This window comes from Amphiura filiformis, unplaced genomic scaffold (assembly GCF_039555335.1).
Source record: "Amphiura filiformis unplaced genomic scaffold, Afil_fr2py scaffold_26, whole genome shotgun sequence".
NCBI classification, from domain to species: Eukaryota; Metazoa; Echinodermata; class Ophiuroidea; order Amphilepidida; family Amphiuridae; genus Amphiura; species Amphiura filiformis.
This window is the reverse complement of record NW_027305490.1, coordinates 777,203-838,150: the sequence shown is the minus strand read 5'-3', so window position 1 is coordinate 838,150 and position 60,948 is coordinate 777,203. Positions and strand designations below refer to the sequence as shown.

At 36.9% G+C, this 60,948-nt stretch overlaps 3 protein-coding genes across 3 annotated transcripts; 1 reads left to right on the top strand and 2 right to left on the bottom strand.

Annotated features, from left to right (window-relative positions):
• Positions 1–253: 253 nt before the first annotated feature.
• Positions 254–15,512, bottom strand: LOC140143746 (lysosomal cobalamin transporter ABCD4-like). Its single transcript, XM_072165560.1, has 14 exons — positions 15,309–15,512; positions 11,734–11,866; positions 10,465–10,583; positions 9,757–9,884; positions 8,486–8,628; positions 7,848–7,964; positions 7,351–7,476; positions 6,680–6,825; positions 6,177–6,298; positions 4,747–4,838; positions 3,559–3,842; positions 2,131–2,333; positions 1,665–1,881; positions 254–753 (listed from the first exon to the last, which is right to left on the bottom strand). Exons 2-14 carry the CDS (start codon positions 11,808–11,810, stop codon positions 566–568), a joined length of 1,962 nt encoding a protein of 653 aa, XP_072021661.1. The 5' UTR covers positions 11,811–11,866; positions 15,309–15,512; the 3' UTR covers positions 254–565.
• A 435-nt stretch (positions 15,513–15,947) lies between these two features.
• Positions 15,948–44,378, top strand: LOC140143747 (adipocyte plasma membrane-associated protein-like). The gene is made up of 10 exons (XM_072165561.1): positions 15,948–16,126; positions 17,369–17,535; positions 18,523–18,627; positions 19,265–19,380; positions 19,684–19,782; positions 28,612–28,725; positions 29,740–29,917; positions 31,543–31,677; positions 32,229–32,424; positions 43,771–44,378. The coding sequence occupies exons 2-10, from the start codon at positions 17,381–17,383 to the stop codon at positions 43,984–43,986; spliced, it is 1,314 nt and encodes a 437-aa protein (XP_072021662.1). The 5' UTR covers positions 15,948–16,126; positions 17,369–17,380; the 3' UTR covers positions 43,987–44,378.
• A 3,181-nt stretch (positions 44,379–47,559) lies between these two features.
• Positions 47,560–53,199, bottom strand: LOC140143728 (sterile alpha motif domain-containing protein 15-like). Its single transcript, XM_072165541.1, has 3 exons — positions 53,100–53,199; positions 50,355–50,453; positions 47,560–49,977 (listed from the first exon to the last, which is right to left on the bottom strand). The coding sequence occupies exons 1-3, from the start codon at positions 53,181–53,183 to the stop codon at positions 49,759–49,761; spliced, it is 402 nt and encodes a 133-aa protein (XP_072021642.1). The 5' UTR covers positions 53,184–53,199; the 3' UTR covers positions 47,560–49,758.
• Between the last annotated feature and the right edge of the window lie 7,749 nt (positions 53,200–60,948).

Below are 60,948 nucleotides of genomic sequence, written 5' to 3'. Positions count from 1 at the left end.
AAATCCTGGGTAAATATTGATGCATATTTACATACCATGCTGTCCATCGCCTTATATTGAAGTACTACTCCAAATACTCACTTAAAGAAAATCAAAACAAAAACCTGTATAATATTAAATAAACTGCAGTTTCACTTTAAGATTAAATAAAAGCAGCATACATTGATCACTTACCAAAAAGAAGAATTTTTCTGATTAAGAATTATTTCTGATTAAGAATTTAAGAATTATTTCTGTATAATAATTGAGCCTTGCAAGCAAAATATTTGTGCATTTTTGTGCACTTCACAGAAAAGGATGTTTGTGACTCTTGTAGTAACATCTTACTTTACCAAAGGTACGCTATTTGCCCTCCATGAGCGACAAATCAAAATGGCGGATTTACCATTGCATTACATGCGGGGCAGATTCTGAGTCGGTACTCTTTGGGTGGATAATCTCTTTGGTTACATCACATTTGTACAAAATTCAGGCTACAAACAGTAAGTTTTCAACATCTTGATAGTTTCAATCTTGATACAATGAAATGGGATAGAATGAATATCTGTGCAGTCTGTGCAAGAGGCTAGTTGTGTGAATTGAGAGACCTCATTGTCCAACCGCCTTTGCCGTCTAGGTGCAGTACGCAGTCATGGAATTTCCGCAGTGTTTCACGGTGGCCGACACTTACAATTGTCATGTTCAGATTTGAACAGTGTCTATACATAGCATCTTCATGGGTTATTGTTAAGGCACTTGTAGCTTCATCAAGTACTGGAAAGAAACACAACATTTATATTTAAGTAGTACAAGAAAATGTGAAATAAGCATGCATCATCTCTAACAATGAAGTAAAACATCTTATCAAACAATTTTCATACTAGCATAAAGGTTACAATACAAAAATAAAAAATATTGTACTTTCATACAGATTTATCTTCCAATCATCTCAAATATGTTTCCCCTATTAATTTAACATTTGACAAGCAAATTTCAGATTTGTCAGGCAAATTATCAGTTTTGTCAGAATGATGTTCCTACCCAAAGTTATGTATGTAGCAGACTCATCACCATTGCTTTATCTTGTTGCAACAAACAATGATACACAAAGTTGAACAGCACCATGACTTGATGGTGTACTGTATATTACGCAGGGCAGTGACAGCTCTCCCTCAACACAGCCTGATCACATCATACACTTACAATATCACTATGCATTAGGGGAATGCAAAAATGGTCGATACCATTTTTCACCCTGAAGTGGCAGTGACATTTTATTGGGTGCAGCTTCAGATAGCTAGCGGACGCTGAAAGTGCTGGCATAAGTACATACATGCGCAAGACGCCGCATAGATGCACGCGCGAAACACCTGCCTCAATGTGTTGATGTCACTGTCATGTCAGGGTGAAAAATATTATAATTGATCCAACAATATTCAAGCACATGTATACATTTTAGACATACTTAAATAGTTAGGTATGTGTAGAGTAATTTGACAAAAGACAAGATTTGTATCTAGCATGGTGTAAAAATAAGAAGAGGATAAGGAATCCATGGTCACTGATAATATATGTTGAAGCCACTAATAAAAGTGCATCATATTTAATATTTGCTACTTATTGCTCCGCAATGATAGGTTCATGGTCTACCCATATTTAAGTGCTTATACACTGTATTTACTTACTGGCAAACTTTGGTCTAGCATAGAACAATCTGGCAAAAGACAGGCATTGCATCTCTCCTGGAGTCATTACATCTGACCAGTTCCATTCCACTGGTACATCAAAGCCACCAATGCGATTATACAGCTTTAACAGACCTACTCTAGCCAGAATATCTAGAAGTTTGTCATCATCATCAATGGGTTTAGAAGTACTGGATACCTTGGCTGGGTACATTATCTGTGAAATACACAACAATACCAATATTGAGCAAATTAGGGGTACTGCTATGGGGATGGCATACACAACAAGTGCCACCAGTGCTTCTAGATCAAGTCAGCACTCATGACCAAGAAATCCGGCAGTAGGTTTCGACACATCAAAATGTGAGTACATGGATATGTAATTAGAAGTCAACTACTATTGACAATCATAAGCTATTGTGCACTTTGGAGTAAAAAATTTCACTGTTGTTAATGCAAATTTTACCTGTTCTCTTAATGTCCCATCCGATAAGAATGGCTTCTGGGGTAAAAACATGACATCTCTGGGTTGTACTGTTGGGTATCTGTCCACACTTCCAGCTGCTGTTGGCCACATGCCATGCAACACACGTAAAATGGAAGTCTTCCCGCTGCCTGTTGCACCAGTGATCATCAGGTTCCGACTGGAAGTGATTTCTAAATTCAAATCTGAGGAGAAATACAACATATAATCAACTTTAATTTTAGAATGTGGGCATAGCACACTGTGGTAATGCAAGTTGCCATTTTCCTTTCCCCTCCATCATGTTCTTAGCTAGAAATTGAGGTTTGCCCGTCATTTGAATAAAAATGCCTGTCCTAATTTGACCTTTAAAACATTTACCAGACCTCTACAGCCCAGGAACAAACACCTGTCTAAAAATGACGGCCAGACGGGTGGCTAGCTAAGGGGCTGCTCTCCATCTCTTTTCTTTGCCTCTACTTACACACATGCAAGTATTCAAAATTGATGATTAAAATGTTGAAGTGAACACAGAAATACATACAATGGCATCATGAAAAGAGTTAAAATGATGAAAAACTTTGATCAGTCATTCTGTCAGTCCTCAAGACCAACTATTTATCTCTAGTAACAATAACATAAAAATCAGTGACACACCACACACCAACATCGCCTGGCTAATAATTATTTGGTGCAGCAGAGACATTAAAATGAATACACGGGATCCATACACGTGAATTGCTATGCACGATTTTGATATCAGACGAAAATCTTCGGATACTGGGTTACAAAATGATGAATATCTCCCGTAAATGAATTTTTCTCAAGAAACCAGATGTGGTCTCATACACTTGAAAATACGTGTTGAACATATATTATAGTCGTTAGCGTGCGCTTTGAAAATTGCCAAATTGGCCATGCGCTTTGAAGTCAAAATTTGACCAAAACTCTCAATTTTATATGCGTTGGTCCTATATGGACTACAGCGCGCAGCAGGCTATAGCGGCACTCACTCAAGTGGAGAGAGTATAACCATTGACCGCAATGTCGTATACAAGCTTGCTCACAGAGCGAGAAATCAATTACCCGTCTATACAGTAGCCTTAGTCAAGTCACTTCGCTAATAATATGCATCTCATAAGTTCCGAATAAAATGGTCATAGGTGGCTGTGGATTCAACCTACCATGGCGATTTCTACTATGAAGATATCGGGGCGATGTCACTGTGCACCAGCCAACTATTGACTAGCTTGTCTTCATTATTCAGAGAACATACCACAGGATCAAAAACATGTTGGCTAGTTTAATAAGAACATAAAGAGTCCCTCACTATTCTTGTATTTCAAGGAGCACCACCAATCTCTTGCTGTAAACACACTGCAAAAGGGTACACCTCAAGGAGGAATTAAGAACAATACCATAATGACCAACCTTTGACTAGCACTTCTTCCTTATCTGGAGGACATATTGCAACTTGGTCTAACTGGAATGCCATCAAACTCTCCCCACTTGCAATACTTTGACTATCCACACCATTTATGTCACCCCTGGGCGACATCCTTGATGAAATATCAGCCTCTTCTTCCACCAACTTCTGCGTATCCCTGATAGCAACCAGCTTACTGTCATCAGGGTCAATCTTCTCATTGTCATCTTTGTCAGGGTAATAGTCATTAACAGGGAGGGACTTGAGGCTCTCAATCAGCTCACCAATTCTGTGAGGATTTAAGAATGTGAAATAAAACTGAATTTATACTCGATCGTTGAGCGATTGCGATGCACTGCTTTTGAAAAGCGACGGGCAATCGCCAAATTTTGCGATGCATCGTTTGCACTTTTGCATTTATACTATTCACAGCGATAGTGATTGCAGACGACAATTAAAATATTCTAAATGCCACAAAATACATTTTTAGAACACCCATTGCTGTCAATAGTTACTGCTTTCAATTAATTCATCATCGAAAGTTGATGATCGAGAAATGTATATTAATTAGCAAAATAATAGATCCAGTTGATAGAAAATGATTGGTTGATGCATTCATGTGTCAAGCGATATCGCTCGACAGTTGAGATTTCTTCAAGTTGCAAAAGCGACATCGTTTTTGCCTCTGCGCCGTGTATCGATTGATAGGCGTGACGCTCTGAAAATGGAAGTAAACACTGAGCATGCGTGAGAATCGCTTTTCTGCAAAAGTGATCGAGTATAAATTCAGCTTAAAAGTAAAATACACATGTGTGATGTTATTCATCATCACTTGCACCACAAGATATTTATACCGTATAGTAGGCATGTTTATTCTCTGCATTTCATAGCATGTGACAATTTAGGTCAAACTAGCATAAATATGTATCCTTCAACCTTCGTAATGAAAACTGAGTGTAGCAGAGGTGCACTGCAAAAGAGAGATGGCACTTCAGGCATTATAAAACATATTTAAAGCTTGTTTGCTGTTTTGAATTAAAAACACTAGCGAAAAAACTATGGCTACATCAGCATAATTAAAAATGATTTTTGATGAAAACAATTATGTCTACAAGACATGTAATTGTTTCTTCCCCAGGTGAGAAATTTCATTGCTATGTTTAGTTTTGTATAAAAAAAACAAACTTTCTTACCTGTGTGAGTATGCAGCTATGTCTGATATTTGATTGGATAAATCAATGAGTTGAGAAAAGCAGAAGATCAAGTACATGCTGACAAAAGAATTCTGTAAAGAAAATGTAAATATAAAATTCATTTTGCCTGCAACAACTAATTGATAGTAAAGGTATAGGAAAGAAAAAACGCAAGGTACACCAACTTGTTGTGGGGAAACAAATAAAATGCAGACTAGACAGTACGCAGGGGGACAAAAACAGCAAATGTAGGCATAAGTAGGCAAAGTTCGATAGCCAAAAATTACCAGTTCCAAAGCCCACAGAAGTGCTGAACCTGCAAAAACAACAAGGTTCAATGGTAATACAAAACTGCACTAGAACAAGTGATGAAAATCACTGTGCATATAAACAGACACGCTAAACCAAACATCCAGAGTAGGCACAAAAACAGGCAAAGTTTGATGGCCCAAAATGGCCAATATCAGAGCCCACAAAAGTGTCAGGAAAACAGTACACTGGAAGTGATGAAAATCACTGTGTACATAGCAGTCAAACAACACCAAACAGACAAAAAAAACACCAACAAAAGGAAAGAAAAAACGCAAGGTACACCAACTTGATGTGGGGAAACAAATAAAATGCAGACTAAACAGTACGCAGGGGGACAAAAACAGCAAATGTAGGCATAAGAAGTAGGCAAAGTTCGATAGCCAAAAATTACCAGTATATTTGTAAAGGTATATTTGAATTTGAAGATATTCAATGAAGAAGAAAATTCACATTTTTCTCAGCTTTCTCAGCTCAAGTGTTACATGTAATCTGATTATCACTATTTCAACTGGATCAGTCAGGATCACATTTCTTTGCTCTGAACTATAATCAAACTGATCAACACACAAGGTCTATCACATTATTAACATCTTATTTAACCTGGATAGATCTTTCGGCATTGAAACATTGCTCTCTCATGATGTCTCACAGACCACAGTGGAGTGTATAAACAGCCAGGCATTACCTTGATTGGAACTGGCAGTGAGATCTTGTAATCCACTGTATCTGCCCCACAATTCAAATACACTAATGGAAAGAGCCAATAATTTAATAAAAATTGTTCCCCTGTCAGGGATCGAACCATGGACCTCCTGCACTAGAGGCAAAGACCTTAACCTCAAACTCATTTGCCCACATTTACTATCATTCCAAAAGGTGCATAATCCAGTTACCAGGGATTTTACGTATGTCCATTTTGCAGGAAAAAACCTTTTCACTTTTTCAAGATTCAATACCAAGTTGGTTGATATCAACATAAACAACTGTTAATAAGCCCATTTTGCAGAATAGGCTAACAGCGCTACAATCATGACCATGTGGTAGTTATACATATTTCTGAAGTGGTATAAATCAGATACAGAACTAAGAAGAGTTAGCTTTCAATCTTAGTTACCTACCTGGCTTATGAGGCTGTAGAGTTCATCTGAAGTTAAATTATCATAGGCACCAGCAAATATTGGCACAGCAATGACTACATAGCTCAAAATACTACCCAGGTAGTCAAACATGTTTACTGCAACTGTTCATAATAGGTAAAATGATAATGAATTATTTAGGTTATTGTTGCAATATAGCTTCACAAAATCTTTACATGGAAATATATAAACTGGATAGCATAAACAGGCAATCTGTGGATCAAAAGTTTTGCATCTATTTCGATGTTGTTAATGAGTTATGGTACATAATAGCCATACCATACTAAGCAGTCCTACCTACACAGTTTTTTTTATGAGCAATTGCCTTATCTAAGCAGTGACTATCCAATATATGTATATCAGAAGTTGCTAGCAAGTAGCATGTCAAGTGTCAAATCTGTCAGCTGAACTCAAGGCAATTTGGGTATGAAGTAATTATAAAACATGATAGCATCCTTTATAAACATAATGATTTTCAAACTTACTGTGAAGCCAGAATTCCCAGTTGGCTACATTGAGTTGTGTATCAAGCAAGGTAAACAGTGTATGGTTGGTCTTAGCTCTCTCTACATCACCAGCCACATAAAATGCAGCAGACTCAGCATTGGACCTAATCTGCATGTGTTTGAATCTGCAAGTATAGATATAGTTTAGTCTACTGAATGCCTTTTTACTAAGTTGGTTAACCTAGTTAATGTGTCTTTGCTTCAATGTAAGAACTGCAAAATCAATTAAAATGAACTTAGGCATAAAAAAAAAATTAAAATCATATCAAATGTACTTCAGGTAAATTAGGTAATTCTTGGCCAAGTTCAACCACTCAGAATGCTAGTAGCTCCGCAATAAACATGTGCTCACATAGCATGGTACAGAAAAAAGCATGCATGTGCCTCAAATTGCATATATATGCTTAGTACTACTTGGACTCAACAGGTATGTTCAAGTTTGGCCAAGAATTACTTAATTTACCTGTAATTCTATGTATAATAGCAAAATGTACTACTGTATTTTAGGTGTTGTTGTACATATTTAACAGTTTGATAAAACAGAGCAGCATCACAACGTTACAATGTGTACATGCAAATATACACATAACTGCTGGTAACATTCAGAAGAGCCAATTAAATGGTATTTAATAAACAATGCCGTGACTTACCTGAATGCTCCTTCTTTTCGTTGTTGACAGAAGGTGAGATTAACAACAGGTGACATAACAAACTTGTTAATGACTGTCCCAATTATGAAGAACAAGTAGATGCTGACTGGGCCTATCCATCCAGAGCTGTAACATGAATAAAATCAAATATATTGTAACTCAAATAGAAAGGTGACTGTTCTAAAAGGTTTCATTTACATGAGTCATACCTGGCGGTAAGGTGGAAGGAGTTTTTTAAATACCTGCCATGATCCTCATAAAATTAAATCTTTGGCTCAAGTGGCATGTTTAAAAGAAATGCTGAAAATTACCTCTCACAGTACTAAAAATAGGTAAATGACCCCTTTTTAAGAATACCCTTCCAGATCTTTTCACTTGATCTGGTACCCTTATAACCATATTTTAATGGGGTTTAACACATTTGCTATTTGTACATTTTATAAGCATTCCATTCCAAAAATGCATAAATCAGAATTTTCATACTGAACATAACTTACTTGACATAACAGTTGTATGTATAGAAGGCCACAGTGAATGGTGAGATAAGAAAGAGTGATATAATCTGGCTGAATTGATTGCATAGTCTCTCTACATCCTGTGTTATTCTTTGGTCTCTGAAAACAACAAAAGAAAATATTACAAGTCGGTGGCTTACACATGTGGGTAAGTAATAATATATACAAATTAATATTCTTTTAGCATACAATATAAATGCATTGAGTAAAAATACTATTAGCTGCACACAGATTTGAACCGAAGACCTTCACTTTCCCGGTTCCATGATGTATCAGCTGAGCTAATGAGTTAACTGGGCAATATCTATAGGTCATTGAGGGTGGATTTCACACTTGTACAGTGCATCATTGAAGAATAGCAACTCAAATGCATTTAAATTATGACTGATTGAATTTTCAGGAGGAAAATTATGATTGTTAGTTGTTACACATCAAAAGTGTAATGAATCCATCATCAAAGGGTCCAGGTGATAAGTTACTTAAGGTGTGATGTGTCAAAAGTTTCTTAGGTTGAGAAAATGTTCAAAGTATCAGGGGGTATCCCCTAGAAACTAAGTATGACCCACAGCAAGATTGGAGAGAACACCAAAATCTCTGCAACAAGGAAAACTACTACTTACGGATTGTCAATACTGTCCACCCTCAGCACATTTAGCTGATAGTAGGTAAAATTTCTGAAGTAATACTTGTGAATGTAAGCAGTAAGGGCCTCACGCCATCTTATGTATAGAAGGCTGCTGATATATTGACGAGCACTTTTATTCTGAAAGATGGAAAATATTGTGATTGAACTGAAACATTTTTGAGTCAGTACAAGAATGTGCACATGTACAATGGCTGCATCATGCTCCAATGATGTATGAAGAACCTGGTGAGTACATCATATGTGATGTGATCAAGCAAAATCAGTCGGAAGTCGGAAATATGATCTGGGATGTACCTTATGCATTGTTGGCACTTCCCAGTCAGGTAGGTAACCAATAAAAGCTACCAACGACAGGAACTTTTAGCTACCTGACATGCTGGAGTCTTCTTGAACAAATCACTTAGTTCCAAAATGGGATGTTGTGCAGTATTATAAAGAAGAAGAACTATAGAGAGAAGGTGATGTCAGTGCATGCTCTGGTGTGTGTAGAATTCAATCATGCGCATTGACTCAAAGAACTGGCATGGTTTTTTTTATACACACGATCAAAGGTGGTACATCTGTAACTGTAACTCTGACAAAGTATTGACGTCACTCTCTTCAAGAAGCCAAATGGGTACAATTCTGGTTTACCCTGCACACCCTGTGTTTTCAATACAATTCTAATTTACCCTGCACACCCTGTGTTTTCAATACAATTCTGGTTTACCCTGCACACCCTGTGTTTTCAATACAATTCTGGTTTACCCTGCCCACCCTGTGTTTTCAATACAATTCTGGTTTACCCTGCATACCCTGTGTTTTCAATACAATTCTAGTTTACCCTGCGCATCCCTATTTTTAAAGTTAGGGTTAAGATTAGGGTTTGGGTTAGGGTTATACTTGTGTGCAGGGTATACCAGAATTATTCTGCCAAATGGTATATAAATTTCTACCAGTCAGCCAGGCATACATGTATAATTTTGAAGTTTTAGCAGCAACTTTATAGAGCAGCAACTGGCTATCAGGCTGGTGTGAAAGTACATCTACCATAATGCATGAATGATTTTCTGGCTAAAAACAGAAACATCATTGCTACAAAAGCATGATTTTATTCCCCAATTAGGAATATGGTACCACAGCATAATTACATTTGAAACATGAAATGTTTAACTGACAATAATATGGTTTGATGAAATAGCTGATTTGGATTTCCTATAAAAGCAAGCCCTTACATAGATCACCAAATGCACCTTATGAACTTACCACAGCTATAAGAATTATATAGAGGAGTGACTGCCAGAGGACTTCCATAAAACCATCAAAATTTTTGACTGGTAGGACTGAGTAGAACTCACTGGGTATGAGCCCAACATAGTAAACGGCTATTTGTTCTGGAATCAAACAAACTTAATAAGGTTAAAACTTCGAAGAGAATACAAAGTGTCTCACACATGTTGATTCCTAATGAAGCAGTAAACTATACTGGGAATTCAACTGAATGAACACAGCTTTCAACAGCTGTATTTGACCCATCCATGATCATATATCGCGTATTTCAAACTACAACTCGAACGCATGACCTTGGATACAATACTAACCAATCACAAGTGAGTTGGCATGATCTAGTTGTAAGTGGACATGTGGACGTTCTTCACGCTGTTGTACAGCTGTGTTCATTCAATTGAAATTCCTAGTATAGTACTACATATGTATTTGACATAGCTTTGTACATGGTACATTATATTAGCAATTTTCCCAGGAATTCCAACTTGATTGAACAAAAACTCTTATTCTCTTGGTTTGCAGCATGTTTACTGGCATATTTTCCAAGTTTTCTGATGATGTTGCCTGGATTTGCAGGGAGCAAGTACATATAGTAGTAGTACTATATTAGGCCTTCCAATGTTGAAATTCTACATAGTTTGCCGAGCTATATAACACATTTATATCAAAATTTTATGTGTTACTTACCACCAACAGCAACAATAAGCAAAAGTAAAAATAGTGCTGTGTGAGGAGAGAAGCATCCTGGGAAACATAATCCTAGAATGCGACGAAACCTCTTCAAAAATAAGAAATCACATCGGTATCTGAAACAAATATTGAATTGAACAAAAATGTATTAGGTCCAGTGAGAGTGTTAATCTTACCATTCCTCACACCAGGAGATATGCTGGGGATAGAGCCTTTTCAGTGGCTGCTCTAAAGTTCTGGAATGGCAGGCTTACCATCTACAATCAAGAATGCCATCAGCCTGGACTCATTTAAGTCACTGATCAAACCTCACTTATTTCCTAAATTGTTGCTGCCACTGCTTTCTGTTTGTTTTTTTGTTTTTTTTAATACTTTTGTGCCTTGAATCCTTAGGCAAAGGCGCATATAAATATGTGTTGTTATGTTATGTCATTTCATTGACAGTAGTATTGAAAATCACTATCTTACATAACATCCATTTTGTGATATTTTTACATGCATGTTTTATGCATTTTTGAAAATGTATGTTTCTTGTACAATATGTTGTTGTTAATATATTGCATTGTATCGCATTGCATAGAGGTTATCCGTGTTGCCCGTGTTCTATAAGCTGCATATCCTATCAGCTACTGCTATACCTTGTTTAGGTTTTTCAAAAGAAGTACCTGCATGTGCAACCATGACGTTTCAAAATAGCCCACCAAAGTCATGCAAGTACTCCGAGGCAGTGCAATGAATTGGTTTGAAAGAGGAATACATGTACTATGGGAAGCAGCGCCTTTTGTTAGAAGTCACACATGAGTAAACATGGATAACCTCTATTGCATTGCATTGCATTGTTAGGCTTGTGGTGTTAGTGATGCCACTCTCTTCCTGGCAAAAGTGACTTGCTGCTTCTGGCATCTCCTCACTAGCCTTAGGCATGAGTCAACTTTTGTTTTTGTAAAACTATTCAAATGGTTTGTGCAACTTTCTTTCGTTTTTAGAAGATTGTTTTTAACTAATAATAATTATTAGGCATGAATGGCTGAATAATGATGCCAAATTTGCAGGGACATGTTGACATTTCAATGTTGACAAAGTTAATCTGTACCCATGATTGCATTGCTGTTATACAAAATACACATTAAAGTTAATATAATGAACCTGATGCAAAATTGTGGATCGAGATTTTTCTTTAATCTGTGAAAAAATTCCCTGTATACAATGCACTCACTGCAGGGGTGCATAAATTGTTGCCTTCTTCACTGTTCTACATTAACTTACTTCTTAGCATCTTGTGAATCCTTTCTAGATTTAATGTTGACTTCTGGCGGTGATTGGAGCTCAGATTCAGATTCCATCTCAAATTTGGTGTAAATGTATTTGTAGTGCTTCCCAAAACAGATGATTTAATTACCTGCATGTAAATAAGACATATTTTGTAAACAAGTGAGTTGATAAAACAAACCAGAAGTGCCACTAGGATTAATGTGGTACAAATGAGTTAGTATATAATTAATTGGGCCTTCATTTTCACACATTTCCTAACTAGTAATAGTTTACACAATTAATAGTGTCAAAATCGTCCACCAAATGGCTTCAAATGGGCCTTCATTTTGCAAAATTTGATAACTTCTGCATTTAAGAAGTTGCCCTTTTCACACTTCTGCTTTGGTCCCTGGGATTTGGACACCCTGCAGGCCTGCACTCTATATTTAAAGCAATAATTTAGTGAAAACTTGTCAATAGCTTAGTCAATTTGGCTGTCATTTCCTTGGAGTGAAAGATTACCTTTGAAATGAATGACAAAGTCAACAAAATTTCTCTAAGTTAGTTAAATTACTTATTGTTTGGAGTTGTTTTTCTGATATATATTATCAACAATAATGTGCTGCAAATGTACTTGAAGAAAAGTTAACACTATGAAATCCAAAACATTATAAATTTGGAAAATTCAGGACAACTCCAAAGACACCACAGGAAAAGTTTCACACCAGTTAATGGGGAGTGAGCATGTCAAATTCAACAACTCCGACCAACAGAATACATATTTTGCATAGAAAATTAATAGAAAATATAGGTCAAGGAAACCTACATAATATGTAGCCTGACCCTATTTGTTGTGTACATGTACACCTAACTTGACCCAAATATATCATTTATTTTTGTGATGAAAGAATCGCACATGGAATTTTAGAGGGATTTTGATAGCAATTCCATATTTTGTCGGTCGGCATGACGTCACTTGCGATATATTGCTTCTTCCCATTGGTTGCTTTTGCCAAGATTTGGCTGTCCCATCTCGCCCCCTCCCCCGACAAGATTTGGCTGTTCCATAATGCCGCAAAGAGAAGTGAAAAGCTGTACTGTCATGAGACTATGCTGTTTGCAATTTTGATGCATTATTAACGATGAACTGTTGGCTGAACATTTTTGATGAAAGTCAATCTTTGACAAGATGCAACTTTGCTACGGAAAGTGCTGCGAGCCTGCGACAGAACGGTTTTCAGTTTTGGCTTTCTTTACTCGAGGGCTTTAATTTGATATAGGCCTATAATTTATACAATGATGTGGTTTGATGACAAATTTTAATTTGCGTTACATTACAGTTTAGGGGCTGTGCAATGATTATGAGCCCCCCCATCCCGGGTAAAATTTTTGAATGGCCCGCCACAAATTGCTTGCCCTCCCCTCCTAATCGGCATGCCAAAAATCGCTTGGCCCCCCTCTCTCGGGCCGCCAAAAATCTTTGCCCCTCCTTCACACATAAAATATGCATATATTAAAGCTTTTCCGTACTGTTTTCCTCGGGGGGGGGGTCACTCACTACTGGACTTGCTACGCACCCGTGTCCAAGAAAAACGTCTAAAAGGGTACGTTTTTCACCACACAGCGGCGTCGACGTCTTTTTGAAAAAGGGGTACTTTTTCAGAAGGCATCGCCATTTAGGGGTCCTTTTTCAGCCAAAGCCTTAGACGTTTAAGGTTAGTAATATTATTGTTTGAGTGAGTTTGCACTAATTTGATAAAAATCACCACTTTTTAATTGATTCTTGTTACTTTTGTGCATGTTTTCTTCAGTATCTATATGTCTGCAACATCAAAAAGACACCTTGGGTATCAAATTAGCTCATTTCCCTGTTTACGCCACTTAGGGTATCAATATTATATATAGATATTTCCAAGTTGACGCCATTTAGGGTATGGTTTTTGCACATACATGTACTACGCCATTTATTTTAGGGTAGGATTTTGCATGTGTTTCGCCATTAAGGGGTGCAATTTGGTTATGTGAAAATTCGCCATTAAGGGTGCATTTCAGAGGTGTTCGGACGCGGGTGGGAGGCACTTTTGTGTGAGAGTGACCCCCCAGGGTTTTCCTAAGCCTTTTTATAGGTATGAAAGCCTGGTATGAAAGGTGATTTCAAATTTGCCATTGAACCACATCATTTTAATTCAAATTAAAGCCCTGAGTAAGCCCAAACTGAAAACCATTTTGAAATAGCACTTTTTAAGTTTTAGTAGCAAAGTTACATCTTGTCAAAGATTGACTTTCATCAAAAATATTCAGCCAACTTTTAATGCATCAATTAAAAGGGCATTTCGTGATCCACAGCCTCATCCCCCCACTTTTCTCAAAAAAAGTTGAGATTTTTATATCACTGGAAACCTCTGGCTACATAATGTTTATGTACAAAATATTTCTTGCAGATTAATTCGTTTAGCAAAGATATCATGAAATTTGAATTTCGTTCTGGTGCACCAGAACGAAATTACAACGTATTGTCTATGGAGCAGTGTAATACACATAATCATGCATAACTCGCAAACGCAAAATCGGAATCAACTGAAATTTTGGGAATATGCTTTTTTCGTGGATATGTACTGAAAAATGTCATAAAAAGAGGATGCTAGGATCACGAAATACTCCTTTAAAAAACAAAACAGCATAGTCTCTGGAGCAGCTTATGTGGAACTGCTATCAAAATCCCCTAAAATTCCAGGTACGATTATCTCACCACAAAAATAAATCATATATTTAGGTCAAGTGAAGTTTAGACAACATATTTATGTAGGTTTCCTTGTCTTTGAAAAATCTGTTCTTTTTATTTTCTATGTAAAATATATATCGTGTTTGGACCCCGGTTTGGGCCAATTTGGCTGACTAGCAAATGTGTTAACTAAGGTTTGCCTTTCATACCTAGAGTGTTTTATTTTAAGGTGCCCCAGTCCAAAAATTAGACTGCGGAACTCAGTCTTCCATGATAATCGTCATTTATCATTTGGTCGTTATATCGCTTCCCCCCCCTCTCGGCTCGCCAAAACTTGCTTACCCCGAGCCCCCCTTAACTTTTACCCCCCCCCCCGGGCTCATAATTATTTATTGTAATGCAGTGCACATCCAGTAAAATTAATTAGGCCAAATAAAAAAATAAACATGTTTCACGTCCCCTCCCGCTTCCTTTTTTGAGGTTTTCTCAAATAAATTTTTATTTTTTATAATTCAGTTATAACTTTTTAAAAAATATTTCTAGGAAGTTGGGATGCTTTCTATAGCCTTGTTAAGATACAAGAAACATTTTAGGAAGGTTTTGTGATCATTTGAGGGGTGTAACTCTCAGAACAACAAATAAAAAGGGCCTCCTCCTTTTTCCAGGCATTATTGTATGTACGGATTATGCGCTAAAACAGCTCTAAGTATGGGTATTTACACCAATTTTGCGATAAAAATAGAAAATAAAAGCCCCTCTTCCTCCTTTTTTTCAAAAACCCGGACGTGAAACATGTTTTATTTTTTACTTAGCCTTATGTAAGCTTACACTTACATGCATGGTCACGACACAGCTGTGTTGTACTTACAATTACATCAGCTATTTCATATCAGTAAGGTGCAAAGATCATTGCTGCGACAATGCATTTACCTGGATGTGAATGAATCTGAACTCATGAACTATAAATACATGATTTTATTTACTCATCGAGATATCGAGGTATAGGAATGATACACGTGCATAAAAATTATTTGATACTAAATCGCTGAACGACGAGTTACTGCTTTTGGCCAATAAGAAAGCGTGCTTTTGTTGTATTGGGGAAAGTATCCTATTTTCATTGGTCAAACACGAATCGCTCAGCGCTCAGCAATGAAGCGAAAACTCAATTTAACGTTTATTGCTGTACGATTCAGATATTATGTCACAAGTTTTGTTTCGGTAAAAGAAGAAAATAGCTACGTAATTTGAGTATGAGAGAAGCTTAATTGTTTCTATTCAATAACTTAAAATTCCCTGAACTCAAAAATAAACTTTATTTACAATTTTGTTCAACTTTTTTGTGACCCGCACATTATTTAATTTTATGTTTTATCGAAATGTATTCAAATATTGCCAATAAAGAGCTTTTATAATTGTAAAATCAATTTTACTTTAGGCCCGACCCAACCCGGAAGTAACCAAGTCAGCAGGTAGGATCCTGTACACACTGCTGAGTGTGGTTTAACTTTTTATAGGTCAAGTTGTATCCTGGTTTGGGATGACTTGGGATTTCCATTGAAAGCGGAAATACACGGTCAGTAAAGACAGGAAAATTGTAAGCTATAACTCTGCTCAGCCTCAGCTGCATGCTGCACTAAGTGACAAAATTTCAAGATAAAGCGAAGAACAGACTAGTAAAGCTAGGTAAGCTTAAAATTAACTTTCCAAAAATCGGATCTTTATTTGCATACGTGGAATAGATTTGTGCATAAATCATATACCATAGTCCTGCAAGCAAGACTTCAGTCTTTATTATATACATAATGACATCTACGGACCTGAAGTCTTGCAGCGGCGGTACACGTCAGGAGACGGGGTGCCGTGTCCTGTACATTTAAGAAATCCAAAGTTCAAGCATTGAGAAATATTTAGTGCCGTACTATTACGCTGACTTTCGTATTCGGCGAGGAGGGCGATTTCGACCTCCTGGTTTGTTTACAAACAGAGAGGTAGACAAAAGACCGTTCCGCTTGTCCAAACACTCAAGTATCAGAAGGATGGTCCACAATAGCGTGATTCATGTACTGTGTACATGTAACATGAATAGGGATTAAAAAGCTGTCAAGTAGAACCGTGACCATGTGCTACTTTTGTCCTATTTGCCATCAAGATTTCATATGGAAACAGTTCAGGAACAGGATCATGTCAGAAATTAATATTTTGTTTTGGGTCTGATTATTGAACTAGAGAAATATATAGTATTTGTCAGTTTTACCTCGGAGTTACTCAAGAACTCTAGCTTCGAATTTGCACACTATAGTTACACATCCGATGCTAGAGTACATTGCTATCGTTTTTCGGTCAGATATCATTGACACTTTTTGCAACAGATGTTTTTATTCTGTTAATGTTAAAATTTGGATGAAAGTTATTTTGATGGCATGAGTCAACAGTATCTTTTAAATAAGATTTGCCAATGTTGAACAGTCTAAAATTTTGTTAAAGTGCAATTTTAGCATCTATCAACTACATTATTTTGTACAAGTTGTATTTTCTTTAAGAAATTACTTAATAGTGTACTACAGAATACAGATACTTTTATGCCCAGGCTTAAAACATGCAAATTAAAGCGCAATAGATGGGCCAGAGAAAGTCTAGCTACAGTGTAGATGGCTATGTGATCGTGTAAGGCCCCTCCGCAGATGCTCAAATGACTTGCTCAGAGCATAATGCATTTCCAGTTGTAAATGGCAACAGCAGCATCAGGAAATGTATATTTTTAATTTTAATTTGTTTGTTCATTTATTCATTCTCACCAAATATTGAAATAATAGATATCAACCAGAATGGCAGACAAAAATGTAAATGGCAACAGCAGCATCAGGAAATGTATTATATTTTTAATTTTAATTTGTTTGTTCATTTATCATTCTAACCAAATAATAGATATCAACAAGAATGGCAGACAAAAATGGTCAAGACTTGCGTCAAAGAAATGTTGGGTCGTCCGAGAAGGAACCAAAGGAGGAATCAGATAGGGTTGAATCAGTTGGTGCAAGTCCCACACCTTCAGTTCCAAAGACAAGGAAAAAGAAATTGTATTATGTTATATGGTAAGTACATGTATATCTAATCAATTCTAATTTTATTTTCAATCTCAAAAGTAGACCAATCTCCTGAATTAAAACCATATCAACAAACATTACATGTATTTATTAACTCACTGAACTCACTGAAGCCTGGATGATCCATTTTAATTAATAAATTTAAATGATGAATAAACCTAAATATATAACAAATAACTGAACAACCATGCATCTCTCCTGGAGACATCCATTTCCTTATTTGCAAGCCAACAGGGTGATTTTTGTGAGATTCACAGCCCAGGGTGTGACTTCTCTGTTTTGGGATTTCCTGTGAAATGAAAATGAAACAGGAAGTTGATCCACATGCTGATGCTGATAACTAAATATCTTAGTCTACTGGGGTTTAATGAGTTAAATGTTAACATGGCTTCCATTCAGGAATTTTATCTACTTTTTTGATTGAAAATGTAACTGTTCTATAGATACGATGATCTGTTCAAGGTATGATTTTTGTCTGTATGTCCCAGGCTCCAGCAAGAACACTCTTGACCCGCAAATAATGAAATGCATAAATAACAAGTTGTCTCTAAGACCAGGAGAGTACTGGTGCCCAAAGGTTTTGTAATTGGTGCCCGGTGGTCCTGTCAATAGTCTGCTTAAATATCCTTGATTAGTTTGCTTTCTTAAGTTTTATGTTGGATCTGAGTTGCTCTATATGTATTATAAGACACTAAAAATGACCAAATTATTAATATGCATAGCTCAAAAAAGTGGGGAATTTGGGAAGCTCATTCCCAGGAAATGTTGGTGTTTGGAGGGAAATTCAAATTATACAGTTTATGAACATTGAACAAGTTACATATGATCTGTATCTGTAGCAATACTGCTCAACGCTTCAGGTGAGGCCACACGAACATTGAACAAGTCACACCAGGTTCAATGTTTACAACTACATGTAGATACACATGTCATTCATTCACAGGAACATACATTTGTTTTTGTTTTTCTCCATAGGGACTCTGTGCTTATACCACTAAAAAGACTAATTCAGCTAGCAATCGTAGGATTGATACTCTATGCAATATTAAAAGAATCACCAATAAAGGCAGTAGCTTATACGTAAGTATTGTTGCAGCAAAATGTCAAAGATTCAATCTTTTATGCATCATAAAAAAGTGGGTTTTTTTTTAATGAATAACCTGCATAAACTAGTATGTTCATAGAAATGGTCATAAGGAATAAATCTGTTCAATGCCACAGGAATAACATTTTTGGTACCATTTGAAGACTTTTACTGTCCTTTAGTGATTTGTTCACAGTTTTCTTTATTTAAAATTATCTATATTTCTTTTCTTCTTTCCTAATATTCTTTCTATTTTCTTTGATTGGTCAAGTGAATTCAGTGTTAGACAGTGGTACTTGTCTGCCTGTCAGATATAGGCTATTTTTTCATTGGAAACATAAACTTGCTAACTTACCCCATCTGATGGGCATTGTGACCATATGCCAATGCTAGTTGGGTCTTTGAGTGTCAAAGTTCACTAGGGCCACAACGGGGGCCACAAGAGCAACCTTAAAGCAATATTTCCAACTCATCTTAGACTTTCGCATACATGTATGAAAGGGATCTTTTCAAAAGGAGGAAACGGGCCCATATTTAAAGACTTTTAAGACCAACCAGTCCTGCTCTCTAGTTGGATTTTTAATGAATTCCTGTGCTGATTGATTTGTTGATTGATTTATTCTATCTTTAAAGACTCCAAGATCCACCCACATTTATAGGGCCATTAGCTCCAAACACTAAATTACAAGAAGGCAAAAGGATACTTGAGGGCAAGATATCGGGACCAGAATCACTGGCATTTTATAAAGGTGAGTCAAAAGTTACTAATTCCCTAGCACATCTCAGAACTATTAATCCCGGGTATAAATCAAGAAAGTATGTTGTGATCTTGATTATCAGGCTCTTTGAACATTGATTTACTTTAACAAATGCTGATGTGAACTTTGGAACAAAAAATTCCAAACCTGTTAGTATAACCTCACATAATTATTCAAAGTATAAAAAATATCTTTACTATTGATCATATTTTTTCTTGACTTGTAAACCTAAAAAGTGAATTCTGATTCTGAATATTGAAATATTGATTTTGAGACAATTGTTTGTATTTTCAGGCAATATTTATACTGGTACCTACAATGGAGAAATTCTACGAATATCAACAACTGATCACAAAATTAGGAGGCTAGCAAGACTTGGTGTAAGGCCATGTGGTAAGACTCATTTACTTCACCATAATATGATTATTGCATAACTCGTGTTTAAGGGTATTACAAAAAACACACTTAAAGCACTGGTCAAATCAGCAGATTTATTCACCATTCTTTGCTATGGAGATGAATGTTTAAGTGATTATATATTAAACATGACTGGTTCATATAATCAGAAACAAACCAACACTAAAACACCCACACACCCCTCCTCAATCCCACCACCACACCCTCCCCCCTTCATATTCTTGCTATCAAAGTGGACATTGGATGAAAACCCTTACCCTGAGGACATAACATTCACTATCTGACCATGGACACACCTGGTCAAACCTCAAACTGCAGGCACACTATGAACATTTCATATTATACAAATGGTCATGTTTTTTGAGGTGGGCACCCAAAAAAGGTGGAGCTGTCACATTTTCAAAAAATGTTTCTCTTCTTATTCCTATATTTTTGCTAAAATTCATCATGAAGAAATGGTTTTGGTCTTATTTTGAAGATAAATTATTAATTTAATGAAATAATAACAAATAAAGTTGAACAAATGTATAAATTAATTACAACAGCTTAATTGGGTAAATTAGTCAGGGGTGGAGCCGGTAGAGGAGGAGCCGGTAGAGGAGGAGCTCTGTGTAATTCCAATAGGAAGTTGGTGTTCATTAATAAAATTTATGCACTTTGTTGCCTAGTAGATATATAGTAAAAATATATTTGCATATTAATGTTAATCTTATTTTTTAACTTTCTATAAGGCCAAGTAAAATAAAATACAAGTTTCTCGTCCCCCCGCCTCCTTTTGGCCGCCGCCTCTTTTTTTATTTACTATTTACTATTCAAAAAAAAAAAAAAAAAAAAAAAAAAAAAAGTTTTTAACTGTTTTTCCTACCCTTGCTCAAACTCTAACCCACCCCCAAACCATATACACAAACCCACCCAAGCCCAACTAGCCAAACACCCTTGCCCCAACAGGAATTAGGGTGAAGTTGATTTCATCCCAAAATTGGACCTATATTTAGCTTTTAAACTTAATAGTAAATGCATGAATATATTAATAAAGTTTCAATTACTTTATTTAGCCTCATCTCATCAAAATGGCAATTTTTATGGCTAATTATAGGAAGGAGAAACCTTTCACCTAATTTTGGAAATTTAAACAAAAAATTCTAAAATTCTAAAAATACCCAAAAAATACATTCAAGTGCAAAAGCTTTTTTCTTCTGGGTAAGAATTTTTTTCTTACATTCAACAGCTTTTTTCTTGCAGGTTAGAAATTTGATGCATGCATTTTGTATATGATGACCTATTTATCAAATTTCTAACATGCAATAAAAAAGCTGTTGCATGTAAGAAAACAATTCTTACCCAGAAGAAAAAAGCTTTTGCACTCGAATTTTTGTTGTTGGTATTTTTAGAATTTTAGAAAAAAATTTAAATTTTCAAAATTATGTGAAAGGTTTCTCTTTTATTTTGTTAGCGATAAAAATAACAATTTCGATGAATTGAAGCAAAATAGAGGTAAAACGTTAACACATTCATGCATTTTAAAACATTAAATATAGGTCCGATTTTCAGGTGAAATCAATTTCTCCTCTAATTCCCTTTGGGGGTAAGGGCAAGGGTTTTGGATTAGGTTAAAGGTTAGTTGGGCTTGGGTGGATGTACATTTGGGGGTGGGTTAGAGTTTGTGTAAGGGTAGGAAAACATTCAAAAAAATTTTAAATGTTCGGTATCGGTTTCGGTATTGATTTCAAACCGATATAAACCAGGAAATTGGGTATATCGAATATGCCTATTGTCAAGCTGAGCAAATGTACATTTTCACTGTTTCTGAATTTTGAAACATGCTTAGCAAGTGGACTAAAAATGATACAAATCATTTGTTTTGTCATACATTGCATCAGTATACTCAAACAGCACAATATCGGTGATTAATTATACATTGAACAGCCATATTTAGCATGGCGGCCATCTTGGAAAAAATAGCAAAAAATTGAAAAATAGTAAATAGTAAAGCCCTGCCTCCTCCTTTTTTGAAAAAGTCCGGACGAGAAACTTGTTTCTTTTTTTACTTGGCCTAACTATTGCCTAGTTAATCTTATTTAATAAACTTAGTAATCAAGATTTAATGAGCTTTTAATTTTAAATGCAGTGGAATGTGTGCAGAATGCAATACAATGGGCTGTAAATTTTGTAATTCATGAAAAACGGAATGAAAATAATTTTCATCTGTCATAAATAGATCTTTTAAATTGTTTTATCTTTGAAATATCTATAATGAAATAAATCTTCTCAAAGGAGATTATTACAAAGGATTTAATCTGATGACATACAATGTATTGATCTCTGGTTATTGTTCAATAGTTTATTGATGTAGGCTAATTGTGCATGTACACATGGACTATTGTTACAAATTATTCACTGTATATTGATTTTTGGAACACCCTATATGGGAATTGGATATTTAAATGTGATATTAAAGCAACTCTTTAAACTATTTGCAAATTTAAAGTGCATTTGCTTACAAGAAATGACCCTTAGGGAAATTTTTCATTAAATTTTAACAATTTAAATACAACTTTTTTCACACCCTGTATAACACAGTGGGCTTAACAAATATAATACAAACTATATATTTATTGAAAGGACAAATTGTGTACATTCCAAATATCAAGTTCATTTTCCAATTTAATATACTATGTAGAAATATTGGAGTGGTAAAGAAATGTAACTTTTTAGGTATTTTTCAGTGGAATCACCCTGTATATTTTTTGGCACACCCTGTATATCCACTCAAACTTTACAGATTTGCAATCCTGACAATATGTGCTTTCTAAAAATGTATACTTTTACATAATTTGGGTGAAAACTTTTTGAAATATAATCAGAAATACAAAAAAGGAGTTGATTTTTGACAAATTGCAAGATGTGACACAATTGGGTCCCACCTCAAAAAACATGACCAAATACTGACTGCTACTGCTATGAGGGGCATGGTTAAAATTATAGGCCCAAGGTCAGCATGGTTTTGAGATCACCACGAGACTATAATTTTAACCATGTCCCAAATATAAAGCAGTCAATATTTGTTTTACATACCAAAGGTTGCTCTATGAGGGCGCTGATCTCGAACTGCAGCATAAAAGAACCCCGGTGTTGTCACTTAACATTGACCATGTGTACGCATGATCGTTCCCAATTTCGCGAAAAAAGGGGTTATTTTTAAACTATGTTCGCGAACATTTTATGTTCGCGATATTTACAAAATAGGGTTGTTTTTGACGACGGTGTACTCGAAATTAAAAAATAGGGTACATATTTCTGTGAATCATCATCATCATAATGTTGAAATCCCAAGAAATCTTACCATTTCTCGCTCAATTTACTCCCAGATTTCACTTTTGTGAAACTTTTTTTGCCTTCCTAATATCCCGGCCTAAATATTCAGCAACACGCTCGACTCGGTTTTATTTGTTTCATGGTTTGTTTACACCGATTATGTCACTGGGGACTTACCCAGTTTGGCCGCTGATTCCATGAGACTTTTTCATTGGCTTTATTAATGACGCACCCGGCCTCCGGAGCCTTGACAAACTGGGTACCCACAAACCGAGCCACAAACTCTTCAAAATGGCACCTGATCATATTAAAGGAATTGTTCCTTCTGAACCTTTTGAAGTTATAGTCAGCAGGGCGAAAACCGCAATTCGCTCACTATTTGGTGACCGGCAAGCTAGAGGTTTTTCTTGAAAATATCTAAAGATGGTGCTGATATGGTGGTTTGAGTGAGGGAATTCGTGGCAAATGCCAGAGTTCGTAATTTTTGTCAGTCAGTTTATGTATTGGTCACATTCAAGCTTTATTTTGCAAAAAAAAAAAAAAAACGGGAGGAAAGATTACATTGTTGATTAACTGTATCATAAAAAACACATGATGCATCCTATTGGATGTATTTGTATATGTTTTTCTGTTATTTTCCTCATTTATATATTAAAAGGACAACGGAGTAAAACAATGAATCAGAACAAGTGTTTTTGTGTGTGTTCTTGAAATGTTAAAAAAGGGATACTTTTGTAAAAGTGTACTTGAAATGCAAAAAATAGGGGTATTTCTTAAGGCTAATTTGTACGCGTTTTCATGTAAAATAGGGGTAAAAATGCGAAAATGTTCTTGAAACCGCGCAAAATAGGGGGTATTTTTGACTTAGGGAACGATCATGTGTTACGCCTTTGAATGTTAAGTGACAACACCGGGAAAAGAACTTCTCCAAAATTTTTGTGATTTTAACTCGTTTGCACCACTTTATAGCTTTCATTGTTATCTTCAATTGATTTGTAAGTACTATATGACATTAGTTGTGAACTTCGACTTTGAAGATATTTCGTCATTATATCACATTTTGTTGAACTTCGCTTCGCCGTACTGTATCATATTTGACTCTGTTGACATTAGCAACGGTGCATCCATGCAGAATTCTGATCCTGTATTCAGTCTTGTACTATTTATATACCATTAATTGTACTTGTATTTTTATTGTGCTGCCATGAGACCTTTCCTCTTTAAATCAGCTCCCTTTCAAGCTAAATGGAAAGGTGTGATAAACAAGTACTTCACGAATGCAACATCAGTAAAACTTTCTGATTATACGATCCTCCAAGAGGATGTCGAGCGGGACGACATAAGAGGAAACTGATATCAACAGTGAACTCAATCAGAATCCCAAAATGCAATGCGTCAATTGTCAAACCTGCCATCAATAAGAGTAATCTTATCTACGTTCCTCGAGCAACATAAATTCAACCCATAATGCCCGGGCATTCGTTTCGCCACTTGGAACGCCAGATCCGTTAATAAAAGGGAAGTCAACTGCCCTTTGCGACTATGTGATCAATAATCAGTTGGATATTCTTGCTGTTACTGAAGCGTGGCTAACAGGAGATGATAGAGACAACCACGCGATGGCAAAAATCAAAAATACATTACCTAACTATCAGATTCATCATATTCATCGTCAACAACGTACAGGAGGTGGTGTCGCCGTTCGCTCGTTCGCGATGGCCTCCGTATACGCATGAAGGACAGCTTCGAGTTCAAGTCCATGGAACATATGATCATTTCTGTTTCTTCAGGGCCTACATCATTTGAACTTGTAACCATATATCGCCCTCAAAAAGACAGCAAAAAGAAACTCACCTCGCCTATGTTCTTTGAAGAGTTCGCTTCTCTTTTGGAAACTTTGACACTTGGCGCCAATCATCTATTACTAGCTGGTGATTTCAATGTTCATGTAGATGATGATGGCGACCACGACAGTTCAATGTTGCGCAATATTCTGGATCGTCATAATTTACAACACCATGTTCATGAACCTACCCATATTAGCGGTCATACACTTGATTTGCTGATATCAAGAAAAGATGATGATCTTGTTAGCCGTACCTCGGTACAGACTGGTTTACCATCTGATCATTTCGCAGTTAAATGTTTGATCAATATCTGCGGTCTGGACCGTCAATAAAGCGCATTAAAACTCGCATGATTCGGTCCATTGATCTCGAGGGTTTTTCCGATGACATTCAGTCTGCGTTGAAGCCGTTGGCAACAACTGGTGACTTAGATTCCTTAACCAATGGTTATAACGAGGCTCTGAAAAAGACACTTGATAAACATGCGCCTGTACTAGAGAAGAATATTGTGCTCCGCCCACATGCTCCTTGGTATAATGATTCCCTCCGAAGAGCTAAACAAGAACGTCGCCAGAGCGAGCGAAGGTGGTTGCGTTCTGGACTCACAGTGGATAAGGAATCTTATAAACACCAATGTGAGGAATACAAGTCGCTTCTAGATAAGAGCAAGACCGAATATCACAGCCACCAAATAGCAGGATCAAATGATCGTGATCTCTTTCGCATTGTAGACAAGTTGTCATCTCAAACGTCTGCAAAAGTTCTTCCTCATAATGATAGTCCCAAAGATTTAGCTGATTCTTTTGCAACATTTTTCGACGAGAAAATAACGATGCTTCGTGATGGTCTGAAAACCAACATCACACCACCTGCATCTGTATCGACTTCTGAAACATGTATCAATACTTTCAGCGAATTTTGTGAAGTTTCTGAGGAGGAAGTTCTTAAATCCATCAAGTCGGCGTCTGTGACATCATGTGCACTTGATCCGCTGCCTGTCAACCTGTTCAAGACCTGTTTGGATGACTTACTTCCTGTGATAACAAAATTGTTAACCTCTCATTGTCATCTGGTATGTTTCCATCACATCTTAAACATGCTCGCATCATTCCACTCCTAAAGAAACCATCATTGGATGCTGATGTCTTGTCTAATTATCGTCCTATATCTAATTTGGCCTTTCTTGGCGAGATCATCGAACGAATCGCTGTGAATCAACTGCAGACCTATCTTAGCCAGAATCATCTCCATGCACCTATGCAGTCCGCATACAGACCGTGCCATAGTACTGAGTCTGCACTTTTAAAGGTTCAAAATGATATTTTGACATCGCTCGACCAACGGAAAGAAGCTTTACTGATTTTACTCGACTTCAGCAGCGGCTTTTGATTTGATTGATCATAGTCAACTGCTCGATCGCCTCTCTGTTCGCTATGGAATCCAAGGAAAAGCACTCCAGTGGTTTTCGTAGTATCTTAGATGTAGAACACAGTCAGTCGCGATTAATGATGTGCTTTCTGACCCTGTTGATCTTAAATGTGGAGTCCCCAGGGCTCGGTTGCAGGACCCATCGCATTTATATTATTCAGTGCACCCCTGCAAGATATCATCACTGCACATGGTATTTCCACAGTTATTTACGCTGATGACACCCAGCTGTATGTTACATTCTCGCCCAAAGATCGCGAAAGTGCTGTGCGGAAGATCGAAAATTGTATTGCCGATATTAGATCATGGTGTAGAGGCAATGCGCTGGTGCTGAATGACAGCAAAACAGAGTTGTTATACTTCTCTTCGAGGTTTGTCAACACTACTTGGGTACCTTCTGTACGGATTGGAGATTCTGTCGTCTATCCCTCCAACAAAGCTCGCAATCTTGGTGTCACTTTTGATTCATCGCTGATTATGAGCCAGCACGTCGACAACTTGTGTAAATCCGCTCTTCATGGCATAAGAAAGATCGGTAAAATCCGCCATTATCTTGATCAGGATTCAACAGTCAAGCTAATCCACGCGTTTGTTACATCTAGGCTAGATTGCTGCAACTCACTGCTCTTTGGATTACCAGAGCGGAAATCGCGAAAATTCAGCGAGTGCAGAATACGGACGCAAGCGTCTTGTTGTTCGATTACCTCGTCGTGAGCATATCACACCTGTGCTTGAAAAGTTGCACTGGCTACCAATTCAACAGCGGATAGCGTTCAAGATATTGCTTCTCTGCTACAAAGCCCTTCACGGATTGGCCCCTGAGTTTATTACTGACCTTGTACACCACCACGTACCCACCAGAACGCTAAGATCTGCTTCTGAATGTCGTTTGGTAACAACGAATCCATCTACAAAATCGTATGGTGCTAGGTCCTTCTCATTCGCTGCTGCTAATTTATGGAACCAGATTCCAAAAGCAATCCGTCAATCTTCATCTGTCGACGTTTTCAAGTCCAAGCTCAAGGCGCATCTTTTTACCATGTATTTTCATCAGGATCAGTAATGCTGTATTTTTGTGTATCTATTCGCTTTGTGCAATTATTTAAACCCAGCCCACTTACCATCTTTGGGAGCAAAATGCTGTTGCCTTGATCTTGCTGAAGAGTGGACGTGCTAGTAACCTCTCCTCTCCTGGGTTATTTCTCGCCTTATGTGCCGGTCACATTCGCTTAAACCCCATGCTTTATATTATTGTTTATTTGTTACTTTATAATGTGCAATTAACACCCAGCCCAACTTACCATTCAATGGGAGCAAGATGCTGTTGCCTTTATCTTGCTGAGAGTGCACGTGCTAGTAACCTCTCCTCTCCTGGGTTATTTCTCGCCTCATGTGCCGGTCACATTTCGCTTACTTCCATACTTTGTATTATTGTTCATGTATAATGTTATATTGTGCATTTAATAACACCCAGCCCAACTTACCATTCAATGGGAGCAAGATGCTGTTGATCTTCGCTGAGAGTGCAAGTGCTGGTAACCTCTCCTCTCCTGGGTTATCATGCTTTTTCATGTGCGGTCACATCACCAAATGTGTTTTGTATGATATCATATTTTGTATTTTAATTTGTACATTTTATATTACTTGCTACTTGTATTGATTTTAAAAACAATTTGCCTATTCTCATGTTATAGTAATATTATTGTATTTTGTATATATTATCATGTTGTATCATGTGTAAGTTTAAGTTATTTTTGGTAGTTTTTAAGGTTTTGCATTGTTTTATCTGTAAAGCGCCCTGAGGCTTTTCTGCATAGGGCGCTATATTAAATCTTTGTTTATTATTATTATTATTATTAAATGGATGTACGTGGATGTTGCGAATGTGCAGTGCGATCGGGACGCAAGTGACTGGTCAATTGTTTATTTCCATGAGTAGTCAATAGTTCATTTTGATGAAATTCTCTCAAAGGGCATAGTTATAACAGTGCCACCACTTTTAACCAATTAGATGACAGAATTCTATATATGAGGTATATAAAGCTGTCTATGGAACACATAGTGTTGTATGACTGAAATATTGAATTCCTAACAAAATTACAAATAATATGTAGACAAAATGTATTCTCTTTTGCAGTACAAGACAATTAAACAAAAAATATTCATGTTAAATATATTATGTTAATTTTATCATTCTTACTTTGCTCTGTTTCAGGCAAACCAGAATATGAGCCAACTTGTGGTCGACCACTGGGCATTCATATAGACAATGGTCACATCTATGTACTGGATGCATACCTAGGTCTATTTGAAGTAGAAGATGGAACAGGTATGTGCTATCTCACATCAGAATGCAAGATACATCTCAAAATACTGCCTTCTCCTTTAGGGCTAAAGCCAAGAGGCACCCTTGAGCCTCCCTGCCAACCTATGATTGAGTCTGTCTCATCTCAAGTTGAGAATAACACCATGTTGGATTATGCAGTGGCAGATTCAAATTGTGCACGCTAACGTAATTCCAAGGAGGCTATACAGTCGCATGTAAGGGCAGGCGATATGTCCATATGCTGGCTATGCAACCGCATAAAAACACTGATTCGAATCTGCCACTGTAAATATGCAACATGGTGTTACTCTCAACTTGAGACGAGATACACAATAGTATACACTGATTGAGGGTCAACTCCTAAGAGCCCATGTTTTGAGACTGCTCTATTTTGGTCAAAGAATATATGAAGAAAACAGTTTTGAGTCAAATTCAGCAGCAGAATCAGGGTTTTCAATCACAACTTAAATATTCAATGTAAATATTTGTAAGTTGATTAAATGCATTTTGTGTATTTATCAATCAATCGATCTTTACTCAAAAATACAAAATCTTAAACTGCAAAACAATTATATTGGGGAGATGATCGTGAGGTCATTATTATAATGATGTGATCTTCCCTTAACCTTAATGTCTCAACACAAATCAAAAAATAATACAGATGTAAAATCAAATAACAAATACATAGACAAGCCAAGGCTTGCCCTTTCTTGAAAAGTTTTACTGACCACTCCCCTGCTTTGACCTTTTTGCTTATAACTCAAGACGGTAAGTCAGGGATAGGTCAAACTATACTTTTTCTGAAACCTTGAAAGAACAGGAATACTTTGGTATGGTATGTTTTTAATCAAATTTGAGCAAGTACGTTGACCTTTGATTGACCCTTATGGGCTTTTGGGACCATCTAAAGAACCTAAAAAAGTTAGTTTGCATTAGTCTTGTGGGATACAAAGGCAATGTTACTAGCTCCCAGTCGGTTACTTACCTATGACATTCTACCTCTGACCCTCTTTACAGGCAAACATGAGAGCTTGGCACACAACAAACGAACATATGACGCCAAGGCAGTAGCATTTGCAAATGACTTGGCAAAATTCAGCAGGCAAGATGGTGATTTCTTTATGACAGACTCTAGTAGAAAATGGCAGCGAAGACAGTTTCCACTCGCCTTGTTTGAAGCCGATAATTGTGGAAGGTGAGTTGTGTCCCTATCAAAATGACCTCTGATCTAAATTTACATTAATATTAATACATTAATACTATAGAATATATGTCAAGGATGCCAATGATCACATTTATATTCCCATAGATCTTGTGGTTCTTGAGTTAAGGCCAATAATGTGTCAAAACAAAAGTTTTTGTTATTTTCTGCCTCCCGTCATGCACACATGGGGCTGATATGACACCATATATCATATCAAGCATTGGGATCTCCTTTATAGAATTCATACCATTCTTTATGTGTCATCTTTATTTGTCTCAATATTTGAGTGTAAACACAGCTAGTTCATGCGCCCCTGCAACCTACCTTAAATTTGTTTTTCTTGCATCAGTCATTTATATCGCAATCCGGTGAAGCATATTAGGCCAGCTTGTTTCTTATTGGCCGTGTGTTTTGAACTCGCCACCCTTAGCGTTACATCACAAATATTATGAATTTTTACACCAATCAAGTTTCAAATTAGAATATCTACACAACTATTTAACCCTAAACTAGCAAAAGTATACATTTTTGAAAAGCTGAAGGCATAAGCAATTCAAATATACACATTTCAACTCATTGTACAGGATGACCTTGAAGTTATACAGGGTGGAATAAAAAAATTCCAAATAAAAAATGGGTCACTTAATGCATTGCTTATTACTAACTTGCAGTTATAAACTGAAAGTAAACAACATTGATTTGGTTAGAGGTTAGGGGATCCTACTGACTGGGGAAGAAAAAAAAATCACAGCTGTTTGGTAATCTCAGAATACAGGGTGTCCCAAAATATGTTCAAATTTTTTTACAATTCAACATATTTTGAACTGAAACATTTTACCCCTAACCCATACAGAAAACGTAAGTCCATATTTAGATTCCTCATCAAATTTCCTCTCAGAAAATGTATACTTTGACTATGATAGGATAAGTTATTAAATATTTACAGCAACTTTTAGATTTTGAAGACATCCGCATTGCTAATACTACAGTGTTTAATATGAAAACGGGTAGTTTTGTGCGTAAAAGTTTGTATTTTATAGACTAAACCAATCATAAAGAGTTCAAAATGATTAAAAACAATTAGCATAATTAATAACCTTTCACAAGAGCTCTTAACCATGCCTGTAGCCCATATGGATGCAAAGATATGATCAGTTGATTCAACGTGCACACACAAAATCTATATTTCTCATAGACTTTGTACATACCGCCACCCCCACAACCGCCACCGCCACAACAACCACCTCGGCCATTCTGAACTAAAAAAATTACAACTCCACTATCTTAGCTGATAAACAATTCTCCTTTGGAGGTCTGTTAGGTCACTCATTTAGCTACAACATGACACCAACCACACTACAATACCTTTTGTTTAAGCAGAGATATAACAATTTGAACGAGTCTCGATTTGGAAAAGCGTAACAAAACCACCATTTTTGGGTGGCGAGTTCAAAACGCGTGGCCTATTACATTATGTGAAGTAACCTTTTTGTAAGTAAATTAGAGCGTGTAATATGAAACTACAGTGTGAACTGTAGATCTTTGTCAAACAGTTCACAGGCCCTACTGCTACCTAATATTCACATTTTATTGCATGAACCTATTTGTATTTGCAGGTTAATTTGGTACAATCCTAAGAGTTCCCGAAGCAATGTTGCATTACCAAAGCTATTCTTTCCAAATGGTATAACAATGTCACCACAAGAAGATTTCTTATTGATCGTAGAGTCATCTAGGTTCAGAATTCTGAAGTAAGTATTAATAGTCACCTCAAAAGGAAATAAAACTTTAAAAGGTAGACAATTAAAAGTAACTTTAGATCAAATTTATTCTGACATTTAGTGATTAGGAAAGCTGTGAGAAATGTTCATGCTAGTATCCAGACTGACCAAGAAGCCCAGGCACAGGTTCTGGTTCATCACAGTTTTTGATTGAAATCTTAACTGTGGGGGCTTTGCAGAACTTCTCACTATTTTACTGAATGTAAAGTTTGTTCAGCTCATACATGTATAAGGTGGAAAAAATGACTCATAACACCATGTATTGATATAGAGTGGCGTGCATGCAGTTGGGCGAGGTGCATACGCTAGTTATGCAGTACGTAATGCGTGACTGGGGCACACATATGTGAATTTACGTGAGCATGTGTTGGGACTTTATTGACGCGTGCAGTAACAAAAGCCGTATAATTTTTGACATATATAAGCCAAACAAACTTTAGCGAAGTGAGTTACCAACCAATCATTTCCAGTATAGGATTCAATGTCAAAACTAATAGCTTTGATATCGCTTTACTTGTCAGATATTACATTGATGGACCCAAGTCTGGTAACTTAGAAATATTTGCAGATAATTTGCCCGGTATTCCAGATAACATAACACCTAGCAGTACAGGAGGATATTGGGTTGGATTAGCCTATGTTGGAGGACGAATGGGGTCATATCCATTCTTTGATTTCTTATCAGACAAACCCTGGTTAAGGAATCTAATTACAAAGGTATGTGTTTTCTGGTAATGCGTTTTCATATAAATAGCTTAAGTATAAGCTGATTTTGTTTGTTTGTTAATTATTGGGAACAGCCTTTTTCGGGGCCATTTCAGAGGGAGTATGTAAATTAAATGGAACAGCCAATGGGTATGTAATTTAACTGGAACAGCCTTAACGCTTCACGCTGGTATAATACGATTTGTCTGTTTAGTCCTACGTGTGTGGGGTAGATGGGTGTGTGGGTGTTAGTAACAATATAATTCTCAGGTGCTATCTCTGTACATATTCTGAGCCCGGAAGCTGCTTTCTTTGATGAGAAACGGCCCGCCCTTAGTTTTAACATTTGGGGCCCTGGGGCCCATAATATTTGACTTATGAGGCTCATGTACATAATTATGTTGAAGTATAATTCTCTAGTGCTATCAGTAGACTCAAGCTGGCCACTGTAGCTACTTTATTTACTGAGTAACGGCCGGCCCTATGTTGTACCTATATGTACATATGGGGCTCATATGTACATATAACGATGTAATTCTCAGGTGCATTCTGTGTACAAACTTTGAGCCATAAAGCTACTTTATATGATGAGAAACGGCTGGCCCTTTGTTTTAACATTTGGGACCCTAGGGCCCAATATATATGACTTATGGGGCTCACGCACATAGGTTAAAGTATGATTCTCAAGTGCTATCAGTAGACTCAAGCTGGGCATTGTAGCTGCTTTATTTACTGAGTAACGGCCGGCCCTATGTTTTAGCGTTTGGGGCCCTGGGGCCCATATTATGTGACACATGGGGTTCATATATACATATAACAATATAATGCTGAAGACCTATTAGTGTACTAAATCTAAACCCTGTAGCTCCTTTATTTGCTGAGAAACGACCGGCCCTTTGCTTTAACATTTGGGCCTCTGGGGCCCCTAGCCTAAACATTTGGGGCCAAAATGGGCAAAAGGCAATTTACAACTTAGGGCCCATATATGTGCCACATATGAACTCTAGTGGCCTTGTAGTTTTATAGCTAGCCTTGTCAATCTGTTGCCCCTTATTTTAACATTTGGGGCCCTGGGGCCCATAATATATGACATGTGGGGCTCATGTATACTTGTTTATATAGAGTACCCCTGGATCTATCAGTGTACCAACTCAGGGCCCCGAGGCTGCTTCATTTAATGAGAAACAGCATGCTTTGTATTTTTACATTTGGGCCCCTGGGGCCCGTGACCTTTGACCTCTGGGGCCAAAATGTGCAAAGGATAAATCTACGGGGTAGGGCCCATAAGTGTACCACATATGGGCCTTGGGGCCCTTGTAGTTTTAATGCTAGCTCTGTCAATCTGTTGCCCCTTATTTTAACATTTGGGGCCCTGGGGCCCATAATATATGACATATGGGGCTCATGTATACTTGTGTATATGGTCAATTCCAGCCAAAGCGGGCCAAAATTCTCTCTGGGGGCCATTTTGAAAATGTTTTCCTTTTCAATTCTAGACTTATCAAATGAGACGATCATGTCTAGTGAATCATCAGGTGGAAGTGCCATCGTATTGAAAAATAACTTTTCTTGCTAGACCAAATAAAGTGTTAAATGCGCATATGCATGTTACCCACGAATTCAAGCATTTTTCACCTGTTGTACGCCATAAAATGTCACTTTCTTTAATATCTTTCAATATTTTATGTTTGACTCATATACACTAGAAATCGGTGAAGACTTTGAACGTAAAATAGAATTTTATTACATATATCTACAAAGAAATATTTTGGTTATTACAAATTTTAAGAAAGAACCAGGTGTACAGTTAAGATTGTGTCAATTCTTGAACTTTTTCCAAAGTGGCTGTCATTTAACATTACTGTATTATTTCGAAAGATTAGAATAAATGCTTCATACAAATATAAAGTTAGATTTTGTATCTCGTCGCAGGATGAGGATCTCGGATGGATTCGTGGGTAACAGCGTCTGGAAAATGGCAATTCCTATTAATTTTTTTAAATAAAAATAAAAAATACTTTTCCGTATGTCAATAATTCAGGCTGCAATGACACTAAAATGAATTTTAATCAAAATACAGACTACATTCAAATAGACAGAGCAAACAGTTTTATATTATTATTTTAGTAAAATCATTCCATATTTTCATGCAGCAATATTCTATTAACTCGTGTTTGACAGTTCCTATGAACTAAAACACTATTAATACATTGTTAACTATAATTAAAGTAGGGAGTCGTGGGTAACCAACAGGTTCGTGGGTAACCCATATTTGAAGGTATGTATTGGTAAGCGGCAAAATAGAAAATATTACAGAAGGTTGGAAACCACCATGCGGTTATTCCTCCATTGTGTTTCAATGATTTCCGTTTCTCTAACCAATTGCATTTACCCAAAAAATGGTAATTTACGATAATCAATCAAAACTTCATGATACAGCTTCAGTATACCTTCAAGAGGACGCTATTATACAGGACTGTTTTGGAACCTATTTCGCATGTTTTCAAAATGTTACGATGCATAAGAAACATATAATTTACGAGTAAATCCTTGGATTCGTGGGTAACGCTTGAATTAATGGGTAAAGCTATAAGTACTATAGTACCGTTTGGGGTTTATGTTTCTTAGGTGTATAAACTGTAAGTACTGTCAAAATTATAGCATACCCATGGCTTGAACATGTGCTGATTTAAACTTAAAATAAACAATCTCCTTATTTTTCAAGGTTAGCATCTATTCGGGATTCGTGGGTAACAAAAGTTTAAACCGTCAGAGATTCTTTTTTAAAGCGGTGAACGATATTTTTGCGATTTACAATTTTAAGCGCTTGTCAAACTAAATTCAGTGTCCAAAGTCATTCGATGTTAATTTAAGTTATGGCAATTATATTTGCTGGACTCGTGGGTAACAGTTGATACGTGGGTAACGTCAAATTTGATTTTATGGAATTTTATGGGTAAAACGTATTTGCATAAAATATTCACTTAGACCTCAGAATTATAGAACGAAACTTCGTTTCATGATATAGTCATTTATGGCATATTCGCTTAACATTTTTCAGAACGATCATTTTATTTTTGATACGCGGGTAACAAAATTATTAGCCAAATTGACTTAATGGCCTCTAGTGTCCACAAACTTTGGTGGAATTCAATCGTTTTACATATGATGAGAGATCATGCAAACGGCTTTCTAACAATAATAATTTCATTTTGATTGAAGGACATTCAATGACATATATGGTGCTTTATCTTTGAATTGTGGGTAACGTCAATTCATTTAAGCTACCATAACTTGTCCCCTGGTATGACTTGCTAGTAAAGGCCTATATGCACAAAGAGAGCACATTGGACGTGACATGATATGCTCCATCAATAACGTGATTTCCTTTATTAATGACATTTTAAAGTGAAAAGTTAACATAGAGAGAATTTTGTCCCGCTTTCGCTGGAATTGACCATATATAGAGTACCCCTGTGGCTATCAGTGTACCAACTCAGGGCCCAGAGGCTGCTTCATTTGATGAGAAACGGCATGCTTTGTATTTTTACATTTGGGCCCCTGGGGCCCGTGACCTTTGACCTCTGGGGCCAAGATGGGCAAAGGATAAATCTGACGGGTAGGGCCCATAAGTGTACCACATATGGGCCCTGTGGCCCTTGTAGTTTTAGCGCTAGCCTTGACAGAATGTTGTGTTTGATGGAGGAGGAAGAGGAGAAGGAGAAGAAACTAGAAGGCTATATATTTGTACACAAATACGGCTATACCCGCATGTTATCGGTTTACACAAACTTACAGTCCTTATTTGCTGAGGACTTATTGTCAGTCTCTCTAATTCACAGTGAAGCTATGCAATTTGATAGATTGAAATTCACAATATGCAATTTGATTAGGAGAAAGCTATTCCAGAAGGAGTATGTAAATTAAATCGAACAGCCATTTCAGAGGGAGTATGTAAATTAAATAGAACAGCTATTTTGGGATCATTTCAGAGGGAGTATGTAAATTAAATGGAACAGCCAAAGGTATGTAAATTGAATGGAACAGCCTTAACGCTTCACACATGGTATTTCCAATTATCATCATCTATAATTATTATAGGCCTAATACGCTATTGAAATTCACAATATGCAATTTGATTATGGGCAAGCTATTCCAGAGTAAGTATGTAAATTAAATGGAACAGTCATTTCAGAGGGAGTATGTAAATTAAATAGGACAGCCTATTTTGTGGCCATTTCAGAGGGAGTATGTAAATTAAATAGAACAGCCAATGGGTATGTAATTTAACTGGTACAGCCTTAACGCTTTCTGTCATCTATATTATTATAATTACGCTATTGTCTGTGAATGGGGTGGGGTGGGTGTTATTAACAATATAATTACTTGAGGTGCAATCTGTGTACAAACTCCGAGCACTGAAGCTGCTTTATTTGATGATAAACGGACGGCCCTTTTTAACATTTGGGGCCCTGGCCCATAATATTTGACTTATGAGGCTGTACACATGTTGAAGTATAATTCTCAAGTGCTATCAGTAGACTCAAGCTGGGCACTGTAGCTGCTTTATTTACTGAGTAACGGCTGGCCCTATGTTTTAGCGTTTGGGGCCCTGGGCCCATACTATGTGACATATGGGGCTCATATGTACATAAAACAATATAATTCTCAGGTGCAGTCTGTGTACAAACTATGAGCTCTGAAGCAGCTTTATTTGATGAAAAACGGCCGGGCCTTTGCTTTAACATTTGGGGCCCCGGCCCATAATATTTGACTTATGGGGCTCATGTGCATATGTTGAAATATAATTCTCAAGTGCTATCAGCAGACTCAAGCTGGACATTGTAGCTGCTTTTTTACGGAGTAACGGCCGCCCTATGTTTTAGAGTTTGGGGCCCTGGGGCCCATATTATGTGACACATGGGGTTCATATATACGTATAACAATATAATGCTGAAGACCTATTAGTGTACCAAATCTAAACCCTGTAGCTACTTGACCGGCCCTTTGTTTTAACATTTGGGCCTCTGGGGCCCCTAGTCTTAAACATCTGGGGCCAAAATGGGCAGAAGACACATTACAACTTAGGGCCCATACATGTGCCACATATGAGCCCTAGTGCCCTTGTAGTTTTATAGCTGGCCTTGTTAATGGAAGAAGGCGGTTGTAGTGCCGATACCGAAAACTACTCGCCCTACTTGGGACAAACTACGACCCATTTCACTCACTGATCACTTCTCTAAAGTAGCTGAATTTTTCATCATGAATTGGGTCATGGAAGACATTGAGCCTCGCATTGATGTGAACCAATTTGGTAATAGAAAGGGCAGATCTACATCCCATTATCTTGTGAAACTGCTCAACGAGTTGTATGAGCATACTGATAAACCTACATGTAAGAGTACATGTACAGGGGCGGACTGGCCACTGTGGCGTTGTGGCGATCGCCACATGGGCCGCTTGGTTCTGGGCAGCTCAGGGCCGGTTGCTCAAAAAGAAGAGAAAAAGAAAGAAAAAGGAAAAGAAAGGAGAAGGGGAGAAAAAAGAGAAAGAGAGAAAGGGAAAAAGAGGAGAAAGAAAGGGAAAATAGAAGAAAAGGGGAGAGATTGGGGAAGGAGTATAGTAGCTTAAGACATAGGCCCTAGGGCCTGAGGCATAGGGCCGAAGGCGTAAGGCCTAAGACATAGGCCATAGGGCTTACGGTATAGGCCCTCTAACAGGTTCTAACACTAAGCTATTATAAGCCGACCACTATAGTAAGCCCCTACACCGTCGCGGCATCACCTACAAATGGCCTTTTGAATCGCCTCTCTAGACCGTATATACAGCAGAAGGCCAATACTCTAGATGCGATACAGTAAAATTTTTAAATTTTAAGCCAACAGCAAAATATTGGGCCGGCTGGAATATTGGTATTTCATTGCGGCTGCGGAATGAGGCTTGGGCCGATATGGGCATTTGGTATATAGGCAGAAATAGGAGAAAGAAAGGAAAAGAGAAGAAAAGAGGGAGATAATTGAGGGGGGATGAGTAATATAAGGGCCTACACAGTGTGTCCATTGTTTGTCTGCATAGTGATAGGACCTAAGGCCTGTTAAAATAGGGGCTGATAGGCCTATAGGCACTCGACTTTCGAAGTGACGGGGATGTGCGGACATGGGACACCAGTCTGTTCCACATTACCGGGCACATTACTCAGTCAATTTCTTTCCCTTTTGATGTTTCAACTCATAAGCGTAGATCCGGGGGATGGGGGATAAATCCCCCCAATATTTTAAAAGGGGGATGGTCCATACAATCTCGCCCCCATGATGACACCTGTAGGCCTATGTGAGTTTCTGACCAAATAAATCTCATATTTGGCCATTTTAGCCTAAAAAGTGTCAATTTTTTCACGCTTCGCGCGAATTTATTCCACTGCATCATCACCAGTTTAGCTTCAATATGCCAAAAATGTTTGTGCGCTTTGCGTGCATTTGTACAATAAACTTATAATGTCGCCAAAAGGTGTTATTTCAAGACATAAAACATGCACACTACTTATAAAGGAAAATTGAATAACTGTTGGTTAGATCTTGATTATTGCAAGTGAGTGACAATGGATAAAGAATATTTCAAGTCTGTACAAATGGAATTTGGCTTGAGAAATCGTTGTTAAACACGGGCTTTCTGACCCCTAGTATAGCTAAAACCCTAGTTTTCGGGGCTTTGCCCCTGGACCCCACCAGGGGCCCTTACGCTGGCCCCTGGACCCCATGCGCTTAGTCGCCGCTCCCTGGGCGCTCTATTTGAGTAATAGGGCCGGTCTTAATCAATTTGCCACGGCCGCCTAAAACCACCAGTCCGCCCCTGTACATGTAGAGTAGTGGTAACTGATTTTAGTAAAGCATTTGATCGGGTTGATCATAACATCATCATCCCCAAGCTCCTTGATATGGGTACCAGGCCTGAAATCATTCCATGGTTGTGCGATTTTCTTAGCAATAGGTCTCAGTGTGTGCGTTACCAGTCTATCACTTCTAGTTGGAGAACCCTGAAAGGGGGTGTTCCACAAGGTACCTTGGTTGGCCCAGGTTCATTCTTAGTGTTAAACAATGATGCTGCCATCTCCAATGTTCAGCAAATTTCTGCACTGAAATATGTAGATGATATCACACTAGTGGAGAAATGTAGGCTGAACCAGCGAAGTCATCTCCAAGAGCATCTTAATAACTTTGACCAATGGTCTGAGAGCAATAATATGTCACTCAATGCAACCAAGTGCATGTCGATGATGGTTGGTTTTTCTAAATCACCAGTCACACCTTCTCCGCTATTATTTATGCAATCAGCAATTAGCAGAGGTTGATGTTGTCAAGGTATTGGGTGTTCAGATCAGCAGTGACTTAAAGTGGGACATTCATATCAACAGTGTCATAAAACGTGCTGCAGGTAGATTGTTCATGTTAACTACTCTTAAGCGGTTTAACTTGCCCCTGCAAGATCTGATCACCATTTACGTTGGCTTCATCAGACCACTGCTAGAGTACTCGGTCCCTGTGTGGCATAGCAGTCTCACAAATGTTCAATCCGCTGCTTTAGAAAGAGTCCAGAAGCGGGCACTGAGAATCATGTTGCGTCAACAAATTATACATATCTTATCATGATGCACTCCAAGTATGCTCCCTAGATTCGTTGGCTACAAGAAGGCATCAAATATGTCTTGACTTTGCCAAAAATTACTTGAAGACCCAACCTTCCGTGACTGGTTACCTACTGATAGGCGTTCTGCCCATGGCAGAAACTTGCGTGGAGCTCACAAACTTACAACCCAAACTTGGAAAACCAAACGATATTATGATAGTGCAATACCTTACCTAACCAGACTGCTGAACTCTTAACTGCAATATGTACCAACCTTTTTTATAGTGATGTTTTCATACCTGATGTGCATTTCAACAATTTAACCATGTGTCGCTTTTGTTTACAATGCCTGTGTTACATCTTTTATATAAAGTCTGCACAAGGAGAGGCTCAGCTGTTGTGGGCACGCTTGTGGCTTCGGAACTAATGGTTGTTTTCTCAGTGTTTCAGCATGGGGAGGGATGATTTATTTGCGCGCGTTTTGATGCCCAATTTGTCCAATTTTGTGCAGTATTGGTAATGCAGCGGTGTTTTGGGGGAGAAATGCCCGGGTTTGGGAGTTGCAGCTGTTTGTGTTGATTTGAAAATAGGCGTGAGGATGGTGGCGGGCTTTGCGTGCTGCCGTGCTGGCATGGTGGCCATTGATCGATGTAAACTGCAACTTTTGAATTGGGATATTGTTCTTTAGAAGCACTGCTGTGTTGTTGATATTGGGCGACATTTGACGGGTTTGGTGTCAAAATGCGCGTGGGTGGTTCATCCTTCTTTTTATGTTGAAGTGTTGTGGAAACAGTTATTGGGTCTGAGGCTGTGGGCGTGTTTGTGGCAGCTGGGTTTCTTTTTGTGCAGACTTTATATTCCATACGTGCAATAGTATTTAAACTTTTGATCTTCTTGTATGCTTTGATATGTTTTATTGGTGTAGTTGCTTTGGAGCGAGTGGCCATGCCCTCATTAGGGGTTTGGTGCTTTTTTCCATCTCTTTCTCTCTCACCCCTCTGGGATCATGATGACTCGCCCCAACACGACTCCTTCTTTTTACTGTTATTTATTTTGAATAATGTATTTCTTCACGTGCAATATCATATTTATTGGTCATTACTATTTGAATAAGTTTATCCTTGGGGTGAAACCACCTCCTTTCCACCATTTTCCCGGGTCCAGTTGAACGCACTTTTAGCTGCGGACCTCTCTTTCTGTGGGTTCTGGTTACAGGATGAGGTTTCGCCCCTTGGTTTATTTTGTGTACTTTAAGGGGGTACTGCACCCCTGTGGTTGATTTGTGACTATTTTTGCATTTGTCTCAGAAAGTAGTAGCACACTGGTGGCGGGGGTTGTGTATGTTGTTGGGGCGGGGGTCCAATTGCTGCACTGGGGTTACGGTGGCTCGGGACGAGGCGGTTCAGTGTATATGATGGGAACGGGTTCATCCTATCGGTACCTTATTTCTTATCATGAATAACGGACCGCTTGTCTTGGGTCACTGGGATTCCGTGTGGTGGTTGGATTCCTTGCCCCTGTGATGTGCATGACTCTTGTTGCCACTGTGTTGTTGGTTTTGGGAGGGATGCGAGAGTGGACGAGGTTTATCGAGGGTGTAGTACCCGTCTAAGTGATATTTTCTGATATTTAAATCTATGTCATGCTTTTTGTTGTTTTTTAATGATTGTAAATTTCACAGCAATTCAGCTTTTAGCTGCTACCGTGTCTTTTAATAAACCATGAATGAATTAATCTGTTGCCCCTTATTTTAACATTTGGGGCCCTGGGGCCCATAATATATGACATATGGGACTCATGTATACTTGTATATATAGAGTACCCCTGGAGCTATCAGTGTACCAACTCAGGGCCCTGAGGCTGCTTCATTTGATGAGAAACAGCATGCTTTGTATTTTTACATTTGGGCCCCTGGGGGCCTGTGACCTTTGACCTCTGGAGCCAAGATGTGCAAAGGATAAATCTACGGGGTGGGGCCCATAAGTGTATCACATATGGGCCCTGGGGCCCTTATAGTTTTAGCACTAGCCTTGTCAATCTGTTGCCCCTTTTTTTTAACATTTGGGGCCCTGGGGCCCATAATATATGACATATGGGGCTCATGTATACTTGTATATATAGAGTACCCTGGGGCTATCAGTGTACCAACTCAGGGCCATGAGGCTGCTTCATCTGATGAGAAACGGCATGCTTTGTATTTTTACATTTGGGCCCCTGGGGCCCGTGACCTTTGACCTCTGGGGCCAAGATGGGCAAAGGATAAATCTACGGGGTAGGGCCCATAAGTGTACCACATATGGGCCCTGTGGCCCTTGTAGTTTTAGCACTAGCCTTGACAGAATGTTGTGTTTGATGGAGGAGGAGAAGAAGGAGAAATATACCCATTCATGCTTCGCATGCGGGTATAACCATAGAATGGCAATATACCCGTTCATGCTTCGCATGCGGGTATAACTATTCCCAAGCCACCTTCACAAGAGGAAACTACAATGGAGTACTCATCATAAAAAGGGTAAAATAAGGCTCTGAAGGTGACAGCGCTGGCGTTCTTCTAATGAATAACTTCTTTTTGTGAGCTATGTAATTGGTTACTGTTTGACCTGAAAGACATTAAGAAAAGCAGTTCTGATGTTGTATTTTATTGATATGGTCTGAAGTATGGCACCTGTAAATTAAGCAGCAGTCTCAATATGTTCATTCATACTGTAATGATAATTCTAACTAGATAGTGTTAATAACAACTTGGCCATGTAGACCTGTATCCTGCCTTGACAATACAGTGTTGTTTATTACACCTGTCTGAATTGTATTGTGATTAACTCTAGCTTTGCTGTTAGGTTGGGAAAAAGTGACACATTTTAGATGAAGACATTACTCCAATCCAAACTAATTGTTGACCTAAATTACCTTAAATATTTACATGGAGGAAGTAGGTGAATCTTTTCTTGGAAACCTTTTTTGTAATTATTTACACATCATACAGTGGCGAAGAAAATATTGCAGTGTATCCTTCAGATAGAGCAGAAAAGTAACATGTCTCTGATGAAATGTCTTCATCTAGAAGGTAACAAGTAATGTCGGACAAATGAAATTTTCTACTCACATACCGCAAAGATTTGCTTAATGGAACTATGGGTGCACTTTACATACCATATTTTGTCAAATAGTCGCCCCCCCCCCTCAAATAAATGCCCCACCACTTTTTTTTCAACCAAGATGTTTCAAAAATGCCGATATTTCCATGCTATCTTGTGTAGTAAGCTTACCAAGTTGCGCATATGGTCCATAATAGCGCCAATAATTGGCTAAAATCTGGATCAGAAACCCGAAGTGAGCAAGAAGTCTGTGTTTCTAGTTCATAGTTCGTCATTTTAGCGTGTGTTTTTAGTTTACCTAATGATTTTAACGGGAATTATCGTTCTAAAATTGACCTTGAATAAACGCCCCCCCTTTGGAAAATGTAACGCCCCCTGGGGCGTTTATTTGACAAAATACGGTAAGTGGAATTTTAGGCAAGTACCCTTTAGTAAAATAAAAAAACAAACAAATAAGGGCACAGAACCTTAATTCTTGTTGGGATATCAGAGTAGGGAGCTCTCTATTTGCTGATGAAATTTACCCCAAGACAAAGGAGCCCAAGTGCACCATTAGGAAAATCTTTATGGTATGTGGCTTTCAATCAGTCATCCCTCTTTTTATTAATGAACACTCATATTTTCCCTTTTCTTGTTTCAGTTTGTGAGTCCAGCAAAACTTCTGTCACTCTTACCCACATATGGTATGATAATTGAGCTGGACCAAGAAGGTCTTATAAGGAGAAGTCTTCATGACCCAACAGGAGAAGTCGTTGGTTCTGTCAGTGAAGTGTTAGATACAGGAGACGCCCTCTATCTGGGATCATTTAATGCACCATATTTAGTGAAAGTTGACATGAGAACTAATAAGATGTGATGAAAACATGCGATTTTTTGATCATTTTTTTCACTGAAAATGTGTGATTGATTACAGTATTTTGGTAAATGTTCAGCCATCTCAAGTACAAAGACATGTTTTATATTTATATGTATTGGATATGTTACAGTTATTTTACTGTATTGTCTTGCAATTGACATACATTTTAAATTTCATTAACTTTCATATTCTTTATTTGGAGTCAATTGATTATACTTTGGATAGGGTATGTTATGTTAGGTTAGGGGTATACATGTATGCATCATGTAGGCTTAGTTGTAGTGCAACTTGTAAATTGTCTTTCATTGATTTGTGATGTTATTTGATGCTTTTATGCATATATTATGGAAGTAAAAGATGATTGAAGTAGTATTGTATGCCAAAACAGTGTTTCCAAGTTTTGTGAAATAACCATTCCAACCAAAGGTTTTCTGTTACATTAGTTTATATACATGTAAGAAATAAATTGAAATAAGTATACTTTTCAATATTCACTAAAAAGTTGCATAAAATTTTGATTGTTAAGTCAAAATGTGTGATCACAAAGACCATTTCATTGTATTTTCCGAAGAACTTATGTGAAAGTAACATTCTTTGTTTGTGTCTTGCATTGTCTTTGTCCGTTCAGAGAATGAATTGAGATTCTATTTTCTTACACAAAGTATGCCTTTCATAAGAGTTGCTTTATTACGGAGGAATAATATAAAAGTTGAATTTATTTTGTATAATTTTGTTAATCACAATATCAAACCATGAATTAGAGAATTATGATTATTATAAATCAATTGGACCTTATTCCAGTCATTCAAGGACCAGGTTTGTAAAAACGGACAGGGTTCCAGATAGAATTTGAATGCATTCTCTTAACCGTTCACCCGTCATTTTAGATGGGCAGTTTGCTCCTGAGACAAGCAAGATTAATGCCTGGGATTAATGCCTCTGGCAGATACTAAAATAATGCTCAAATAAGTTCTGTGAACTCAAAACAAAACTAGACAATAAATCAAGGCTATAGCAATAGGTATTTGAACTGACTGAACTCCCAGAATGTGTAGAGGTATAATTTGTGTTTTCAGGTCAAATTTTGGACAGGAAGTTCTGGTGAAAATGACGGACACTTGTCAAATAAGACCATGGACTGAACCCCAAGAAGGTGCAGGGTCAAAATTTGGACGCAGTTTTGGTGAAAATGACCAAGCCCTTGTCAAATCCTAGCTAAGATGCCGTTACATACAATAGTCATTGAAATGCCTTGCTGTATATTCTTATGATACTGATATACCCAATAAACACAAAAGCGTTTTACAGAAAACGCTTAAATGTTGGGCTATATAAAGGGTAGCAATGGTTTCAATAACATTCAGAACAATTTTTGAAAACTTAATGCAAAACATTCTAACATAATATTATTCAGTGTTTTTCAAAAATGTTCGCCAAAAATATTTTGCAATAACATTTTAACAACATTTTTAAAATATTGTAGTTTTTTCATAATTATGTTTTAAAACCTGTTCATGACCTTTACATAACCTGACATTTGAATGTCATTCAAAAGTTATGACCAAAACCAAAACATGTTCATAACACATTTATAACATTTCAAAAACATTTTTGTGTTTGCTGGGTATTGTATGGAGTTCTACAGGCTGTATAAAAATAATTGAGACGCACTTCAGTGTCAATGTTTATTTAAAAAGCAGACTTTTTCCAAATGCTACCTTTGAAAATGTCCAATACTTATATATTTTGACATTTTATAAGGTTAATTATGTTGCATTTTGATGTGGTATTCTTGTCCATAATAAGTATCACTGAAAACTGATGGGTACCAATCATTTTGCTACAGCTTGTTTTTCATACTAATAATTATGAATATTGAAGTTTTACTGCTCATTTTGATGTAAAGGAGTAATGGAATATAACATGATTGGAAAACTACTTCATACATGTATTTGTCAGTACTGAGAAAATGAAATTATGCAATTAATAAAACTTTGGTTATATTTTAGGTACATAATTTGTGTGGTTTGTTTTTCTTTCTGCCTAGGAAACTTCATAGGTCACTTGGTTTTTTTTATTATTTGTCCTAGAAAATTCACTGTAGTGTCCAAGAAAATTCACTGTAGTAGCTATTTAATATTATCTATTCCAACTCCAGTACGTGACACCTCATTAATTTCCCTGGACCTGTGGATGTACATACTGAAATAGGTATCCACATTTTACGTTGGAAAATCAATACAACATGTATCCACATTTTACGTTGGAAAATCAATACAACATGGCTGTTATAGTACTACTACTAGTGTTTTACCCCTCCAGTGAACATAGGCCTACTCATATCCAGGAAAATATGCATGAGGTGTCACTGGATTTGGAACAGATAAAAGGCACCAGTTCTTGCCAGTGAGCTCCAGTGGCCATAGGTGCTAATTTCACCAGCAGGACATGTGTCTGCAGTAAGGACCATCGATATATCGATTTTCCTCCCAATTTTTTGTCACTAAAAGCTTCAGAAAGTAGAATGGAATATAAACTTTCAACTGCGGTAAAATAAAGGAACAGTTATTTATTCCAGAGGTTTTGACATATTAAATGTGTCTGTTCTGGTGTAATAGGGGCAGCGAACACACTGCATACACCTGATTTTTCAACTTTTTTTCATTATTGGCAACTTGGATATATCTTTTTTTTTCAGAAAGTGATATTGGCCATATCGAAAGTATTGATTATTATCAATATATCGACAGTCCTTAGTCTGCAGCATAGGTTTGATCATGTAGAGGCCACTGACAAAATATGATGTTAATGGTGAATATTGCATGCATTTAACATTATCTTTTAAGAAAATACCCTTTTTTGCCTTTTCATTTATTTTGATCACCTGTAATGTTGGTATACTATACTGCACCAAAAAAAAGTATCCTTGCACTTGGAAAAATAATCACAATTTCAAAACTGAACCATATTGGGGTAAATTTCTTATCTGGCACATTAATATGAGATCCCATTGAATCCAATGTGACTTCAAGAAGCAAAGTTACAAGCATTTGAATAGATGAATGTCCAGTTTTAAAAGTGACAAACTGGCCTATTCAAAACTCCACAGACTAGACATCTGCTTTGAGAGTTGTGAATGGCTAATTTATGTGTGAACAAAAGAAAACTGAAACTGAAACAAAAGAACTGACAAATAAAATATGAGTTATGAAAGTACAGAGAAGTAAAATCTGAAATAAAAACTGCTTTAAATAAAGCTTCATGGAAGAAACTGTGTTGTCTTTGCTGCGCTTGTTGGAATCTTTTTGCGTCTTGTATAGGCCTGTTTATCACTTTTGAAACTGGACCTTTGTCTATTCAATCGCTTGTAACTTTACTTCTTGAGGTCACATTGGATTCAATGTGGTGTCATAATGTGCAGGATTAAATAGTGCATCTATTGCAAAAACAAATTTACCCCATTATGGTTCAGTTTTGGAATTGTGATTATTTTTCCAAGTGTAAGGATACTTTTTTGGCGCAGTATATTCATGTATTACTGACACAAGGTAAACAAACAACAAAATGTACAGATTTTCTTTGTGAATGGATTTAATTTTAATACTCAAATATCTACCCAAATATCTGTTCATTACATAATACATATGGGAGAGCATGAATCTACACACAAACCAAGCATCCTAAAACAATAATTACTGACCATAGAACTACACTGAAGTAAACATAAATATTTGACATACAATTTGTATATTGTGATGGAATCAAGTACAACCAGTGAACCAGATAATAAATTTTATAACTCGCAAAAACAAACAAAAAGATTGATGCAATCCTATGAATGATACTATTATAGTCCAACCTTTCATATCCAGAACTCTTTTATATAGATCTCCCTGGTTACCTGGTCAAATGATCTTCAATGGGAAACATGTTTTACAATGCCATAACACCTGGTTTTCATGCTCTGAAGGATTGAACATGTTTTTCTGTGTACTACTGTGTTATACATGTACTCAAATACCATGTTTTCAGTGTAAAAATTATGAATCACTTGATGTCCCAATTCTACACTTGGGCATTCAATGTAGAATTTGACTGATCAGTGTAAGTGTGTAAATGCAATAGCCGCCCTGTGAACATTTGGCAAGTTACACACAGTGTATTGTTCTCATCTACACATGGCAACTATTGCACTTACCCACTTCTGGCACTGACCAGTAGAATTATACACTCTTCACTTTATATCCAGATATTTCATTTTCCGCCTGATGCTTGGTCCCATCATAGCCATTAAAACAGGTTGGACTGTAGTTTCTTTAGGGAGGGGGTAAAATGCTGATTGTGTTTGACAGTGTTTCTCATAAATACTGTTGAAGGATATCAATGTAATTTTGCTCATTTGGTTTCATCACAAGGGTCATCTTGTAGTACAGCTAGTTAACATTGGTCAAGTTCATAGGGCTGCAATAATTTATTTTTTGCATGCACAAGATCACAAACAGCAAATGATTACTTGAAAAATACTACTTGTATAATAAGAGTTACTATGCAACCATGGACACACACATTTGAGTTTTTCACCTTACTGTGGATATTGTTAAATTTGTACTAGCCAAGTGAGACTCATCAGCTAATAGCTATATTGATTTGAAGCTTTCTTTTGGTGTTTTACACCTAGAACCACGCGTCCACTGTTAAACAGTGATTTTCTGTGTGTGTCCTTGTTGGTTGGTGTTTACAAACATATACATATACATTTACAACCTGCAGTTTTGAGGGTGAAGTGGTATGTGAATGTCATTCAGATATATTCAGCCATCTGAGTCCCCAAGTTCACTTGATGTACAACAAAATCCACTCTGTGCAGTCTGTACATCACATCCTCCACATACAAACTTTCTTACCTCATTTTCTTTTGGTCATAATTTACTTTGAAATAACTGCAATAAATTATTTTCATGGTTAATAGGTAGGCCTATATACAAATATAAATATTAATATAATCAAGGTGATGATTTTCTCTTGCACTGTCATGACTGTGCTATATATAAATACATAATATACAGGAAAAACTACTACACACAAATCGCTTTGTATCTGAATATGAAAATTGCCCAAGTCCATGTGGGAAATTTGTCTGTCATTTGAGATGAAACCAAAGATGACAACAATTATATAGTTTTAAAAGCAAACTACTAGTATATCATAATCAGGTATCTGATTGTGATACATACTAGTTGTTTGCATACAAGGAAGGAATCATCATTGGTCTCATTGAGATGACAAAGACAAATTTTCAAAATGGGCTTGGGCCCTTTTCATATTCAGGTATTGAATTCTGCAAACACATTATCAATGATGACTTACAATATGTAATGTACATGTATGATGTTATCAAGTAAGAACAATCATCTGTAATAAATGGAATTCATGTGATAAAAGTGATAACTTATTTCATATTTCATAAGCAAAGTTCCCTGGAGTAATACAAAAATATTTTAAGTAAAATTCTTCCTATCATGGCAGCTTTCTTGCTGCTTACATAATTTTGAAAGGATTTGTCACAGGTTCTTAGATTCACTCCTTATCCACATAAAAACAAACATGACATTCATTCATATAAACCAATTCCCTTTAATATTGATGATGACTTACAATACTTCAAACATTTCAGCGTTAGCAAGGAGATGTCAATCAATTAAATATCCACATGATATTCACTACATTGTCAGATTGTTCACTTTTGAAGTACAAGTGTCTACAACACAAATTTTACTTTGGTATAACCAGTTTAGCTCCAGCATGGAATGCCAACTCATCTCTCCTAACTTCTTTCTGGTACTTATTAAATGTGAGATTGTCTGCTTTGTATCCAGTGATGCTTTTCCTTTCCAGATACATTCCCAGCGGCTCCCTGTGCGGTAATGAGATGCTACGACTCCAGTCAGGATCTTCAATTTCTAACATCTGCCGAACGCATTGTGATATGAACTGGAAGAAAGAAAGAAAAATACGGTACCGAGGATGAAAACTTGGTAGAAATAACAGTTTTCCCTTACTCACAATTTGATAAAATTGATTAGAAAATGTGTTTTCCCAAAATAGAATGCTTAACCTCAAATTAGTCTTTGTACAAGTCTTTGCTTGATTGTCATGCAATGTACAAAACACCCTACAAATGCATGTTTTTGACCCTTATTTCCAAAAATTTCCAAAATTTTGAATTTTTAATCCAAAAAAATTAGTGATGTCTGTTTCTGGAATTGGAGTAGGGACTAGAGATGGACTTACAGTTGCAGTAAACTACAGGCTTATACCGACATGATCAGTGGTGTACTCAGTGCTAATTGATGCTTTTTATAGCTTACCTGAATATGTTTGAAATCTGTGATTCCAAGCTGAGGTAAATGAGATGCATCTATTAATATCAGCTTTCTACCATCTATTAAATTTCTTGTAAAACACTCCTGTAACAGAAATGAGATTAAAAAAGGATTGAATAATGATGCTTCATTGAAGTAGACCCATGGTCACATGTCATGAATTGGTCATCATCTTTTGTGTAACATACCGGGTAAAGAGGGGTAATTTTTTACCAGTAGTGAGGACTGTGAAATAGGCAAAATAGGGGTATTTAATTTGCACTGTTGGCAAAATTTCGATAAAAGGGTTACCTGGGAAAATCTGGTAATTTAATGTCAATATTTTAGTGTCATTGTGAAGGGGTGTTTGAAATTTTGGTCATTGAAAAGGGCTGTTTGAAATTCTAGTCATTGAAAACCACAAAAAAGGAGTTCTTTTTGGACAAATTTTGTCCTTGATTTTGCATGAAAACAGGGGGTAAATTTGATTAAAAATCATTGCAAAGGAGGTCTTTGAAAGATTTGGTATCTCTCATGGTCTTGACCTTGATGTTGATACTGTCCAACACTCCTTACGGAGTCACTCTGATAGGTTGATATGCCAACTTTTGTGTTGAGTTGAGGGACCGGGCCCTATACATTGCGTGGATTCCTTTCTAATAAACCCCATTGACATTATATTGAATATTGAATAATTCCATGATTTTTTATGTTTCAATCAACTAAATGCCTATTCTTATAATTGTAGATCCATTTTCCATCACGCAAATTAATTTCGTCTAAACTTAAAATACCGGTATGTAGTTACTAGTTTTGTTTTGATAATGTTAAATGAAGCTATCGGTGAGCAATTTCAAAGGTAGACTTCTCTAAGTCTATATGCCTGGTTCCAGTAGGGAGCATTGTGTACAGATTAGAATGTTCAAAATATTACGGCAACCTCCAAAAGACGCTGCGTAATGTTAGGTCCACGACGACTCAATATAACTGTGTGGATAGAGATACAGTATGGAACAATAACTACTTCAGTCACTTAGTCGTCGCCAATTTTCAAACACATAAAAACAATTTTTTGTGAAGTTCAATGGTACCGAAATTTAATGTGATGACTTTAAATGTGTATTTTCAGAGTAAAGTTTGCTAATTTTTAAGAGATTAACCATGTTCAAATTCAGCGACGTGTCATTTGAGCAAATTTTGGGTGCTATGATAACCCATGCACCCATTGTGATCGGTATTGTTGACTGACAAATTTCCTGCTTTACATGGTGTTATGCTTCACTGATTCTGCCACGATTTGAGCTGGCTCCAAGCTCTGTCCTCATATCCATCGTCGGTTATCAGTAGCCTGGATTAAGGATAGACTTCTCGATCAAACAGTGCTGGCGCACAGACTTTTACCGGACTTTCTTACATTATAGGATGCCTTGCAATAAACGGACATTATTAAATATTCGTAATTACTATTACCCACCGTACCCTTAAGTCCGGTCATTGAAGGAAGTCCTGTTATAACATGAAAACTACCATGAGAGGACATAATTGAAGTATGCATTCGGCAGTGTGTAATGGCCGATGTTATTTTCACTCGGCGCAAGCGCAGCTAGCTCATTTTTAGGTGACATCACCACCATTATCGGTCGGAAAAAGCTTCTGACTTTAGATTTATGAATGAAATTTAGCAGCGAAGTTTCCGAATTATGCAAATACGCAACATATGACCTTTTTACGTAAGAATAGTAATAAGCATCATGGCACCCATTGAAAGAAAACCCGGTGGGAATTGATTCAGTTTTCAGCAAATTATGCTACTTTTTTGAACCGCTTATCGATAAATAATTCCACAAATGTGAGCACGATATTTTGAAAATGTATCAGTGGAATGTGCCATGTGGTTAAAAAATTACTTTTATAAATTTTGTTTGGAGTCGGGAAATTAACTGTACTAGTAAAATTTGACTCCTCAGTTGTTGGAAATTCTTTGTTGGAACAAATAAAATATATTTTGTTTAAAATAAGTCAAATAAAAAATTGTTTTTATTACGTTGCTAAAAACGTATTGCATTTTTCAAATTGTCTATGGATATTTCAATGGAAAACAAGAAATAGCAAAATATCAGTAACATCCCATTTTACCGTAACCCCCCACCAACATCAACTTCGCTGAACACGATTGCGCTATTCACAAAATGCGAGACTCAATCCTTTAGCCCGAAGAGCATGATAAAAACATATTGTCTTGTTTAATATGACCGGATTACCCGATATTGCAGGACAGCAAAGTCTGGTTGTTAAAGGAATTCCCGTTATTGCGGGACAATTAAGTATGTCTCATAAAAACTCTGTGCGCCCGTAGTGTCAAATGTAGGCCTACACTTGGTACTATAAGAGAAGAATGTCAGTCACTTGCTCGGATTGATGTGAGCGCCCTTTTTAATGAATGACATATATTATGAATGGGGCGCTTTGTTGTTTTCCCCTTCAATCATATCAATTACCGACCCACGTTGTGCACGATCTCAAAGTGTAATCAACCCGGGGTAATCAATGCCATTCTTCTCTGCCAAAAACTGCAGTGTAGGTAAATATAAACACAGATTGTGTGGCCTGACTGACATGACTGACGAATTCAACAGCCATGCATGACAGGCTTGCCAATTTATGTCTCTCATATCGAGAAAATGGTGAATTTTGAATATACATGTGATCCATCTAAATACAAAAATGAATGACCACGACATATTAGTTTACCTTATATTGTGGAAAACCTAGCTGAGCGACCCAGTTAGCGACTTGTTCACAAGACCAACTCAAACAAGCAGGTTCATCGGCCATTTTTGTTATTATTGGTTGTGGTCAATATTTCTAGAAACACCAAAATAATCTTTCTCTAAAATTATATTTAAAAACAAAAATGGTACCTCATGTGGATATTATTGGCTTGAAATTAGTGTCAAATTTAATCACATAATCATTTCAGTTGAAATTATTGTAATCAGATCAGTAAAAGATAGAATAGCAGATTCGCAATATGTGTGCTTTATGAGAAATGTTTTCAACATTTCTAACGCTGTTGCTAAGTCGTAAGTGATTGACTGGCATAAAAGGCGTTTCCTAATGAGACGGCACAATAACTTTCAACCAATCAGAATTGAAAAAGCAGTCAACTTTTTTTCAATCGCATAATAGTTTTACATTATGAAGTTGCTTATTGGACTCTCTGTGGTAAAGTGAAGGTTTTAATGTGATAGAATTATAAATGTCAACAGAGCAATTTTAATAGGCTTGACCAGGGATATGAGACAATAGCACACTACGAATTTGCCTGCTTCCATTTACTAAAGGTGTAAGTTGGGACATATTCATAGGCCGTATAAAATCAATGTTTTGGTTCTCGTTCTCGATTTGACAGATTTTTTAATTTTTTTTTTTTTAGATTTTTCAAAATTGTTTAGACTTTGGAGGGTATGCCGTGAAACTAGTAGTAACGGTTGCCTTTTCCAGAGGTCTATACTTTGAATTTGTAAATAAGTTTATTAGAGAACATGGATCACTTCCAAGATTTTGTGGTACTCTAGGCGGTTTTTTTCCTCAGAATCTCACATATAAAGTTTTATCCTCATAATAATAAAGACATGTGATGACGAAAATGTCCTTGTGTTCAACCAATAATAGGCCTATTGATTAAATTTTATGAAAAACATATCAAAGTAACCATACAAAATGTAAAAGCTTAGAAAGTTTCACTGGCGTGTGACCATTAATAAGGACTCAGTTGCTATTTTTGTGAGCCGTGTCAAAATCCAGTCGCGCGAACTTTAGTGTCAACTATATAGCATATCGACCAAATACTTCATAGTTTTTAATCTAGTGGCATTTTTCAAGCTGTATAATTTATTTTGATATACACTTTATAGCAATGTAGCCATAGGCAAAGACTGGCAGATAGCATAGCACACCGCAAATGTAGCCATAAGCCTTTTTGAAATATGGCGCGGGCGCAAAAGGAGAGGGCGTACTTTGATTTGGGTAATCTTTTGTCAGCTGAGAAGCTGGAAGCATACAAAAGATTACCCAAACCAAAGTACACCCTCTACTTTTGTTCCCGCCATACTTCAAAAAGGCTGATTGGGCATACAGGTGTGTTATCTACTAAAGATGGTGCGCAACAATGGGGGTAGTTTTCTATCTACTTGAGATATGACAGTGTAAATAAACGTAGATACAGGCTACTTACGATTGCACACAACAAATATTTCCGTGGGACACGTGTGCTATGTTGAAGATAGCACACCGCAATGTATCCTTGGGACACGTGTGTTATCTATACGTATACTTAAGCTAAAAGCAATGTAGCCATAGGCCTATAGTGCATGCAGGTGAACTATCTATTGACGATAGCTCTACACCTTACCTTATTTCTACACAGGACATGTCATTTGTGCTATCTACTGAAGATAGCAGCACAAGACAAATATATCCATGGGAAAAGTGTGATATCTGCTGAAGACAGCAGGCCTACACAGCATATGTATCCATGGGGCAGACGTGCTATCAACTGAAGATAGCACACAGCAAACGTTTCCATGAGAAAGTTTCCATGAAAGTGTTCTATCTATACTGAAGATAGCAAATAGCAAATACATCAATAGGACGGGAACATCCCTAGTCTGAAGGGTTATTAGTCCGAAAAGGGTTAAAGTTAGGCTTTAAGGGGTACTACACCCCTCGATAAATTTGTGTCTATTTTTGCATTTTTCTCAAAAACTATATAATAACATAGTGGTAACAAAAGTTATACATATTATAGGGGCAAGGAATCCAATTACTACACTGGAATTTCAGTGACCCAAGACAAGCGGTTTGTTATTTATGATCAGAAATAAGGTACCGCTAGGATGTACCTCGTTTCCTATCATATATACTAATCCGCTTGTCTTGAGTCACTGAAATTTCAGTGTAGTAATTGGATTCCTTGCCCCAATAATATACGTAACTTTTGTTACCAGTGTGTAATTATTTTTTGAGAAAAATGCAAAAATAATCACAAATTTACCACATGGTGTAGAACCCCCTTAAGGCATTTTAGGTTATAGGTTAGGGGTAGCATTTAGGTATAGTGAAGTGTTATGAGTCGGTAAATTACCGGCAAAGTTATATGGTATATTTACCGGTTATTTATCGCCATCATAATTGACCGTGCGGTAAAATAGGGTACAATCAGTAAAATATGAAATAAAGGGATTTATTTTATTAAAAATTCTGATAATGTTATTTTTGTTTGTTTGTTTTATATTAGATGCCAATTTTATTATGTTTGCCATATTTGAGCAACTTGCTATACTGTACTATACATAAAATATATAGATTACATTTAGCAAGTCTAGTTTCGCTCAGATTGGACAGGGTTTCCATAGGACACGTGTGCTATCTACTGAAGATAGCAAGTAGCAAATATATCCATATGCAGGTGACAGAAGAGTTGGGCAATCCCCTAAAGATATCATCAAATGTATATCCATAGGACAGGTATGGTATCAACTGAAGATATCTAGTAGCTAGCCAAAGGGCTGGTGTGCTATATATCTACTGAAGATAGCACACATCATCAGCCATGAGACTAGACTACCCCGTAGTCCACTTGCCCATTGTGCATACTCTGGATATTGTATTTAAGCTTAAAACTCTGATTTAATTAATGTGTGCACAATTGATAGATTTTCACATCTGATCAGTCACCCTACTCCCTCTGTTTGTTAGCTTCCCAAGTGGACTACTGACATTGCCTTGCGGTTAAGATTTTTAACACGGGACTCTATGGAGAGTTAGGCCAATTTCTGGCCTAACTAAAATTGGGCATGATGTAATGCATCTTTAAATGGATCTGCCTTGTGATTGGTCGCCCATACCTCGCTATGGTTTAAATCGTCTGGGCCCGCGCCATTACCATTGCGGCGCTTTTGTGTAGACGCGGAAGTTAATCTCTCATCAAACATCTAGCGCGTATTGTGGTTAATGGACTGATAAACAAGTATGCTTGACAGTGTGTTTTTAGAGAGCAAAGTCCAGGGGGTAAAGTTCTGCTTACAATTCAAAGTTCATAGTCGAAATTTCGGGGTTCGCTATCAATAAACTGGTAGATTCCAAAATCAGAATTGTTCAGTATTAAAGTGAGCCGTTATAATTATGCAAGATAATGTTGCATTCAATTACTTTTATTGTCACTAATCGTCTGATATTTTTAACTCTCTATGACCATTTTACTTTAATTTAATAAACATCAGTATAATTTTGAGTTCAACGAAATGGGTTCATCATGACTAATAATAACATATTTTTAATAAAATTCGACTATGGCATAGTCTACCATGAGACAGGTATGTTGTATCTACTTAACGGGCCTATGTCATCAGCAAATATAGACATGTATGATATCTACTGCAGGTTGCAAACATATGAATCCATTCAGGACAGGTATGTTTCCTGAATATCAACCAAGAAATGTATCCATGGGACATGCCAGGTATGCTATCTGCTAAAGCTGGCAAGTAGCAAATGTAACCACGGGGCAAGATGTGATCTGCTGAAGATATCATACACAAAAACTGCATTCCTGGGGCAAGTGTGCTCTCTACAAAGATAGCAAATAGCAAATACGGTATATCCATAATACACAGGTGGACAAAAAGTTAATATCAAGTGGTTAATTTATCTATATAGATCAGGACATGTATGCCATCTACTGAAGATAGCTAGCCATGGGGCAGGAGGTTTGCTAGGATAGCACGTATGGCACGTATCATGGATATGATGTGCTATTATAGCACACACATTATAACTGTATCGCTAGGACAGGTGGACAAAAGTTAAAATTAATTAGTAAATTTATCTAGATCAGGACAGGTTTCTACTGAAAATAGCTAGTAGCAATGTAGCCATGGGCATGAGGTTTGCTATCTACTGAAGATAGCACATATCAAAATGTATCCGTGGATATATGATGTGCTATAGCACGCACTTTAACTGCATCCTATAGGACAGGTGTACTCTCTTGCAAAGATAGCAAATAATAATCCATAGGACAAGTATCCCAGCAAACACAAAAACGTTTTAAAAACGTTTTTAATAAGTTATATTTTGGCTTTTGGTTTACATAATAACGTTTTAATAACATTAAAATGTCGGGTTATATAAAGGTCATGAAAACGTTTTAAAACGTTTTGTATGAAAACACACTACAACAATATTTTTAAAATATTTTCAAAAATGTTATTGTAAACTACCGTAAAACCCCGTCTACAAGGATATACCTAAGAAACGCCCTCAATAAAATTGGTTGCTTTTTGTATTTGGAGTTTGAGCAAATATATACTGGCACTGGGTGGCTATGCATTCCATCTAAGTATGTTGTAACACCAATCAATTGTATTGACATAATAACGACTGTTTCGTATATCAGGATCGTATAGCTCAATTGATAGAGCGTCAGACTTTGGAACTGAAGACATGCTGAAGAGAGCATGGTCCGGGCACCGGTTCCGTTTTTTCATTCTCGTTTAATTTGAACTTTTTGGCATGTTCTTTTTATCTTTCTTCTTATTCTACCTTTCTACTTTTAATTTTAGGTGTGTTTTTTTTTTTGTGTTTTTTTTTAGTTTTTTTTATAGTTTTTTTTAGTAATTTTGTGGTTTTATAGAAACTAGTAAAAGCATTTATTCTAAATAATAGCGAAACCCACGGTTAGACAGATGTGTTGTAACTACTTGTCTGTCCTCGTCTTTGCAATAAAAACCTATGTTGCACCTTTGTGCCATCCCAATTCTTGAGGAATGGTAGGTAGGGTGCGTTTTTGGCTTAAGCACGATTTTGTTTCTACTTGAAATGAAATCAAAATAAATATTGTTCTGTTGCCACAATTGCAGTTTTTCAATAAAAAAATAGATGAGGAATAATAATTATTCCATATTTGAATCTATTGTCCCATCAAGAATAGAGTGTCTTCAAAAACTTCAATCAATTCATCTGACAAAGGAAACTATTCTGGTCATTCAATTTTGTTTCGCTTGCACCTGTTATATCACAGGCGTTGGTAGAGAAGGCACACTTCTCTTGTCTTCACCGAAGTAGTGATGTAAACACTAACATGATTAATTACCATAGCTAGCTATTTTTTGTTCCACTTGAACCCATACTCATAGGATATTCGCTGTCGATGTGACGTAATTAATCGGATTAACTACCATAGCAATTGATGAATACAATTTCGAATATATAGCCCTGCACTTCATCGTTCACGTGGCACCTATGCATTAAACCATAGTTGTCAAAGAAATGCTAATCACTCGCCATGTAAGACTAGTATTTGTGACGTGTCATGTCAAAAGGAGACACTTTTGGGCAGGATCGTAAATGGAGAAATAGCCAAAAATCTGCCCGAGGGTAAATTTTTCACAATTTGGGTTTGTTGCGAGATTGTAATGTTATTAATGTTTAGAATATTGTCTGATAGTTTCAGACCGGAATATAACTGACATCTTGTATTTTTAGAGACATTTTTCAAGATAATTGCTACTCTCAACATTGTCAATAATATTTTTAATGGCCGATATCTCAATTTGCAATTTTATAATACCATAACTTACGAACTCAATATCTTCGCTTAGGAATGTCCGATTTCATTGGGGAAAACGGTGTTGTGGAGCAAAATATCTCTTTATTTAAGATATGTAAAAACCTCAAAATTGATAACCTGCCCAAAAGTGTCTCCTTTTGACATGACACGTCACATTTACTATTTATGAAAAGAGTGGTATTCAATCTATGTTTGGTGACATACGCGGGTGATTAGTGCAATCTGCTTGATGGTAGTTATTGCGATTATTACGTCACTTCGACAGCGAATTGTAGTATAGACGAATCCAACAAGCCAAGTGATGGTCAGAATTTATTCGGCCATTATACGCTGGTGAAGTTGCGTAATTAATCGGATTAATTACCATAGCAATAGGTGAAAACAATTTTGAACATATCGCGCTGCGCTACAAGCAGGTTACACTCATCACCTGTACTGTGTATGTCTGCAATCATAGATTGAATACAATACTGGTCTTTTCAAAGATACTAATCTTACAGGTGCAGCATGATATGGTTCAATGAAGAGGTACCGCCTGAACGTATCAGTGTATAACGCGGTATATTCAAAAATTGTTTTCACCTATTGCTATGGTAGTTAATCCGATTATTACGTAACTTCGCCAGCGTATTGGAATAAAACAGGAGGATGTGAGTTCATAAGGGCAATGTCGGGGATTATAGGTCACAATCGATGTGGAGAGATGAGAGGTCCGACCAACAGCCATAGCGAATGGTTCATGTTCAACTAATTCCAGCGGACGGTCTGTGGCTAGTAAGACCACATGCGCAGATCTGTCTCGTCAGGAAGATATTTAATATCCCGAATTTATAATAGGCCTATGCCTACCAGTTCCATCGTATAACCGATCTGCTAGAGAATATTTGTTACCATGTTTAATAAATTCGTATTTATCGTATAATAAAATGTAGCCAAATGTATATTATGTGTCACACGGTTTTCTGCTGAACCACTAGCAGGCTATGTTACCACATCTATGACAATGACAAAGGAGAATTTTGATGATTTTTACGATCGTCCGGATGAGCAAATCACTGAATGGGTCTTTAGTTCCCTCTTCTCCTTATCCTGCCAATATTATATGAATCAAAGAAAAATAAAGAAAAAATAAAATTAAACAAGAAAAAAAAGACAAAGAAAAGAAACAATAAAAGAAAAACAATAGAATAAATTAAACTAAATATGAAAAAAAAAAATGATCACGAAAGGAGTCTTTAGAAAATGCAAGAAAATATAAATGAAAAGTTTGAACAATATTTTGTTTATAAAAGTTTGTGTGACCGTGATGAGGCTCGAACTCACCATCTTCCGATCTAAAGAACCAAAGTCTTATGCCTTGCCAAGTGAGCTATGCTCGTGAGATGCGAAATAAAGATAAAATAATACATTGTATACACCAATCCGAGAAGCGTTTACTGTATTTGGCCCTCTATTGACGGCAACACAGATGTACCAGAGCGGGAGATTTAATTCGTAATTCAATACTCATGATTGTGTATTGAATATCACTGTTGTGTACAATTCCCGGGTACAATTCTGTATAGCACACAATAAATAATGGATAGAACCCCGACCTCAGGACACCGCAGTTTTACATCAGGGACACCGCAGTAATGGCGAAGTCGGATAGGTGTATACCTGCTTGTGTCGGTAAATGATTTGCTCAAATTCCATAATGATATAATATTGTGGAGGGCGCTAGCGTGAAATATGCTATCATCACAGTCGCTACTATTCCTTGTAGACGGGTTTTTACGGTATTTTTGCAAACATATTTGCCAAATATTTTGTCAACACTTAAATAACATTATGTTAAAATATTTGCACCCAGCAAACACAGAAATGTTCTTAAAATGGTTTTTTCAAAACGTTTTAATAACATTTAAATGTCGGGTTATATAAAGGTCATGAAAACGTTTTAAAACGTTATTGCAAATATTTTGGGCA

Coding starts and splice junctions, on each gene's coding strand:
- LOC140143746 (XM_072165560.1), bottom strand. CDS start 11,810: ATGGAATCTGAATCTGAGCTCCAATCACCGCCAGAAGTCAACATTAAA. Junction 7,477..7,847: donor ACATACAACTGTTATGTCAA/GTAAGTTATGTT, acceptor TTCATGTTACAG/CTCTGGATGGATAGGCCCAG. Junction 754..1,664: donor TGCTAGACCAAAGTTTGCCA/GTAAGTAAATAC, acceptor GTTTCTTTCCAG/TACTTGATGAAGCTACAAGT.
- LOC140143728 (XM_072165541.1), bottom strand. CDS start 53,183: ATGGCCGATGAACCTGCTTGTTTGAGTTGGTCTTGTGAACAAGTCGCT. Junction 50,454..53,099: donor TAGGTTTTCCACAATATAAG/GTAAACTAATAT, acceptor TTTCTGTTACAG/GAGTGTTTTACAAGAAATTT. Junction 49,978..50,354: donor CAGATTTCAAACATATTCAG/GTAAGCTATAAA, acceptor TCTTTCTTCCAG/TTCATATCACAATGCGTTCG.
- LOC140143747 (XM_072165561.1), top strand. CDS start 17,381: ATGGCAGACAAAAATGGTCAAGACTTGCGTCAAAGAAATGTTGGGTCG. Junction 18,628..19,264: donor ATAAAGGCAGTAGCTTATAC/GTAAGTATTGTT, acceptor CTATCTTTAAAG/ACTCCAAGATCCACCCACAT. Junction 19,783..28,611: donor ACTTGGTGTAAGGCCATGTG/GTAAGACTCATT, acceptor GCTCTGTTTCAG/GCAAACCAGAATATGAGCCA.